At 39.9% G+C, this 72,089-nt stretch overlaps 1 protein-coding gene and 1 long non-coding RNA gene across 3 annotated transcripts; one reads left to right on the top strand and one right to left on the bottom strand.

Annotated features, from left to right (window-relative positions):
- Positions 1-34,348: 34,348 nt before the first annotated feature.
- Positions 34,349-37,076, bottom strand: LOC139682437 (uncharacterized). The gene is made up of 3 exons (XR_011699636.1): positions 36,460-37,076; positions 35,693-35,773; positions 34,349-35,183 (listed from the first exon to the last, which is right to left on the bottom strand). It is a non-coding gene; the product is annotated as an uncharacterized lncRNA (long non-coding RNA).
- Positions 36,261-71,433, top strand: KCNK5 (potassium two pore domain channel subfamily K member 5). 2 transcript variants are annotated; one of them, XM_071576767.1, is made up of 6 exons: positions 36,261-36,619; positions 62,133-62,244; positions 63,686-63,852; positions 64,983-65,151; positions 65,991-66,685; positions 67,426-71,432. In XM_071576767.1, the coding sequence occupies exons 1-6, from the start codon at positions 36,434-36,436 to the stop codon at positions 67,474-67,476; spliced, it is 1,380 nt and encodes a 459-aa protein (XP_071432868.1). In that variant the 5' UTR covers positions 36,261-36,433; the 3' UTR covers positions 67,477-71,432. The 2 variants fall into 2 exon arrangements, with proteins under 2 accessions (XP_071432868.1, XP_071432860.1); XM_071576759.1 differs by having other exon boundaries at positions 65,991-71,433.
- Positions 71,434-72,089: the final 656 nt, after the last annotated feature.

Genomic DNA, 72,089 nt, shown 5'->3' with positions numbered 1-72,089 from the left:
ACACTTCTTTTTAGTGTATTCCAGCTTCCACAGCAGTAGGAATTTTCTCTTGGACATCGTGCAAGCTGCTGCTGCTTTACTACTATTGTAATGTCACTGTGATTTCCAATAATAACAAGAATGATCACCTTATTATTTCAGGACTTCAATATTAAATGTTCCAATTTTATGGTGTCAGAAAGAGGAATATTTTTAAGACTTATCTGGAGGAATAAGGTGAATACAAGAAAATGATGCTGCAAAAGAGCTTAACTGAAGTAGAGTGCTAGAAACAACAGGATAGTATTGATCTTATATAAATGATAGAAGAATAATGTCTGTGGGTCACTTAAGTTCAGCTTCAAAATGAGGGATGATGCTGAGTCTTTTTTGATCATGATGTTAATTTTTCAGAAATGGTGACCTTTATCCCACTGAATCTTGAAAGAGAATACTGGGCTGTGTTGAGGCTTATTGCAGTTGGTTAATTATCTTCTAGTACATTTGTAGAATGTGATAAACATCTGAATTTAAGACACCCTATAAAATGGATAACCACTACTAAAGAAGAGTTCAGTGACTTCCTCTAAATGAACAGCAAGGGCAAGCCAATAGCCTCTCCGCCACAAATGAAGTCTCTCTATCTTACCGTTCTGTTTTCTTTTCCACCATGAAACACCTCCCCTTCCCTTTGCTTATGACTGTTGTATCTCCTACCAGACTTCTCCCAGAACTCTGTTTCTGAACTTTACCTCCCAAATACAAGTTTTTAAAATGGTAGAAAATTACTTGGATAGTCGTTTTCTCTAGCTGAAAAATGTCACCATTTCCCTCCTCTTTCCCTCCATCCCTTTTCTTTGTGGTTGCTTTCACTGGTTATCTGACTTCATTCCTTTTAGCCATATCCCTTCCAGACCCAGGGCCACACCTGATCTCTTCTGATAGACACCAACACATCTACTGAATGATGGCTGTTATTTCTAAAAATGAACAATGAAATCGTTGATTCAAGAAACTTGAAAACGTGTGCCTGATAAGGCCCTCATACAAATCCTAATGTTCTGCTGATCAGCTTTTTGACATTACCATGTAATGGCTGTTCCTGACAAAGCCTGGACCTCTCTGCTCTAGAAACATCAGACATGGAGACAAACTGAGAGTATTGCGGGCCAGAACTGTAGCTTACATTTGAAGACACTTAGGATTACTGGGACTCAAATACTAGCAAGAAAATCATGTCAGTCAGAAAGGAAAGGCTCAGACAGGCACAACCCAAGAGTGGGGATTCTTATTCCCTATAAAGCTCAAAGAATTTACATGTGATCTTCTAAGTGTGTCCCCAGAAGCAGATAAACTGCTACAACATGACATTGCCTGGACAAATGAAAAAGCCTCATCCAAGTTGGAGGTTGTTCACAGTAATATCTCCCTATGCATGTGAGTCATTCTCGTAACTTAACAACTCTTAACTTGACCATCACTTTTGTATTTGACATTTTTCCCACCCTATCTCCACCCTTCAGTTTATGCTCACAGCACTTGTGTACGACACACCAGTACTTTTCTTCCTTTTGCAGAGGAGGAAATAAGGCAATGAGACATCATTTACACATAGCTTTAGTGTGCAAGTAATTCATAAAAATATGAATTAGGGTTTTCTAAATCCATGAATACGAGTCCAACTATTTCTTCCACAGTGACTTCTGCTTCCCCTCTTGGTTAAGTGCTGCATCTTCTCTGTGTATTAAAGTCCTCCCTAGATGGCCTATATCAAAGCAGGATTGTGGGCATCTGCAAGATGGTGCCTAGATTCTCTCTTTTTAGAGAAGAACCTCTCTGAAAAGGTTCAGAGAACTGTGATATTCAGTGCTTAAATTGTGTGTGCTCACCTCCAGAGATGGAACGCTCGGTGCTGTGCTGAGTGAGGTGTCCCACAACAAGCAGGAAGGGGAAGATGTTTAAATTTGAGGTTGGCATCCCAGTATTCAGAGCACTGAGCCAGTCAGCAGGACATGCTGAGGAAAGGTATGTGTGTGAAGTTCTCCCTCTTGCCTCCATTTAGCAGTTTAACTCAGTTATAAGTTAGGTGCTTTTGCGAGGCAGAAACCAAAACCAGCTCATGAGCATCATCATCTCAGTCCCAGGCAAACAAGGTGGAAGAACAGCCCATTCCAGTGGCCCTCCTTGGCCTCAGGGGCATTGAACCCAAGGCTCCCTCTCTGCAGGACAGTCATTGGCCATTCCTGGTGGACACCTCCTATTCTTCTTTTGAGGATAAGGCATCAAGACTACAAAACTCAAGTGACAAGGATCAACAGGACAAGAGAGACAGTATGTCACCACATTGTCTGGGGACTCAGGAGGGAGCGGAGGACCTGTGTCTCCTATGCCATGGTTGGTTATATACTTTGTGTTGCTGATCTATTCTGTGGATACAAGAATGAAACTCAACTTCTCAGTTCAAGCTATGTGTCCCCTGGCAGTTTAGATGAAATCTGAGTTACTTGCTTCAAGTAGCAGGAAAAGTGTCTTAAATTACTCTTTATGTGGTTGAATGCTGTTATGGATCTCAAAGTCAGCTGCTGTAATTAGGAAACTGTAATTTAATGAGATTTAGGAGATCTGGTTTCTATTTTTTGCTCTGTCATAGATTTCCAGCATGACCTTGGCAATCAAACCAATTCAGGTCAAGTAACAGGGAACTCAGTGTTTCAGGCATTGACTATTACAAGAAATTGGAATGTATCTGCACCTAATTTGTGGAGTCCAGCATTTACCTATTTCTTACACATATCAATCACGCAAGTTTACTTACTGCCTTAACTTTTTTGAATGTGCTGACCAAACATAATAGTTCATCCTGGAGTTAAACTGAGTTTATAACATTTTTGTACATTATGAAATACTGTTTGCAAAGCAGTCTGAGACTCTTAGGGGAATTCAATTGTATATAGATGCATATGACTTCATGTACATACCTTAGCTGATAATTTTTAATCTGAAGTTTCACAAGATATGTCAATCTGTGACATGGATGCTACTTTAGGCAAGAAGTTCACAATATATTGTCAATCTCTGTTTCTGAATCCATTCCAGGAAGATCTGGGGCAACCATGACTTCAGAAAAATGTTTTGATTATGGAAACGTCTTGACCTCATCTCTGTGAGGAGAAAAAGAGTCATAGACATAGTAATGTATCAACAATATAATTAATGATTAATGTACTATTTATATTGTGGTAATGTTTACAAACCACAGTCATACATCAAGACCCGCATCTGCTGTACAAACACACACAAACATGATTTCTGCCCCAAAGAACTTAAAATCTAAATCATTAAATAGAAGCTATTTTCAGGATCTGAAAAAGGAAAAAATGTCAAACCAGTGACAGTAAAAGATTGTGCAAAGCAAGTCAGCTACACTGCAACAGGGAACTCGTGGTTTCTCTGCAAGGGAAGGTTACTCTCACGTAACTTGAAGAGATTTTAAGCAATGTAAAAGTTGTGTAGATATTCCTATTTCAGGATATTAGTGGCTAATTTAAATGTGAATAGAGATTTGCCTAAGTGCTTGTCTACATGGTATATATTTTTCTCATTTTAACAATATCATTAATTAATGAAAAACTTGGTATCCTTTCCTCATGTAGGTGTCCAAAGGGAATACAGAGGTAGGCAATTATGCAGCCGATGCAGGGAAGTAATATCAGCACACTCAGTTATGCTCTCCAGGCTTCCTAACAGCACATAACTCAGATATCCAAAATTGAGGAGCTCCATACTTCCATGTCTTTCCAGGTGTGTCCTCTCTTTCTGCCCAGAGATTGCGTCCAGGTGCCCAGTAGCCCAGTTACTACAGCCCTGCCTGGCCTGTCTGACAAGAAAACCCAAAGAAACATCTCGTGGTTTTGTACAGATCAAAGCTACAGATTTTGTGCAGTTTGTCCCGCAAGCCTCACTGCATTGGATGTTCATGCGCTTCATGACACAAATATATTTCTGTTAAGGAACTTACATAAAGAAGAAAGGGAGCCCTCCCTAAACTAGAAAACCAGAATTTTTACTGCCCGTGCAACTTCTTTTATACAAGAAAAGTGTCTTTTGGTTGACAGTGTTGAATAATTCAAGGCATACAAAGCTAAACTGGAAAGAAAAAATCATATACAAAGTGAGTGTCTAGAGATTGTACGCCTCTTCATGGGGAGGAGAGGGATAAAGTAAATTCCCATCATGGCTTTCTTCTTACTGAACAAGGCAACCAAGAGCAAAGGAATAACTGGAATAGTAGTCTTGAACTATGGCACTGAGTTTTGCTGGTGTGTAGGAAGATGCTGACATGAATTCCAAAACCAGCACTTGACAAACACCTTAAAAAACTCAGAGACTCAGTTGAAGTTTTAAAAAGCAGTTTCTGGTTCTGTTACTCTGCCTGCGTTTCAGTTGTGATGGGTCGTTAACCACACCCTGCCAGTTCTCTTTGTGTCGCCCAGAGGCCTTTTGTTCTGTTGATGGGCCAGCTATTAAGCAGTGCTCGTCCCTACCCAGGTGCTCTGGTGAGGGCTCCTTGGCCCTTCTCCCCTCTCTATTCTGTTACCCCTCGTGGCGGGGCGGGGTGGGGCAGGGCTGGCTGGGGCCCTGGCCCTGCCCCTGTCCCAGTTCTATTGGTTAATGGACCTTTGACCCTGCCTTTTCCTCAGTTTTCACCCAATCCTGCCAAACCTGAGGGCCGCCCCGAGGACTGCACATTACCTTGTGGTTTTTTTGTACAAACAGGTGATTTTCTACCTTGCAACTGCCGGAACTGTTGTCGCTGTCTCCCGTCTCTGCCCCCATGGAACAAAGGGGATAGCAGGGAAAGCTGTAATGGCAATGTCCACATCAGTTTCATCATAATTTCATAAATTAGATTCTTAAGGTAAATTAAAATTAGTTTTTTGGGCCATCCTTATGCTGTCACATTAAAACCTGTTACTATTTGGTGGATGAAACTAGAGCAAGCTCATAGTGCATAGGACCCACTCAGATCTTTTCAAACCGACACAAAATGATGTGACCTCAGCTCACCCTCAAATGACTATTACAAATGCACATGGATCGAGAGGATGGGAAGACCAGAGCACTGGAGACTGTTTAGACAGGATATCACATCAGAGCCCAGAGCTGCCCGGGGGCAGCTCCAGCATAGCAGAACCTACTCCGATGCTGGCATGCCACTAAATGGTTTGGATTCCTTGTAGGTAAACAGATGTACCCAGGACATATCCATCTGAGTTCAGAAGGACTACAGACAAATGAAAAACATATGCTGGAAACTGAACATGAGTGATTAAATTTTGCCTCAGGTGTCTGCATTTAAGACCACTGTTTTTAGTGCCCTTACCCTGGTTTGGTGCCTGTGTCACAGGACAAAGAGCTGTGAAAGGAACGGAGCTGTTGCTGGAGGGCATTCAGCCAAGACAGGCACTTGCTGCTGCTGCATGTTTGGACACACAGAGACATACGGGGAATTAAACTGTGTTTTCCTTCACACTCAGTCTGAGTCCTCAGCAACATTTTCCACCATGTCACCCAGGACTCTGATATGCCCATGGGTCCTCTAGTTCCACAGTCAGGCTTTAGCTCCTCCACATTCCCACCATAGTCACCCAGCCAGGCTCTGCCCTGCCTTGCCTTGCTTCTGCATCTGCAATGTGGGGCAGGCAGTGGAGGGATGCTGGGAGTGGCTGCCTCACTGCTCAGTGCTCAGCAGTGTGGGACAGCTGATTTGAGGCATCTTGCTCTGTCCCAGGTCGGGGGCCAGATCCCAGGGATGTTATTTACAAACACTGTTCATCAGGAATCTCTGATGCACTCTAGACTGGGAGATTAAAATCGCAAAAGGTTGCAAATATCTTGTGGAGTAGCAGAGCTTACTAGCCTATATGTGATTCAACTACATTTCTTCTGGACCTCAGAAAGTGTCTTGAACATTTATTCTCCACACAGAGCCACCTGGAGATGCTAAATGAGGATTCTCTGCACTGCTTTCCTTTATTTACTGTGCACATGCCCTAGGATCAGTGAAATTAAAATACATTTTGCAGAACCAAAAGCCCAAACATAGTAATTCTGAGGAGACAAGCATATTTATAGGTATCTATCTTGAGAGTGTCTTTGTTTAGTATCACCATATTCTTTGCCTATAAGAAATCCAATCTTTATGAAGTGAAAAACACCAAGAAGTGCAAAAATGGGGAGTGGAAAATCTGGAGGTATTCTTCACAGTTCCAGAATTGTATTAAGACTTTTTATAGTTGTAGCTTGTAGTTGCATGTTAGAAATATCGAATTCCTGACCAGTAGTGTCTATATTCCTAAAGTCCCTGAGAAGCCCTGCCACCTTGCCTTGTAAGATAGAAATAATATACTTTTTACCAGTACCCATTCAACATCTAGGAACCTTTGGCCAGCATATTGAATTAAAACATCAATAGCCTTCCACAAAAAGAAGTTAAACGTCAAGCCTTGAGCCCTCTGTATGAGGTAAGAAAATACCTCTGCCATATGCATAACCCCCTGATCCTCATGATTAACTGACACAGTTAACTAACAAGATAGATTTTTGCTTGCCCCTTTTAAGCCCATTTCAGACTGCATAGAAGGAATACAGCTGCATTTGTAACATGTTTAAAATCAGATATATATATTGTCTTTGTCAGTGTCTGGAAATATTTCCATGTTATGACTATGAACTGCAAACATGCTGCTGGAGAGATGATTCAAAATCAAAAGCACCTGATAGTATCCTTAATAAGAATGAGCCAAATATTAACTGTTTAGGAAACGATAAACAGTGATACCTGAAGGAAAGACCTGAGATAAGGAAAGATGAAAAACCATAAAATATCCCTTAAATTCAGGCATCAGAAGAAAAATATGTGCTAATTTATGAATGTAGCCTGGTTGCCTGAACAGCTCTCAGGCTGGACTGTGTGCATGTACACATGTATGGCATGGTGGTGCATCCACCAACCACAACACCTGAATTTTACTTTAGAATTACATCAGGGATAGTAATCAATTGGTACATTTAATGACAACATCAGAAAACTGATGGATTTTTACAAAAAATACAGTGTAATATTAATGTCAAAAAGCCAATTCAGACAGGAAAGTAAAGGAATTCTTAGTATAAAAATGCAGATTCTATAGAATAAGACCTCCAAGCTGGAGTGAATTGCCTTCTCAGTATATTTTGATACTAGTAGGACTTTTTTTCTTTCTCAGGTCTCAGTAAAGAGCTATAACTGCGAGGGGTGAACTCATTCTGTAGGTAGTTTCCACATCATTTGAAGTTATGGCAGAACTGATCAGTAGCTATGGCAAAGATGAAGGGAACAGAGTTTAAAAAAAATCAAATGGTGACTTTTAGACTTTTTTGCTAGTGTTGTCGTGGGTTTCCCCATGATAACCTCTCAAATGATGTCTAAAAGAGCAAAAGAAAGCTCCTTGTGTTGTAAGATGATCTGTTATTCACAGTACATTTAAGCTAGAAAGTTTTTAAGCTAGAAAGTTTTAAATCCTTGCCTTTTTGGGGTTTAGTGGTTTTGAGGGGGTGTGTTGTTTTGTGTTTGTTTGTTTTTTAAACTGTTAACAGATGTGGCTCTGGATAAAACCACCAGTAGAATCTTTGAGAACTCTTCTCTTATTGTGATTTTAGGAGCTGAAAAGCGACATCTTTCTGCCCAAAGGAGCTTCACATTATAGGTTGGATCTGGAGCTATATTCCTCAAATCAGTGGATTCAGATAGGTAAATGTCTCCCTATGTGTGAGGAAGAATAAGACCAGGCAGACTGCAACAGAAACACTCACAAACATGTTATGAAAGAAAGGACAATAGTCAGGTCCCAAGAATTACTGGAGAGGCAGGCATGGGGATGCGTTTGTGGTTATACCTGCTTTTGTTTATTTCCATTGAAATATTGGTTTACATGTGTTCCTTGCATCAAGGAATACACTGAAATCACAGTAACCAATGAAGGCTTTGGTGCATGTAGAATGTCAGTATCACATGAGGTCAATAATGGTTTTCTACCTCTTTTCAAATATAAGTAATTTGTCTGGCCAGCAGAGACACCATATGTTAATATGAGATGGTGTTAGTGGGAAATGAGATAGTCTCATTGGACAGGGTAAAAAAATGAATGATACAGGATCCTCTGCTGATAGTGAGCCTATGACTATGAAAAACTTGGGCTCCTATGTTCAAAACCACATACTGTCACTTTTAATCCACACACATATTTCCTGGAAATTTTGCCAAAAGTTTAGAAATAGAAACAGCCTTGCTTATTATGATATCTCAGATAGACATATAGAAAGCAGTGAAGCAAAAGCAGTTTCTTTTTCTTTTCACAGTATCTCTTTCTCTTCTATGATACTTTCACTGTCAACATAGCCACTTAAAAGTGCTTATTAGAAAAAGGGAAATTAAAAACAAAACAAACAAAACAAAATAAAGCATGTATACAACTAGGGTTCTTAATCCTTATTTAGTCACTAAGTTCTGTTTTTTGGAACTAGTGAAATTTCATACCTGAAGATGTCATAGAATCATAGAATCAATTGGGTTGGAAAAGACCTCCAAAATCAAGTCCAACCCTTGGTCCACTCCAGTCCATTTACTAGATCATGGCACTCAGTGCCATGTCCAATCTCAGTTTAAAAACCTCCAGGAATGGTGAATCTACCACCTCTCTGAGCAGGCCATTCCAATGTCTGATTACTCTTTCTGGAAGGAATTTTTTTCTGATCTCCAACTTCAATTTCCCCTGGCAGAGCTTGAGCCCGCGCCCCCTTGTCCTATTGCTGAGTGCCTGGGAGAAGACACCAACCCCCACCTGGCTATAACTTCCCTTCAGGTAGTTATGGACAGTGATGAGGTCACCTCTAAGCCTCCTCTTCTACAACCCCAGCTCCCTCAGCCTCTCCCCATAGGACTTGTGCTCCAGTCCCTTCACCAGCCTTGTTGCTCTTCTCTGTACCCTCTCCAGCACCTCAATATCCTTCCTAAACTGGGGGGCCCAGAACTGAACACAGTACTCAAGGAGTGGCCTCACCAATGCAGAGTACAGGGGAAGGGTCACTGCCCTGGTCCTGCTGGCCACGCTATTTTTGATACAGGACAGGATCCCACTGGCCTTCTTGGCCACCTGGGCACACTGTTGACTCATGCTGAGCTTCCTGTCAATTAGTACCCCCAGGTCCCTTTCTGCCTGGCTGCTCTCCAGCCACTCTGTGCCCAGCCTGTAGCGCTGCTTGGGGTTGTTGAGGCCAAAGTGCAGGACCCAACACTTGGCCTTATTGAACTTCATCCCATTGGAATCAGCCCATCTCTCAAGTCTATCCAGATCCCTCTGCAGAGCCCTGGTGCCTTCCAGCAGGTCGACACTCCCTCCCAACTTGGTGTCATCAGCAAATGATGCTGCCAGCTGGATGCAGCTCCATTCACCAACACTCTCTGGGCCCAACCCTCCAGCCAGCTTCTAACCCAGCTGAGAGTGCCCCTGTCCAAGCCATGGGCTACCAGCTTTTCCAGGAGTATATTATGGGAGACAGGGTCAAAGGCCTTGCTGAAGTCTAGATAGACCACATCCACAGCCTTGCCCTCATCCACCAGTGAGTCACCTGATCGTAAAAAGAGATCAGGTTGGTCAGACAGGACCTGCCTCTCCTAAACCCATGCTGGCTGGGTCTAATCCCTTGTCCACCCTGAAGGTGCTGTGTGACTGCACTCAGGATGAACTGCTCCATAACCCTGCCAGGCACGGAGGTCAGGCTGACAGGCCTGTAGTTGCCAGGGTCCTCCTTGCAGCCCTTTTTGTGGATTGGGGTGACATTCGCCAACTTCCAATCAACTGGGACCTCCCCAGAGAGCCAGGACTGTTGGAAGATGATGGAGAGTGGCTTGGCAAGCTCTTCTGCCAGCTCCCTCATCACCCTGGGATGGATCCTGTCTGGTCCCGTAGACTTGTGAGGATCCACTTGGCTCCAGTGTCCTTGACATTTATCACACTTGGTGTTTAGCTATTAACCCATGAGTTTAGGCATCCATTTTAAAAAGCAGGTGAAGCTTTTCATTGTATTTGTGTCCAGCTTGAATGTCTGTTGCACAGAGAGAAGCTGAAAGGGCAGCAATAGTGAGGTGAAGGCACTGTCTCAGGTATCAGGGCATCTGCAGTCTGTGCCTGGCTCTGTCAGGTCTAAATTGCATCATCTCTGAGCTTCATTCTTTCCCATCTACAGAACAAGGAAAACAAATCCCAATTTACATTGGCATTGCAAGCATTAGATCGTTGCTGTCTGTAAAGGAGATCAATCCACTGATAAAAGGTGCTAGAAGAATGCAATGTATGTCTATTATAAATATGAAAATGGGGATACAGTCAAATTCTGCCGTGGCGAAATCAAAGGTTCCAATACCAACTGCAGTCCTGAGAGCTGAAACCATCTGGTGTTTGGATATGTGGCAGGATATGTGAATTCCGATCAGGGCAGGAATAATATTTAGCGCTGGGGAAGATTTTCTTTAAAGGTAAGGTTACAGTTTCTTAGTGACACAGAGCACTTTACTCTCCAGCTTGTCATGGTTGTGTGATTTGTGTTGCAAATAATGTGCCTCATCTCTGCTGTATATTCCTGCTGACTTCTGTCAGTGGAAAGTACATCAAGGTACTCAAGGACCTGTAAGTGGTCCATCACAGTTTAATGGCCCCTTTTGTTTCTTACTGTGGAGTCCCATAAGGTTCTAATGACAGCCATTAAGTCTCTGTGACACGTTATTGAAGCAACATACAAGGAACATTTAGGAAAATACTTGAGTGAAGCAAATGAAAACAGAAGGCTTGTATTCAAAACTTACCTCAAATGAGGGTCAACCTAGGACACAAAGTGCGCAAGCCAAATTTAAGTCATAATAAAGGGGCTGTTTTACAAAAATAAAATGTTCAACTCAACTGTGGCTGGAGTCAGCTTTACCTCAGACATACAAGATTCTTGGTTTACTCCTGTTCCCCATTAAACATATATTTTATGAATTTGTAAATATTAGCAAATGCCATTCCTTCTTGCAATTTTAGAGAGAGAATTTCTCAAATAGACTAGTCCCACGGGTAAAAGAATATGAAGAACAGCAGTTCCTTATTCACTGGAGTGCTGTTAGCAGGGGCAGGGTAAGGATTCCGTGCATGGTCTGTGACCACCCTTTTGAATCCTTCTGCCATCTACCTCACCACTTAGTTCTTCAGCATCACATACCGTATTTCCAGTGTGTACCACCCTTTTGGCATCAGCAATATTTTGCAATTATTCCAGACCTCAGGCAATGAAGACTGTTTAAGCACCACAAACAGAATTGTCTCTTGACTTGGCTACGGTTTTTTCCACCAAAACACATTTTCTATAAAATAACACTTTTTCACTGGCAACTTTATAACTATTTTCCTCCCCCCTGGAGACACACTGGGGTACTTTGAAAGCTTTTGGCTCAAGTCTGTCAAGTTGGCTGCCTGGCTAAAGGTGTGACTGCCTGATGGACTCACAATCTGGCTAAGCTTCTTGGAGAATCAGCCAACTTCCTTGGCTTCCCTGCTCATAGCTGAGCAGGTATTTTGGCTGGCCGGTGGACTGGGTTGTTCCTATTTGCTGGAAATTTGGCCACTAGTGTTTTGTCCTAACTACAATGTTAGAAGCCTGGAGTTTTACACAAAGCAGAAGCTAATTTGGTGGGCTTTTTTTCCCCTGTCGCTGCTAGTCACAAGGAATATACAGCATAAAGTTGTGCCCCAGTTATAAGCCGCTGCATTCAAGAAGAAGGGTCTTGATATCATTTTTGACCAGAATTTGTGTTTCAACCTGTGTCTAAGGTTGATGACAGTAGACTGATTTCTGGAGTGGTGTAAAATATTACTTATTTTTATTAACTGGTTGATTTTTGAAAAAAAAATTAGAAAAGAAGATGAAAGCCACTGTGTGTCCTCCTTTATCCTACTCATCTTGTGATCTATCAACATCTTTCAAAAAGTCTCCTGGCTTAGGTCCTTGACATTAGGAAAGTATTAGAATTTTTTCCTCATTCCTGGTACATGTGAGTGCATGTGATGGTCTTGTCTATTTTTGTCTACATAATGAAACATCAGTGCCCCAAAGGCATTGGTCATTCATCTACTTATGCCTGCATTCTCAACACTGTCTTGGCTTTTTCCCGGCAGTCTTATTGTGCATCAACAGCAACACATGAGACAGCATGCCTTCTTATATCCTTTTCAAGTGACCCCTTAAAAGTTTTCTTTGTCTTCTCCACACAGTTTCTTGAATTTAAATGTAGCTAGCAGACAACTGATTTAAAAAACAGTACAGATGTCATATGTCTAGGAGCTAGGTTCGCTGTGTTCCAAATGCATTTGTATGAATATTATTTTTCAGGAGGTATAACTTGGTATATCTGAAGTGTAAAAATGCTTAATGGTAGTATTTTAATACAAATTTTACATTCAACTTGTCTTGTCCAGCCCATCCCAGGAATGTCTTTTATATTTCATTAATGTAACTTTCGTATATTCATGCAGACTATTACATACTGTACCCATTCGGTGCAGTTACACTCAAAACCTTTTGACCACAATCCATCTCCTCAGCTCCCAAGTTTTCCCATGTCAGACAATGCATCTAAAACATGCACCCCTTCCTCAAGAGTTTGCAAAGAAATTACTGGAACTAGACAAACTTTGAGCCAAGTGTGTTCAGATTATTTATCCCAATGTTATTTACAAATGCAGAGTGAATTCATTGGATACCTTTGTCTAGATCCTGGTCTTCCTTCTCTTATCACAAGATATAGGAGGATGTGACAGATACTGGATTTATCTGATAGCCTGGGAGTCGGGCACTTACCTCGGCTATGAGAAACCCTGAGTTAACACCACAACTCCACTTAGCATAAAATGTTACAGTATTACAAAAGAAAGACTACAGAAAAGTATCTAGGAATGGGTCTCCACCTGTTGTGTGAGAAAATCCCTGGAAGACTGGAGCTGCAAATGGTCATCCAAAGTGAAGGCACATCAGCAGATAACTGGAGAGGGGCTCTTTAAGCACACATAATTATGCTAATTTTCTGGCAGGTGAATAATGGAGACGGGTCAGAGTTGAATCTGGGTAGCTCATGTCCTGTGTTGCAGTTCTTGAGACACCGAATAAAGGAGCAACTGTCTCCCTGGGAGCAGTCCTGAGAACTACTGGTGCTCTACTTCTTATGTTTCTGCCTCTGTGCCCATTCTTCAAATTCAATATTTTATATTAGCCAGAACATGACATGTCAAAGTAAATCAAATCCTTTTTTTTTTGCAAGAAGATTCAAATTCTGAACTTCCCCCACAGTTTTTATTTGGCTTCCAACCCACAAAATCAAATTATTTGACAGCCATCTGGTAGATGTGTCTGATGAAATTGAGTAGAATAAATTTCACTGAAAAATTTCTGTGTGTATGTAAACAGATAACCTCATTCCCTTTGACTCCTGCATTTCTGTAAAGTTTCCAAGGACCATCAAAACATCCAAACATACCTTGTTCTTTTCTGTGAGGATTTCCTTACGCAATATGTAGTACTCTCGCAAGACTTCTGAGGAGAACAATCTGTGTTCTTATAGATGTTTTCTAAAAATATTTGTATTTTCTCATTGTGCTGCACACACCACTGAGGAGCCAGATACGTGTGATCACTTCTTTTTGTAAATACAGAAAATGAGATATAGGTAGGTAGATTCTTCATTTGACTTTACCCGGGCAAAGTCTGCATAAGTAACAAGTGATTAAAGTAAGAGGTACTCTTATCTTAAGTGAATTTAAGGGGTTAGGAGCTAAGATACAGTAACTGATCACAGTCATGGTAATAGTCATAGCAGTGCAAACTAAGGGGAGAAGAATAGATATTCTCTAGAAGGCATCTAAAGCTGTCCACACTCAAACAGTTGTGCTTTTTCAGCTGAATGGTTGGCAGATGCCAGTTGTGGGGTGGTAGTTTGATCATTGACACTATTATACCCTCATGTTCGGTCTCAGATACTATACTGTAGTAGCAGCCTGTATAAATATGGTTATGTTACCAGGCTGGGAACTGAAGCAACAGCGTTATCAATTCAACAACTGCAAGAAAAGTGGGTATTTCAAGATTCTATTTGAACTACATCTGCTTCCTCAAACCTGTAGTTCTCCACCTGCACTGTAAAGCTAATCATCTGTCCAACCTCCTTGTTTAAAAAAGACTGACCTCTTGAATTGTTTCATATACTTACACACATTAACTGAGCAGATGGTTTCAAATAAACATCCACTCAAGTGATTAATATGTGCTATTCAACCAAGCAGAGATAAGTCTTGTGCCTGGATCTTTACCATTCAGAGGGACCAGAGATCGGTTCCTCTGAGTGGTGCAACTTCTGCAGTGCCCAAAAGAAATACCGACATAAACTCTGAATTACTGAAGCATTGAAACATGTCTTTAAATATCACCACAGCGATCAGACTTGAACTTTGAAAGAAGAGGCTTTTTCTATTAGAAGAATACAGGACTTTCCATGAGAAATCAGATGGAGCATCCAGTTAGTCCAAGTCCCCCTGAGACTGTTGTCAAACAGATGAAAATCCATCTGCCACAGGGTGGTTTAAGTACTGGGCTGTAAAATCAAACAACTTTCCTGTTCTTTTAGGTTAGTTCCTAGTCTCCCTTTTCCAGACCAGTTGCTGTATTACATACTTTTGTCATATAGCTCTTACTTGCCTCTGATCTATGAAAGTATCAGTCTCTCTTCCTGTGAGAGGTTTTGATTATTCATCATGGTTTTCTGTTATCAGTTCTGGATTTGCAGCAGCCTTTGCAAAGTCGCTCACCAGGGCCTCCTGTTTGGTGCCTGGCACAGCAGGGTGCCTCTCTAGCTTTGATTTTTGCTAGTAAGCAGATGGATCAGGGAGATGGAGGGAATTTCTCAGCCCCTTTTTGTCACCTTGTGTTATTATGTAGCTGCAAACTTTGATCCTGAAACTGTTTGTAGTTAAACATGTGAAGCGTTTTTTGAGTAAAGTGCGTGTTAGTGACGGTTGTAACTTGAAGGGTGCTGGGACCCTGGGAAATGAATGAGATTTGATTTCTCTGATACAGTTACTAAAATTGCAGATAGATGCACTCAACAAGAATGATTTCAGTAATTTTGCATTGATCTCAAAGAAAATGTATGTCTTTAAAGGCATATGCTGAAATACATGGGGTTCCAAGCACCTTGAGCTGATTTAAGTTTGGGCAGCCTTAATATTAACTTTTCCTTTTTCTCCTTCCCAGCCTCATATTCCTTCCTTCTTCCTTGTGTTAGATCTAGTTTTTGCATGTCTGCAATGTGATATGGTTTGTGAGATCATAGAATTCTTAGTTTGGGTTGGAAGGGACCTTTAAAGGTCATCTAATCCAACCCCCCTTCAATGAAGGGACATCTTCAATGAAGGGACACCTTCAGTGAGATCAGTTTGCTCAGAGCCCCATTCAGCTTGACCATGAATGTTTCCAGGGATGGGGCATCTACCAAGTCTCCAGGCAACCTGTTCCAATATTTCACCACCATCACTGTAAGGAACTCCTTCCTTTAATCTAAACTGACTCTCCTTCAGCTTAAAACCAGCACCCCTTCTCCTAGTGCAACAGGCTCTGCTAAAAAGTTTGTGCCCATCTTTCTTATGGACTCCCTTCAAGAGGATCTGGTTTAAACAAAATCACTCAAAAAAAAAAAAATTGCCAAGGCCTGTGGATCATTTATATCCTTCCTTCCTGCCTTGGTAAATGGAATGTAAAGACTTCACAGGCTTTGAATGCACCAGACACAGAAGGACACTTGTCAGCCATCTCTTCCACTCAGCTGTGGGAAGACTTAACCTTCTCAAATTCCCTATTCTACTTAGTAGTATGTCTAATTAATTTTATCTTAGTGTTTGGAGGTGCACTGCATATGGGAGCACTGTATCTGCAGAGGCAACTCTTAAAGCCAGAATCAGACCATACTTTTGGCGAGAGGCCACTGGAGTGGGAGAATCAACAAACCTATTTGTAATAGGCATTTTGTCCATCACAAGAATGCCAACAGACAAGTTACCATAACCTGCCTGAACTAGCTCAGCCCTCTTGCAAATGAAAGTCCAGATTGTACTGGGAATGTTTGTTTTGTCACTTTTTAAATAAATGAAAAAATCAATGGTGTATTCATGGCAGCCAGTAGAGCAAGTAGTCATTTTAGATGGACAATCCCAGAACCCTTACTGCTGGCACTAAGTGACTGCACTTCTGGCTGGTATCAGCATTAATCCTATCTGGGTCAACACAGATTTGCCCGAGTCACAAATTTAAGCTGTATCAGCTGCTGTGCTTTCATCTACTAGTTTCAGGAATGTGGTTTCTGCACTAGGTCCATCTGGAAATTACCCTCCAAGACATATTGCTTTTTAGTATCTCCTTAGGGCTTGTCTTCAGTGCTGAACTCTGCTTCTTCTACCTTTTTTTCCCCCCCAACCTTTGGATAACTGATCAACATCAGATATCTGAAGATAAAAGGAAAGATAAAAAATACCTGCAGTCAGAACACTTGCAGTGGGACAGGGAAGAGATGCTGGCTGTGGGTTAGAAACTTAGTTCAGTAGGACTTTGTACTCTAGGGACACCTGGGAGCTGTCTACCCTGTCATCTCATTCCTGGTGGCACACTTGCTGGGCAAGTGAGACTGTGCAACATGGACAAGAAACACAGAAATTTTTAAAAATTTGTATTTTGATGGCCTGACTTTTCCATTTTGATCAATAAAAAAAGTCAGTTCTGTACTTTTCACACTGTTTTACACTTGGGTTACTCTTTGTTTTCAGCTACATTAAGACCCTTCTGTATCTTCATCTTCATAATTTTATTGCATGATAACCCTTTCTATTGACAAGGAAGAGGCTTGTTGTTGTTAGTATTTTCAAGGCAGTACACTGGAGAGGAACATTGACTGAGCAGCATTGCCCAGCTGTTACAGAATCTCCAACAGAATCTCAAAACTTCACAGTGCAAATATAAAGGGCTGGTGTGGTCAGGCCACAGGATCCATCAACAAACTTTGACACATTTGGCTATATTTCACTAGTAAGACACAGAAAGAAGCTATTCTATGAGTCTCTTATGTAGATATTTAGATGTTTTTCTGTTCAGATCATCTTCCCTCCTCATGAAAAATACTTGTCTCTTGAAAGCTAGGATTAATGCTAAAACTTTTGTTACTCACATTACAAGGCGAGGTCTTTATGTTTGGCCAAGAATATATGATGATGATATACCTTTGTGTCTCAGATTTGGAATGAATGCCACCATATCCGAGGGAGGTTCAAGTACATTAAAGTATTAAATCTCCCTTGTTATATTAAATTATCAGATTGATGTATGATGCAGGGAAGGAAAATTAAGATCTTGAAGCTGTCTTAAGCCATGCTATCATTTTGCTTACTCAGTGTATTGACACTGCCAGAAGATACATCCTCATTCCTAACTTTTTATGAGTCTCCATATTATAGACAGTTTAGCAGCTGGCTTTTCAGCCTGCATGTTTGCAGTTCTCTATTTTACTTCAGTTACACTTTTCATATCATCTTTCCCCCTTCCATGCCTTGCTCTTTCCTCTCAGTAAGAGATTCAAATATCAGATAACTGACAGTTTAAGAACTTGTGATCACCTCTGCATTTCATGATTGGAGATCCTTAAGAAATGAGGCATGAGGAATCCCCAGACATGGAAAAAGTGTAGCTAGCTTGGAGTTCATGGTTCTCCACAGATCTTATACCTGGAGATCTGAGAAGTCTTAAATATTGAAGTTCCTGTCACTTCTGAGTGTGAAGGTGACCTCGAAGTGATCACTGCTTCTAACCTGCAGCTGGGCAAGTTTAAACAGTCCTGGTCAGAAGTGTGAGTTCTCTTTTTGATCTTTCTGAACTGTTAATTGTTTATCCTCAATTAAATATTTACTTTGGACTTGTTTTCTAATCTAGGGCTTTATCCGCACAACGCAGGTGCAGACTCTTGCCATTTTAAGACCACTGATACAATTTTCAAGATAAGCTCAAGTTTTAGTGTCTTGCAAAAAGTCTGAGGCTCCTGGATATGCAAGTGATTTCTGAAAGGAGTCTTGGACTTCTAAATCACTTTACAGAAAATGGTACTGATTAGACAGAATGCACCCTGATATGTAGGAAGTGATGAGTAGGATTAAGGATTTAGCTTAAGTCTGTAGGCAATTAACTAAAGCTAAAGCAACACAGAGAATGCTATGTCCACTCAGATTATATCAGGTTAACATCAATTCCCATACAAATATAAGAACTACTTGCCTAATACCTTTATAGCCATGTATGCGTAACTATGCAGGAAACTGCTCTGAGAAGTGTGAACTCTTCTTTCATTGACACCAACCTCTACATTGTCATTGTTGGAATGTCGTACTGCACCCTAAATTAAATAATTAAACAATTAAACAATTAAATAAAATATTTATTTGGTGCCATGCGTTTAGATGCGTTTAGATTCTGATGTGGTACAGTATGATCATCCATCACTTCTGGGTGTTCTGAAGTCCTTCCAGAGAGAGACCTCATTTAACACAGACTCCCACAGTCCCAGCATAGATGCTCAGAGACAGGAAGCAGAGAAACATTTAGACCACTAGTTTTGAAACAACCCATATGGCAAAGCAGGGCTGATAAATGTGAGCCATCAGGTCAGCAGTGTGGCACTGACACAGAGTTATGGGTAGGGAAGCTCATGCTCTTGATTTTGTTCAAGATCTAATGGTCTTGAGCTCAGAGCAAACTGCACATCACCAGTGGATCCAGTCCACATTTTATCAGAAGTGCACTGAAAGTATTCTGGTGAAACATTTTGGGGTTTATGACTATGTATTTTATAATAAAACACTTTTACATTGCAAGTTTCTCACTACTCTCAGCAGTTATATTTTTACCATCACCTTTTGTCATGTTCACACACTCTGTCCCAACTTACTTAATTTATTTGATTCTGCCGGTTTTTGGAGATCATCTAAAAATTCATTGGCATGGAAAAATGGCAACAAAAAATTAAAAGTAGCCTTCACAAAGATTCTCATCATTCTCTGCCTTTGAGGTCCGAATAGATAAAATTATCTTATGTATGTTAATGCTGGGCTTTGCTTCAGCATCACATCACCTTCCAGTGATTTTATGATTAATCCCTATATATTATTTCTCTCTTCACAATTCTTGTTTTCTATCTGTCTTTAGACAACTGCTTTCCCAGAACAAGCATATTCTTTTCCTGAATTGTGTCCATCTAGCATACAGCGGAGGATACTGTAATAATAACATATCATAATTATAATAAATATTTTAAAACAGTTACTATTTTATATGTGGTAGCATTTAGCATATTTTCTGATTAAAAATATGTATAATAATAATTGTGCTGAATTGTCAGTAATGCTTGAGAATGTGCAATCTAAAAGGAGAATTTCTAAAAAACATGTAGCTATTAATTTACTCACTGACTTTTGGTTCATCAGAACTCGTACCTAAATTCCTGTGCAGCAAAGCACTTAATCTCAGATTAACTTAATGTTTTAAACACATTCTTTTTCAAGAAAACACTAAAGGTAAATATGTCCATTATCAAACTGAATTATAACTTCACATCAACTTGGAGAGACAACTGGGTTTAAATAAATTAATGAAAAAGTCATTTGGGCCATATTTCTACCCAGAAATTGTACTGCTGCAACTATCTTCTGAAATGAGGATGAAGATATATTGACAATGAAGTGTTTATATCAGAGTAGTTCACTTCAATATGAGAAGCAGAACATTATATATGCTTTTTTTTCAGCGGCATTTTTCCTACAGGTTTCAACTATATAGTTATCCTGGTAAAAGTCATAACTCTGACCAAAATATTATACTAATACTAAATAGTCCACACTGAAAATGACATAGAAATGAATAACCTCATCTGTCATCTTGAGGTTGTGAAGATAGAGCTGGATGGAAAAATACTTGCTGTGCCTGAAAAAGTGTTCCCCCTTCTTAGTTAAGCGAAGGGTTCCTGAATGACTGGGGGTTTGGGGGTAAACACAGATGCAGCGTATCACTGTAACAAGATAAAAAACATCTGAGGATAGTAAAGACTGAAATAGGGGACTAAAAGGAGATACAGATTTATAACAATCTATATATTCAGTATCTTTGATTCCTTGGTTTCTGTTTTCTTTCACATTTTGCAAATGGCATAAACATGAGACAGTAAGTGAAGAAACGGAACAGGAACACACCGGTAGGAAGCAGCAGTTTCACACAGCAACCTCCCAGGATAAAGCTGTAATCCAGCAGTTGGTAAAAACAAGGGCGGCTGGCAGCAGCCAAAGCCCAGCAAGGAACAGAGAGTGCATGTAACAGCAGGTCTTCTACAATAATCAGTAGACAGGACCAATGTTATTTTTGACACTTTTTTATTTTAGTCTTGACATTTTCAAGTAAAATAACATAGCTTGATTTCAAAGTGATTTACAAAGAGAAAACAATAATTTTTGTAGTTGTCATGAGGTTCTGGAATTGAGAGGAGTTGTCAATGCTATTTTTTAAGAGTGATTTACCTACAGGACTCTCTGAGGGGTCTTGAATATTTTATAATAAGCTTTTTATTTTTATTTGAATTACTGTCATCACTCTCTGATTAAATAATATGACAGAATAGGAAAGAAAGAAACATAAAATCTTTAGCATAAAGATTCCTCATGGGGCATTAGAGTTGGAAATGTACAAATTCGAAATGGAATTTTAAGCACACAGAAAAGAGTCCCCATCACTTTGGATAATCAGCTTCATTTTCCTAGTTTATTAATGTCCTATGCCACTGTCTTCTCACTGGTATAATAATTTTTCTAAAATTTTATAATTCTTAAATTTCTATTAATAATTTATTCCTAAAAATAAACCAACAGGGTAGAGAATCCAGGAATTCAGAGGTATCCTTTTGCTCTTTTTTCCACAAGGAAAAAGAGCTGAAACTTTTTTTATGCTATGACTTAAAAAGAGTATTGCAGGTTTTGTTGTTTGTTTGGGTTTTTTTTTCCCAAAATTAGTTGGCAATCTTTGAAATTAAGACTTTGAAGGCATTGTGGAAATAGAATTTGAGGCAAACATTATTTAATTTAATCCAAAAGATCAGTATGAGGGAGATGTCCTTAGAAGATTGGTTGAGAGATTTGATCAATTTCTAACATCTTATATTGATTAATGTTCTTTTATCTGACAGGAAATATTCAAATATATAAACCTATAATATAAAGCTATGCCTATAGACCTATAGGCAAAGTCACATTCATGGCTCCTAGGAGAAACTCTGTGCTTCCTATGAAGAAATGAAAGAGCCTAGATGTACCATTACCACTACCCAAACTTGAATCTGACCCCTTAATGTGAAATGTAGGGTAACTTCTAAAATTACCTTTCTTGGAATTCTCAGCCATTTAGAAACTAAAAATCATATTGGTAAAAAGTTTTGTAAACATCTGAGTGAGAGATTTGTAACAAATTAATATCTGGAAAATATTTCTGTTTCCAGGAGAAATTGATGAGATTTGAATTCTCTAAGGTTAGGTGAAGTATTGACCATTTTACCCGTCTAATTTTATCCTGAACTGATCACGCAAAAATACTTCTATTTTATTATACTACAGAAACTGATAATACTGACAGACATCTGACCTTAAGTAACCTCATTTTTCTACATTCATCTGCTAAGGTCAGAATTGTGTGTTTGTCTGTTCCCTAAAGAAAAAAACTATTAAAAAGGGTTGGTGCCAGAAACCCAGCACGCATACAACCCTGCTAACAAGTTGGTGCCAGTAAGCGGCCAGTGGGGACTGGTGACACACTTCCTTTCTGAGCACCGACAATACAGAATTTAAATAGTACCTTGCATAACTTGAAGATTTGTTTTCCAAAAAATAGAACAGGACTTGCAATGGTCTACAAACTGAAATCCGAACACCAAGGGAGTGTGAAATCAGCTGTTCTCATAGGCCACTACAGCTGGAAAAAAATTGCCAGTCTTGCCGTCCCACTCACTTTCCCAAAATGTGACAAGCAAAGACAACCTTGTACCGAGTTCGACCATCACATTCACAATTCGCTAAGCACTCTTACAGCTCCAGAAGTAAACACAGACAGGTATGTTCTGTGCATCTTTATATATGTATCTATCTATAGATATACATATACATATGGATTTATAATTTAATATGATAAAATCCCATTACAGGAAATCAATGCTATAGAACGGTTTTCAGATTCCACTCTTAACTATCCATAGTACATGTATGAATACATCTGTGAATGCAAAATTCATTTACACAGACAAATTGCATAACTGATTGAACACTTGCCAGACTTGTGTGTTCAGATGGGGGATTATTTTAACATCTACCTCAAACTGTGTGGATGCACTGTAGGCGTTCTGCTGAGTTTATGACTAATATCCCTCAGGGGAGACCTATGAAAGGGAGAAAATAATCTGTCAAGAACATACTTAACTTGATTAGTTTGAGCCTAAACATTTGAGCAGCCTTTGAACATCAGATGAGATGGTTCCAAGAGCCTTGTCTAAGACTAGCACCTCTGACTGCAGGTTCAGGATTGGCATCTCTTTCTTATTAAAGGAACATGCCGTACAACTAAAAGGACATTATGCTGAATCTGAAAAAGAATTTACAAGTATGTAGTAAGTGTGTGTTTAGATACTTAAATAGAACATGCACTACTTTCAGACAGTATTGTGTATTTCGGGCATGACCCTGACTCAGGAGGTTGCATATGGCAGGGTTTGTTTGGTTTTCAATTGAATTGTATTTTATGTTTCTGCTCGTCACTGTCTTGTTTAATTATTCTTCTTGCTTTATGCATCCACTGACTGCATGTCTCTCCTAAGAGAGTGTAGACAGTCCATCTCTATGCAAAGAAGTGACAAGTAGTAATTGGTTTGCTTTTTTAAAAAAGCTCTCTCTCTCTCCATATGTTCCTTCTCTCTGTTTTAAAGTTATTTCTCCTCATATGCTGGACCTTGAGAGGGAAATGTACCTTCAGAAGTAACCAGTGCCCTTCAAATTCTTATCTAAAGGAATCCCATAGGAAACCTTGGAGCTCTTACAAAAATTTGGACTGTCTATTATTTATCAGATTTACAAGGACACTAGTCTTTGGCTATCAAGCCCTTTTGGAGCCACCAAGTGTCCTCTCCCCTTCTCCTTGCTTTAAAGAGTAGGGGTAAACACTGATTTAAGTTTGCTTCGTGCCATCAATCTGTAATAAAAAGAAGTTAACTATAAATACTGGCAAAATTTTAGCTCTGTATTAGCCCTGAAGCCCTGACATGTCTATGTCACCTTCTGGGGTCTCTAGCAATTGACAACAAACATTTGGACCCAGCCTTTACTGGGTGGAGAAACTCTTTAAGAACACCTTTCTATCAGTAACAACTGGTCTGTTATCACTTACCTGGCTTGTTAATCAGAACCTTTAATGGGTGCACATTTCTCAACATCATCTTACTTACAAAGTTACCAGTATTAATTTTTTTCCCTTATGAAAAGACCCATATATTTCCGATAGGGCTTGTTCTTGTGATAAGCCAGAAACTGAGTAACCTCACTTGAGTAACAACAACAGACTTACTATAAAACTGTCTTTTAAAGTATATTTCAATTGTATCATTGTAATTATATGCATGTAAAACACTGCACAAACATCCAGTGCTTGGGAAAGTCAAAAAAGGGATGGCTTGACAGATACAGCCTATTCTAATATCCAAGGAGCAACTGGGTTCAGAAAGTATTCCTGAAGTACAAAAATACAGTTTGGGCTTCTCTGAGGGGAGACATTAGTATGTCTCCCTGAGGGAACCTGATAAGCACTCAAAAAGAAGGCAAATAAAAATATCAAAACCAACATTATGTAGAGCCATGACAACATATAACTTGACATCTTGTTCACCAGGTAACTTAGTGAGAATGATGGTGACAGAGAATATTGTTCAGCAGGAATAGAAGGCAAAACTCTCATGTTCCAATTTCAGTTGACTCCCTGGCTTTTTCCTCCTTCCCCTTCTCTGCCTCCTTTTCTTTACTGGGGTTTTTTTTGTTTGGGTTTTGGGTTTGGCTTAAATAATTCTTATAAATTAATTTGAGACCACTAGGTAAAAGGAATAAACCCACCATATTCTATTATTACATTAATTCAAGAGCTTCTGTTAGTATATTTTTGGGCCAAATCCTGCTCTTTTTGCAACTCAGAAGCCTTTTCAGTCCATAATCATTTTGTACTACTTCCAACTTGCTGAAATATATTCTGCCCACAGCTAAACAGTTCCTGATGAATCCAGCCAGTTTGAGTCTAAGTACTTGAGTTTCTGATGTCACTATCTGTACCAATGTGCAGATCTACAAGGTTAAAGTTCAGTGTTTTAAGCAGTATATCTTCACATGTACTTGTCCTCAGCTTTCTTAAGCATATTATTTAAAGCATTTTAAACAATGAAATTATGGCCACTGCACTCACAACTCATTTTTCTACATTTTCACCTAGACTAATATCTTGCGCATGCTATTTCATAATAAACAATCCGTGACAACACAGGTTAAGTGAGCTGACAACAAAGATAAGTCTGCTCCAAAACTGCAGTTCTGAATGTATCTGAACTTCAACAAGGCCAAAGAGAAGTCAGGGCAGTGAAATTCAAGCCCTTTATCAAGTAATTTTTTCGTGACTTCATGGGTTCTGTTCATTTTCTGTGATACTAATTAGTCCTCATCTGGGAAATTTGTATTTCCTTCTCTTAAATACAAATTTAAACTGAAGCAGGGGCTGGGAGGAGCATCCTGCTAGCACAGAAAAGAGAGCTAGTGGTTTAGAAACAGAGCTGGTAGTTCCTCTTTTTCTTGCTGGTTGAAAGGGCACTGTCCATCTCACTGTCTCTCCTTCCTTCAGCTGGTGCCATGCCATTTCCCCTCCTCTTCTACACTTCTGCAATTGCTGAGTACAGAGAACTGCAGTTTCTGTGAATAGAAGTGCTTTTCAGAACTTTGGCTCCAAAACACAGGAACCCAAAGAACTTGTGTATTCTCTGGCCTCATTTCTATAATTTTTTGTAGTCTTTAACATATGCTAATCCCTTGACAATGTCAATGTTTTTCTGGGGGAAAGGAAACAGTATTTGCTTTGTGAGGAAGCTACAAGGAGCTTGGTAACCTGTATGTAAAAGAGTCTCATTAAAAGAGTCTCTCTAGCCAAGCATGCACAAACTAATATTCCAACAATAACATAAAAGATACAGCATTTTTAAGAGAATAGAGAAGGCCTTGAGCTGATCTGGTAGGAAGAAACTGAAGGCTGACAGGTTGCAGCCTTTTGGCAAGGCAAATCATATCTGAGAATTTCACAGTTCTCTGTATGAAATGTCTTTATTTCTAAAAGGATAAGTCAACCTTTGTCAATATTTCTGTGGTTGTGAAGGCAGCGACACGATCTATTAGTAGATGCCAAGAGGAGTCTTGCTGAGCCTGAGGCAGTTTGAGTGAGGTTCACTCTGCTGCTGCTCCTGAGCTGCTGGTAGCAACATCCTCCTGCCCCCAGACCTGCCAGTAGCACCCTCCAAGGTAAGAGTTGTTGCCAGCTCTGCGGCTGCAGAGAGGAAGCTCTTCAGCCCGGGGCTGGAGCAGGTGGAGGAGAACCTGCAGGGGCCAGTGTTCAAAGCAACGTTGCTGAGCAGCACGCGCCTGCCAGCAGTGGCGTGCCCTATGCATCTCCTCCATGCGTGATCTGACATGCCCAGTGCCAGAGCAGGATTAGGAGCTGAAATGTGGGCATGCATTCTCAAGCAATGATTCCCTCTGACCTCCTCCCCCCTCACGTGATGCAATTACTTTGGAGCCTTGCTGTTCCAGGCTTTTGACAGTTCAGAGGTCTGCAAAAGATTGAGCCAGACTTGTTTTGTATTGAGGATGAAATACATCAGGGATGATGGTTAGAATGAGATCTGTCTGCCTGTAAGACTTGGAGGATTTTAGAGGTATGGAAGGCTTGTGTCCATCCCCTACAAAAATGGCATTTCTGAAAGAATTAATGGGTTGTCTGTTTTTCAGTCAGAGCTTGTTGGTTTTTTTCTTATCTTATTGCAAGACATTATTTTTGAGAAACATATTTGGTTCAGCAAGTGCACTTGGGAGCTTTCATCCATGTCATCACAGCCACTGTATTCAGGTGGTTGCAACTTTCACAATGGGTTGGAAAGGCAGGCTCTGTGCCAGGCACCATCTCTGCCAGGCACCAACATTGTGTCATCTATGACACAATGTTTTATTAACTATCACTGCATGTAGCAGACACTTAAGAAATAACATATCTGAACAGAAATTGCACTGTGAAAACATGTACAGTGTATGGAGATGGACCACTCAAACAGGACACAGTGACGGTGTAAAACCTTCTCCCTGTCTTAGTAGCTGCAACCTTCAATCTTTGTCTTTATAGTTCAGTAGACAGAAGGATGTCAGTGGTCCTTTAGAGAATGTGAAGAAAAAAATATATCCTCATTCCTCCCAAATGATCTTTCATTGTCTTTAATCAAAATTCATCCCTGTGCAGAAGTGTAACAAGAGTTATCTCCCACTTAGAGCCAGGTGTTGTAGAAGCCAAATCCTGGCCCTGCAGATAGGGCTGAAATTCACTCAGCATTGTGCTGTGCAGTCCTTCAGAGAAAAAGTCAATATAAGCAACAAAGAATATACCAGTACTACTGTTGTTATCCTATATATATGTCTGATTTCACTGTCTTCCCTGCTAGCCCAACAAGTGTTGATATTACAGAAGAGGCAGCTTATCCAGCTAGAAAAAAAGCAGGGTGCAGGACAAGATGTAGAGAAGATACTGTGAGAAAAACCAGAATATGAGAACCTGTCAGAGCTCAATGGGAATAATTATGTGCCTAAAACTGCCCCCAGAAGAGGAGTTTGGAGGCCTTTTTAGTAGAGAGGACTGCATAGATCAGCTTTGTGAAGTGACTATTTGAGCTGAGGGCTTTGCATGTTGCAGGTGGCCTGTGTTGGTTTCAGTGGTTTTTTGCAGGTGCCTAAAGCAGGATTTGTGATTTCTGATATATTGCCTGGAAGTGGCCTCCCATATATGAGATAATACTCAGTATTACAGAAAGATATGACTTTTGGTGCCCTGCATTCCAGTTCCTGTGTAATCTCCCATACTCACCTACTTTACCAACATAGTATTTGCATAGTTTTAAGAAATATAAATGTACTGGGAGCAGAGAAAATTCTACTGACTTTTTACTCTATGGCTGCATAATGTCTGCCTTGCTGTGGAAGTGAGTTTAAAAGTTGGATCAGGTGTGCTGGAATCTCTTCTCCTACCCAGACTGTTTAAAACTGTGCATAAATGGTGTAAAGAGACTGACCAAAAAAGGCAGAGAACTGGATATGCAGCTTTGAAATTAGTTCAAGAGAATATCAGAGTCATTCTTTCCATTGTTATTTGAACGCCCTCGTTACTGCATGGTACAGTGTATTCTTTGGAAAAGAGTGCATCTTGGGGAACAGATTGGACAGTGTTATAGTCTAAAATTATTTGTTATTCACTCTGCAAGGTACAGCTGAAAACATAATTCACTACAAGGACTAACTTAAAGGTGCATATTGCTTCCGTATGCATTGGCAAGCTGTCAAGCTGCTAGTGTGAGCTCTTCCTTACCCCTTACCCCGGTCCTGTAGTCAGGTACTCAACTGTTGTGAAAAGCCTGTGTTGTTCGATTCACATCCTTAGCAGTGTCAGATTCTATCTATGTTGTTCGAGGTATTTTTACTCTCCTTTTCTTTCTCTCTCTGTGCCACTGTTTGACGATATTAAATCCTTCTATCCACACAGGACTGAATTCAGGCTTTATGTCTAAACCACAATCAATGTAAACCATATTAGATTTCTGATATGGACAACTGCTAGACTCAGAGGCATTCTCCACAAACTGGAGACCATAAGGAAAGTAAAGGTTCAGATTTGAACTGGATCTTAAAACTTGGGATCTCTGATCAGAAACAGATACGAGTTTGCATCATGATTAAATGGAGAAAAGACATTTTATTTTGGTCATCCCAGATATGAAACCCAACTTTTTTTCTGGAAAATGAAAATGACAGCTGGAGTATCTGTTCATCATGTGGCGCTGTTGCCGACAACGCAATCAGTGAAGGCCTGCCTTGGCAGACAGCCTGCACAACCTTTCCAGCAGGCTCCATCCCACCCTTTCTTCCAGTGCCCAGCTGCCAGCAGTAGAAGCCTCTACACTATGTCTTGCCAGTGAGGCACCACACCAGCTTTTCCCACTGTCCTATAGTAAGGACAGATACTAAAATCCCCTCTCTGCTTTACCTATGAGCCCCAGTAATGTCCTTCCTACACTTCTGTGTTAACGTGTGTCAGATTTCCACATGTTATCATGATAATAGATATTTCAATTTCAATCTTTCCACATTGTTCTCCAAGAAGATTTGAGCACCAGTGTTGCAGCATGCTGTACAAGCAGTCCAGCAATAAAGAGGGGCCAAGGAATTTAATCCCTCTAAATGTCATATAAGGCATCTGAACACTCCAATAGAGAGCTGCAAAATAACTCACTTCCCACTGCTGAGAATAAATATTTGTTAGCTAATGTATAATTGTGTAATTAGGGCCTTTCCCAAAATTAGAAAGAAATTTGTGAGGCATGTCTTCAGTTGATACATGCAGGTTTAATGATCTTGTCCCAAGTGCTTGTAAAAGACTAATGTTGAGACAAGCCCAGAACTAAATGAGGACTTCTTTATTAAGCAAGGCTGCTGTATTTGCACTAGACAGCACAGCAGAAGAAAGATGTTTCTGACAGCTCATTTATTCATCTGGCTTAGACATTACTTATTTGTCGTGTTTTAATATCTCTGTGTTGATTATCAGTTCCTTTAGTCAAAAAGGAAGTTGCATTGTCATCTGTTTATAATAGACACACATTGAAATAACACACAACACAGTTAACGTCAAGTGGCAGGTTCTGGCCACTTCTGTTTAGTGAAAGCAGTACAGTTTCTTCAACCCAGCTATGGAAAATTATGTTTTTGGTAGGGTAGAGGCAGGTGTCATGTGATCTGTTTTAAACCTAGTACAATAATTTCAGCAAGGCAGCCCAAGCCTGTCCATGTACTTGTGACACAGTGGTAGTAATGCAAGACTGCAAGCTCCTGGCTAATTTTAGACTTATCTTGGAAGAGGGGGAGTGAAGGGCAGGGGTAATGTAGTTTCTGCAGGATGCATTTCTGCACTCAGATATGGGACGCATAATCAAATCTCTCTTACGAAAATTAAGGGCCTCAGGCTTCTTGGTATATTGCCAGGGCAACATTTACTTGGACAAAATGCTGCTGCTCCTCCTTCTCCCATGAAAATTTCATCACAAAAGATGATGATGCAAATTGCTTTATAGGATCACAGACACACCTTTATTAACTCTGATTGTCACTGAATTGCAAAAGATTGGGGGTGAGAGTAGGGAGTGAAGCAAGCATAGATGAAGCAGACTTAAGAGCCAGCAACCCCAGCCTGGGGAATCTTTATTTTTACAAGTATCCCCAGTCAGTAAGAGTTCTTGGCTGCTGAGATGAGTGAGCATTTGCAGATTGGTCTCATTATTTGCATACACTTCTTTGTTCCAAAAAATCTTGAAAAACAAAAAAAATGACATGCTAGGAAAGCACTGAATTTTCTATCTCGACTGAAGCAATGTCATCTGCAGAGTTCACCCATCTGCCTATTTAGTTGATTTTATAAAATAAATGAACTAGTCCATTTAGTTTTTATTTCCTCCTCCTCCCTTTTTCGCCTCTCTTTGGCAAAAGAAATAACGAATATTCAAAGGAAATGAGTTGTGAAACCTCTAACAGGCTGCTAACCATTAGTTCCTATAACCCGTGCTGGCAATGCAGTTATTCACTGGGGACATTTGGCCTCAGATGGTCCTCTTGAATGAACAAGGAAGATAGGGATGTTCACCTCTGTTTGGATGCCCTTAGACAGCACCACATGCCTTTATCTTGATGGGGGTCAATGTTCCCTTCCCCATATTCTTTTTTCTCTATCCCTACCAACTGCTTCGGAGATTTTTGCAGACATACAGGTATAGTTAGGGATTGCCTATTTTTATGCTGCCTTCCTTCAACTCTGCTGCCTACCAGGCCTCTCCTACATTGTTTTCACCTTTGTGAGTTTGACCTGAGTTACCAGGACTTCCCATGAAAGGAAGAAGGCGAACAGCAATGTGGGCAATTTGAATTGCTCCCATCCTCTCACTGATGCCTCAGCTTCCCAGGACTTCTGAAACAGAATAATGAACAGAGCACTGCTGAGGTGCTATGCAATAGGAGGAAACCCTCCAGCACCTGTCTTGCTTTGCCACCTCAGTCATGGGTTATCTTGCAATTGTCTGTAACCATCCACACATACATCTCTATAAAGCCACTGAGAGCCAAGAGCATTGTGCTCACCATGAGACCAGGACCAGTGTAAGTTAGAACCTGCAGGGAGCTTTTATGCTTACAGCAATGACAACAGTCTTGCTGTTGTCTGAAGCACTAGACCAGGTGGATTTTTTCAGGTGTTCTAACTCAGGCATTTTTGAGCCAATTTGCCTCCCTAGAGTCGTATCTCAAAGTGACCTGGATTTGCTTGCTACTTCTACTCTGGTTTTGGCATGTGGAAGGCACCATTGGAGGCAACAAACAGTGAATTCCAAGTTCCTCCAAACCCCCTCCAAATACCTCTCCTGATGATGGTCTAGGAGGATGCAAAGCAGTTAAAAGCCACTAACAGCTTTCAAGCCCTTCACTTCCCAGACAGCTGTGAGCGTTAGCACTCAACCTTTGCTGTCTTCTTTCCCAGCACAACACGTGATGGAGGAGGGACCACAAAGGAGCACATGACAGGCAAAAGGGTTGTGGAGGTAGACTATGCCAGGAACCCTTTATCTTCTTGCACAATTCCTTTAAGCACAGAATGAAGAGGCACATGCATAGAAACAGCATGGTCATGGGCTTTCTTTAATTTCAGGACGCCAAGTACAAAAGCAACTAGTGTCCATAGGAAAAAAAATCCTAAGAATCCATACTCCTTCAACGACGTGTAGCCAACTCTCTCACTTATTCAATCTTTTTTTTTTCCATAGATAAAACCCAACCTAACCTCACAAGCTGTTGCTGCAGGGTTTGGAACAGGACAATAGATAATAAGAATATGATCCTTTTCAATGTTTTTTGGGTGTATAACTGTCCTCATTTGTTATCCACAAGGCTCTATTCACCCAGGAGGGAAAAAAAAGCCATCAACCTTCCCTCTGCTTTTCCTCTGCCAAAGTTAATGTGCTGACTTTGTTTCTATAAAGGGAAGAGGTAGGTGGGAACAGTTCTTCAGGCATGTTGATTAACAAAACGTGAGTGCTATACACTATGTATGGAAGCAAGCCCAATGTGGATTTGGGAGCTGCCCAGTCACACACAAGGCCCTTCATTGCACAACCTGGCACACACACATAGAGCTGTGCAACCCAGCTGGGAGACAGGGGAGGCTAACAGCTCCTTGAATTCTTCCCTGTAATCTACCCATCACATTCAGGCAGTAGCACTGGAGAAGGTATGCACTCCATGCCTGCATGACACCAGATTGACAGAAACTCATTTGGGAAACAAGTCTCAGAGCAATGTGCAGGCATCATCCATATTACTATACACAAATAAAATTTAACTACTTCTTAATGACACAAAAGTAAGACTTGACAGTGATGTTTTACATAACAAAATAACAGATTGTTGCATATTCACTGACTCTGTTACCATGGTGCTCAGCTATCCTTGGCCATACTGTCTAGAACAGTAATGTGCTCTGGGTATCGTGATGGTGAAACCCAGTCCTGGACTGACATTGCACAAGTTGGGGTTTTTTGTAGAGCTGTGTGCTGAACTGCTTAGATCACTGATGTGAATGTCAGTGTGAAGGACTGTCATAAAACGTTTGGCACTACAAACCATGGCCATGGTGGAGCAGAAAGAGGCCAGGGTATTTCTTTTTAAAGTATTTTGAAGGAAAATGTGTTTCATCATCCAGTGACTGCTATGGATGGCTGAGGAACAATGCAGTCAAGGAAATACATGCAGAAAAAATGTTGAAATACATCAGCTTCTTCCTGGTGAAGATATTTCTCTCAAGCACTGCAGGTACTTCAGTGAAAAACTGATGATCCAAATGCATATTTTTCCTGAACATATTACAGCCATTCCACACAGGTATTGTACTCATCACTAGTTATTCATTTAAGCAACATGACTAACATCTGTCATGTGGTGTTTGTTCACTCATTATCTGTCTATGGGTGAAGAATTCTGCTGTAGTGGTATGCAGGTTGTCTTGGTAAAGGTTTTTATTATTTTTGTATCACTATTTACTATGTGTTACTCTACATTCAGGGCATAAAATGTGCTTTATGTAAATACTTAAGCCAAAAGGTATGAACAATCCCATGGAGAATTTTTTAACTTTATACAAATGTCTCATATAAAATTCTGCATCATCTGCAGACCAGCCTTATGCTCTCTGTGTGCAGTAGACTGCACCAAAGTCAAACTGTTTAAGGTAGTCATGATAGTACACTCCTCAACTTAGACCTTCCATGGCTGGATGTGTAACACTTGAAAGCAATGTTGAGGTGTTCAAATTTCAACAGATAAAGAAAAGTAGAAGATGCAGAGTTGACAGGCATTGAGAACAGAGTCATCAACAAGCCAAAAAAAAAAGACTTCTAAGTGAAAAATGGCAGAGGCTTCAAGAGAGGCTCGTAGTTCATACTCAATACAACATGTAGTCTTTGCCACTACATATCAGGTTTCCTTTGCCCAAATAATGTCTTTCATTTGCTCCATCTAAAACATTTTCTGACATTTATTCATTCATTTCAAGCTGTTCTAGGAAACATCTGTACAGCAAATGTGTCTTAGACATACAGCTTGGATGAAAGAGACTTCCTTTTGGACTGGACAGCCTGAAGTAATGACCTATGCAAATAATACAAATGATTGATACTTATGGTATTGATCACCACAGTGCTATCTGCTGTTTCTCTCTTGATTTTTAATGAGATTTAAAAGCCTGTAAGTGAATAACCCTAGTCTTTTCATTAATTTAGCCTAGCATGAAAAGCTGTGGGGCCTATGTGGCAGGTGCTGTGGGTTAACAATAGGGGTACTGTTTAATCCAAGGGAAACAAAGAGGAGAAAAGGGCCATGAATAAAAGGATATGGGATCTTTTATGAGGTCAGGAGATGCATTTTAGATCAGGAGGTCCAAAAAGAGGCTAGCTATGGAAAACATTCCTTCTTACCACACTCACTTGGCCAGCAGCATGAAATTATGCCTTGTAATTTGTTTTGCAAGACAATGGAATCAAAGTGAAATAACGAAATGCTAGAAATTTACTGATACCCAGTGGATCACCTCTACTTCTAGGTGTAGTTGATTACAGTTCCTTGGGGGATAAACTATTTTTCTGGATGTTGCTTCTTACCAGGCTCACCTCTTTGAAACTCAGAGAAACACAGGGAGACAGTCTAACAAGTGCAATAGCATTTCAACACAGGGGAAAATGGTATGTGATTTACAGGTTTGTTTTTCAACACTGCCTCGGTTAACTGAGAGCACTAATTATGCAATCAGTGATTGGGAGTTTAGAGTAGAAAGTAGAAACATTGAATCAAAATTGCAAACAAACTTTCTATAGAATGCCTGAAAGTGTTTTTGTTGTCTGTGCTCTGTAACTGCAGTGGGTTCAGGGTCATTCGTGTCATTCCTTGTGCCTTCAAGATACTGTTTCAATGTATCAATGGGCCTTTACAGGCTTAAAGACAGATGGAGAAGAGTACAGTTTCAAAATTTAATCAAATACCTTCCAGTTACGGAGCACAGATGTTCAGGGTCAGGAACACACAAGTGTAGTATTGCTGTAATGTGTCAGGCTACTGATGCTGCTGTTGGAATAATCTAACCATTTGCAGGTGACTCAGAAGAAGGTGCAAGAGCACTGAAAGGAAAATTTTATCATAGTTTGCCTATTGAAAGGGTTCTTCAGTACTTTCAGTCACTTGCCATAAGTATTTGTATACCTTACAATTTTGAACTTTACTTTTAAATCAGTAAGTGAGGCAATGATGGATGCTTATATTACTGATTTATGTGGCCAATAGCTTCTCAAATTTCACAAAGGTTTTGGGCCAAGCAATAACACCAGCAAACATTTTTATGTGGTAATTGTGCATCATGAAATTCTTCTTTTTAATTAGAAGTTCTGCCTTATAACTTCATGAAGCATCCCCCATTTTTGCCTTAATAAAAAAAGATTAGTGTAGTTTCCTCATGACACTAATTATTTTTAAAATGTTTATTATGGTGCTTTCTTCTTGCTGTTTCCTTTAGCATATATAAATGACCTTTTTTTAACTACTGCTGTTTGGCAATCCTTTTCTTTTTAATAACTGGACAAACCCATGCAAAGGCTGATCACTTAATGTGCTTGTGGATTTTGTGGTTTCTTCAGTCCTGCTTTTAGGCCACCTGGAACCTCTTGCAGATGTGTTTAACTGAGCACTATACACAATAGTAAGAACTGCTTAAAGGCCATGTAGTTTCCTGTGGAAATCTCACATGAGCATTCATTGGGCATTATTCAAAATTTTAGACAGCTGTCTCTATATACCTTCTAGCCAAGGCATGTTCCTCTGCCTTGTATGTGCTCTCCTTTACATTTTCTCATACTCTGTTGAATATTTTCTACTTGTTTCTTTTCTCTTTCCTCTTCTCCTCCATTTCAACAATGTTTGCGTGAGAAATTTCAGCTGGCCTTTCGGTTGATGTACTCCAACTCATGTACCTGTACATCCCTAACTCCTTAGTGTTGATGCAATTGATATGAAGACTCTGTTTCTTGAGTGTTTACTTCCTGTTGCGGGGGCCTGTAAAAGGAAGAAAACAATTTACCCCCACAAAACCAGTGTTTGTAAGATGAACCGTGTCCACTCCAGAAGCACTTTGCCAGGGTGCATAGCACATTGCTATACCCTCTCCCTGACCCATTTAATCCCATTTCCAGCCTCAATAACTTAAAACAGGTAGGTTTCCTTCCTTCTGCCTGGAAGCGTCAACAAAGCGGCAGAGGCTTGTGCACAGCTCTAAGTGGCTCCCGGGAAAGGCTTCACAAACAGGGCGAGCTTGAAGAGAGCTTCCTCCTGCAAGGGGTTTTGAGCATCCTCATGGAAAATCACTAGCCGGTATCTCTCGCGCGCTCCCAAACACACGGAGAGCGCGCACAGGAACAGTTATTGAAGGAAGGTACAAAATACATGAGGGAAGTGAAACGCAATTTCTGCTCTGAAGGATCTATAATGCACACGTGTGGACGTCTCAGAGAAGGGGTGAAACCTGCCGACAGAGCCCTTCTTCTCTCCTTGGAACTTCTGCTCACCTTTTCCCCGTGCTTCCATGCACCCAGGAAAGCCACAGCCCTAATTTCTCAGCCTGACGGCGTCGAAAAATTCCGCTGAATCTGCCAGCACGAGGGAAAAAACGTAAAACTGAGCGGCGTTAGCTCTTCTTCCCCTGACTCAAGGGAAAACACGGAGGGGGACGCAGGGCTCCGGGCGCACGGACCAGCCCCGCTCCCCTCTCGGCCCCCACACCGGCGGCCGTGCGGGCAAGGCGGGCAGAGGGGCGGCCCCGCTCCCCTTCCCTTTCCCCGGCCCCTGGAGGGCGGGCGATGCCGGACCCCACCGCCGCCCTCGCGCTCCGCGGGGACCGCCCGAACCTCGCCGTGGCCGCGGGCTGTGTCCGGGAGCGCCCCGCCGGCCTCTCCCCCGGCGGCGGCCCCGCCTGCGCGGGCGGGAGGGCAGAGGAAGCGGGAGAGCACCAGATTCAAGTCGCTACTGAGGAGGGAGGGGAGAGAACTGGGGGAAGGAGACAGCCGGGGGGAGTGGAGCGGAGAGGAGGAGGGAGGAAAGGAGGGAGGAGAAGAGAGTGGGAGGGGAGTGTGGAAGACTAAGGGAACGCGGCAGGAGCCGGGAGAGGAGGCACGGCGGACGGCGGGGGTAGGCAGAGCTGTCAGGGGAAGGACAGGGCGGCTTCGGGCACCCACGGCCGCAGCGGGGGCAGCCGCCCCGGCCCGCCCGCCGCGCTCCGCCCGCCCCGCTCCGTCCCTCCCGCCGGCACCATGGTGGACAGGGGCCCCTTACTGACCTCGGCCATCATCTTCTACCTGTCCATCGGGGCGGCGATCTTCGAGGTGCTGGAGGAGCCCCACTGGCGCTCGGCTACCGACGACTACAAGCGGCAGAAGACGGAGCTGCTCAAGCAGTTCCCTTGCCTGGGCCAAGAGGGGCTGGACAAGATCCTGCAGGTACAGCGGGTCCCTCCGGGGCTGGGGCCGAGGGTATTGGGCGGCAGCAGCAGGTGCTGCCGGGCGCCCCGGAGCGGAAAATCCCGCGCCTGTAGGCGGGCAGGGGAGCGAGCCGGCTTCGGGCAGAGCCTGACCGTGCGTGTGCCTTCACAAAGCCCGGTGCCGTAAAACTGTCCCTCGAGCGGGAGCGTAGGAAAATCTCTTAATCGTTCCAAACTACTTAATGATAGAGGCGCTAAATGGGTCCGCGGTTCCTTCTCTTTCCCCCCAAGTCCTGAAGGAGCTGCGGCTGATTTCGGAGCTGGCCGGTGCGGGGGTGCCGGCCCGGAGCGCTCCCGCCAGCGCGCCCGCTCAGCCCGCGCCCGTGAATGCGGCTCTTGTTTTAGCGCCCAGAGTGGTTCTTTCTGCCTCAATGGATAGTTTGTTAGGAGGAAGGGAAGGTGAAGCCAAGTGTCTCGATCCTCTTGTGTTTGGTCTGATCTCCTTCCCCTTCTCTTTTTTTTTTTTTCCTGTACTAAATGCTGAAGAGGTGCCCGAGGGTCCCGGAGGTCAGTCGGGGTAACTGGGGAAAGGGTTTACGGCTCGCACGGAGGGATGCTCGCAACTCTTGCGCTGTTTTACGTTAAGGAGACTAACTTATTTCCGAGCGGTAAGGAGTTGGTAATCGTCCTGTCTTGCTTACCTGGCAGAATGCCTCGTACTGTGTAAGCTTAGAAGAGTATAGGCTCCTGACCCTAAAAGTTTGTGGTTTAAGCTCTCTTTCTTCCGTTGGTGGCTGCCTTCTGCCTGCTGCAGATAGCAGAGTTTTCTGGTGGTAGTGTCCTTACTGTTACCATCTTAGAATCCTGTTAAGTGTGTATTTGTGGTATAAAGTGGAACAGGTGGGTGGAGGCTTGAAGCTGTAAAGGGAAAATGAAAGACATGAGTTTTGAGTATGCTTTTGCTGTTCTGGAATCTTAGTGAAATTGTACTCTAAGTTATCTCCCAAACTTGTTTTAATGTCCTCAAGAGAAAGATCTTACTTGTATTGGCATGTACATGAAGGCTGGCATGCTTAACTTGCTGCAGACATAATGCAGAATCTGCTTCAATGTAGGATGAAATTGCTGTTGGTATAAGGGAATCATTAGGGTTTTTTTCTCCCCGTGATCCCTGTCACAATTAATCCTGAAGTGGCAGAAAGGTTTTTCTTAAAATACAGGATGACAATGAAAATTGTGGAGGGCCTTCTCTCTTCAGTGCATGTTAGCTCCTGGTGATAGTATCATATTCATGTGATTTGAGTTTTGCCTCTGTACTACTTCCAATCATATCCTACTTTCCATGTCCAGTCTTGCTGCTTTGATGATCTCTCATAGATACTCTGTTGTTGTCCTAAACTCAGTTTAGCTAAAATGCAAGTCTTATTTTGCCTTTATTTCACTCTTACTGGTAACCAAAAACTTTGCCACCTGCTTTCTTTCAGACTTGAAGGTTTTCTTGCGTTCTTATTCAACTTCTATGTGAGAAGTGATGTGAAGGAGGGGAGTGGCATTTCTGCCAGGACAACTGCAGGGTGGAATCTAACCTAGTTGAAGCTAACTGTGATGGGGATTCTGTCCTGAGTAACCTGTAAAGGACATCAGAAATAATCTTTGTAATTGTCCTTTCTCAGCTACTGTCAGTGCTGCTTCTGTTGGGTTCTACTGAATCTTTAAAACGTGACTCACATGTGTTCTCTTTCACAGATGCTGATCATCTTCTTCTCAGATTAAACCTTCAAATTTATTCTCTTGTAATAAATCCAGAATGTTGTTCATTTTAAAAATGGGCATTTAATGCCCCCCACCCCCATGGCAAATTCTGTCTTATTCCTCTGAGCTTCTTTCTCCAGCCTCTTCCATGGACACCCTGAACTTGTTCTTGGAATTTTGCATGGTTTAATGAAGTAATTTCTCTGCTGTTGCCTCTTTCTTTTATAAGTGGCTTCATCTTGGAGGCTTTTCTTTCACTCTGCTTTTTGGTCTCCATATACACTCATATGAGTCTACAGAGCCACATTGTGCTTTGCTGTTACTTCACTGATGTTCTTTTTAATATCCCCATTTAAAACACACTGGATAAATTCCTTCAATAAATATCACCAACTTTTTTAGAATTCTTAATCGTTGTTAGTAAAATGCAAAGATGCCAAAAAATGTTCAAATTGAACTAACAATACTAATTTTGTTTCCAGAAGCAGCCTGAAAGGTGACAAGGACTGACTTATTCAGAGACCAGTCTCTCTGCTGCCCTTGTTTCCCACCCAGGTTAGCTCGTGTGTTCATTTGAGCCTAATATTAGCTGTAAGTGCAATGGCAACTGTGTGGAGTGATTACAAAGCTAGATCTGTAGTGTTGATCCTACACACATAAAAAGACAAGTAGATTGTCAGCACAGATTCTCAATGCACATATAGACTAGTATCTGTATACCAACATTTCAAATGATTACTGAGTGGGCTGTATTCAGTCAAATTCCTTCTAAAGTTTATATTCTGTAATAAACATTTCACAATGTATTACAGCACAAATAAACCACAAAAAAATGTTTACTGAAATGTGTTTAACATACTTTCAGAAATCTACAAGCTGAATATTGTAGGATATGCTAAAAAGAAAGCATTTTCCCCCAAACCTGAGAAAAGTGTAAAAATAAACTTTTTTAAAACCAGCTTTTAGAAGTCTCTTATGGGAAGAATCCATTTGCTTTTGATTGTTGTGAGTACCATACTACTTATAGTAGTAGTATATATAACTATAGGTATATATAGTAGTAGTATATAGAACTATATACTTATAGTAGTAGTATATATAACTATAGGAGGTAAAGAAAGTACTTAAACATTCTTAGAGTAATGCTGTGTAGACCCTGATTTTAAAGGTGACTCACTCTGGGCAGTGTATAGGCTGGTTGCTGCCTGCCCATGTTCTTCCCGGTAAAGCTGATTGTTCAAATGAAAATGTGGCTGAGATTCTTCACATGGCAACTTGTTTAAGCCTCCAAAGACCCTCGACAATGGTGTATTGGAGGAACTGTGTAATCTGTTCTTACTGTGTACAATTATTTGGAAAAGAAATGTCTCATAACTCTGAAATATCTGCAAAAATTACCATTTTTAATATTGACGTTACAACACCGTTTTTATTGACATTGTAGAATCTTAAAAGTAGTGTAACATCTTTGTTGATAAAAGTCTATGGCTTGTTGCCACTTGTTTCAGTGTTCCTAAATCCTGGGACTCTTTAGGAAGTGGGGGACAGAGCAGAGATTCACAGGGATAACACCTTTGCCTACCCTGCTATAGGAATGACTTTTGAAGACTTTTGAAGCAAATATAAGGTGATTCAGTCATTTCCCTCCTCTCCAGTTCCTTACTTTTACTGTTTATTGCTCCATCCTGATTGTGAAACATCAGCTTAATGATAAAGGAGCTATTCATGCAAGGAGGTGCCCTCTCGACCCTGGTGTCAGTATTCACATGAGCAAAGGTTTGCCAACCCTGAGCCACGTCTTATTTACCAGCAAATCTTTTACTGACCTACTATGGTCATCAAAAAATTAAATGCTTCCCATTGATAAACATCAAGGCTGGTGAAAAAAAAAGGGAAGAATTTGAAGATGAGTGAAAATAGTTACTTTCGAAGTGGCAATAAAATGAAAAGAGAAACTGGTGGCTCTGTTTACGTGAAGCAAACAAACAGAGTGAAGACAAAGAGTTGAGGTCTATTTGAAAAGCATACAGGACTCTAAACAGGCCTGAGAGATAACTTTAGAAACCGAAAGGTTTAGACCTAAAGCCAGTGGTGTGAACAAACCTTTGGAAGACTTTTAAGCATAGCTGCTGCTGGGATATACATGGCACATGGTTTATGGTAAAGCAAATAACAGTTAAGTGGTAGTTTCTCCCCTCTGTTTTAAGGTGACTTCTCCATTCACAAGTATTTAGAGGATTTTGGGTTGTATTTGAGAGTGCTGAAGTTTGCTTCTGGATTTGTATATTTCTGGAATTTATTACGTCTGTTTTGTTATGAAAATCTAAAAGTTATCTCTGATTTTGAGCATTGTTTCCCACCATGCTTTACTATCCGGCTGCTACCTCAAAGTTTAAATCTATCTGCAATACTCTTGAGAGAGCCTGCAAAATATAATTTCCTAAAAACTTCAACTAGGTTTAAAATGCTCTTTGTTAGTTCAACATTTAATAAAGATGATGGCTTTTGCTTATACTTTACAGAGTGATTTTGTTTTTCAATGTAAGTTTTACAGGGACATATTTTTCATAATCTCTCCCTTCCTCTGTATTCTTCAGGAGATGCATAGGTGAGATTCTAGACTTACTTGAGCTTGTTTGTTTGATGTTTAACTTCCTGATCCCTTCCATCGAAGGTATTTGGGGTGGGGGAGACAAACAGGGAACTGAATTCATCAACTGGAATGCCAGTTGGCTTGTCCCTTTCAAGACTAAGCCTTTTTCATAGGCTGAACAAAGTTAAGCTGAGCAGCTGTCAGGCAAGTATAAATGACTGCCACTGAAACATCTTTAACTGCAAAGTTGTTAACAACTGCATCTAATAGCTCTCATATAAAAACTTGACAGTGTAAATTAAGGGTTAGCCTGAGAAATAGATATTGCTAGATTTTTTAAATTTATATCTTTAATTATGCATCCTCTAAGTCAGCAGGGATGAACTGAGGTGAAAATGTTGGACCACTGTCAACAGTTCACAAAGATGCCTCACAGTATGAGATGAATATTGCCACTGCAGCATTAGGAGAAAAGAACTGAGGACAGGCAGCACAGAATCTCAGAATGAAGTCTGAGATCAAGTCCAAACTTTGACCAAACACCACCATGCCAACTAGACCATGGTACTAAATGCCATATTCAGTCATTTCTTGAACACCTCCAGGGATGGTTACTCCACAACCTCCCTGGGCTGTCCATTCCAATGTTTAACAACCCTTTCTGTGAAGAAATTCCTTCTAATGTCCAAGTGCATTACCCCACAGCTTTTCTCTGTGTGTTTCTACACATAAAATGAAATGTAAGTGGGCATGCTTTTCTGTTGTGTTTTTTTTTTTTTTTTGTCTTTTCCCTGTTTAACCATTAAATTGTTTGAACTTTCTTGGAACATAGTTAAACAAAGCTGATAGTGCATGCACTGCAACTCTCTCTGCTGATGGGGCAATAGTAATCGATCAGCAGTTCTAATTTTCCTGCTATGGGCTTTTTCTTTTTCCTGTTCTGGACTTAATCCTTGAGCACTTCTACTATGTTGTCCTTCTTTTACCTTAGAACTGAATGTTTGTGTTACCTTATATGTTACCTTCTGCTATTAGGTATGTTTTTTGGCAAGCTCTGCTCTAGAGACCATGGCATGCAAGCAGATTTGTAAGTTATCAACAACTTGTTGTCCTAAAAGATCTTGGAAACCCTTCTTTGATTTGTGCTGTTTATACGGTTACTGCAAGATACCTTCTGTAGCCAGTGAAGACACAGTGTAATGACGACTTTGTACAGATTTCCTTTTTTAAAACAAATAGCTGGTTTTGCTATTAATAGTAATTAAACATAATGAAGTGTTTTGCTTTTCTCTGAATGCTGTTGACCTTCAAAACAATCATATTCCTTCCTTCCTCTGCAAGTAGATGTCGACATAGCAACATACAACCAGAAGCAAGCTGAGTACAGGTGGCAGTCGATAATCTGATCAGCTGGGGAGCAAAGGAGAATGCTTTTGCACTTTGCTGCTATAGACCTGCTGATCACAGTGCCTGTCATTTGCAGGAGTTTTATTTTGTCCTGGCTCCTGTATGACCTATGAACATGTAGTTAAATTTCTTCATGAGGTATGTCTGTAGGTTTTGTTTAGTCCAAAATGAATTCACATCATAAACTAAGTCTGCTTCGTAACGTGTAACAGAGTATGGTAACAGAACAGCTGGAAGAGTTGCATTTTTCAGTTAAATTAAAAGCCCATTGTGGTCACACCTGAAGCACCTATGACGCTACAGACATCCTGAGGGGAGCCACACTTGGAGGCAGATTAAGTCTTTAAAATACAGCAAGACGCACACTGAATTTTCATTAGTTATATCTGCTGAAGGGATGGCTTAAGTGTGAAGGCATAACTTTATCATCCTTTATTTAATGTCTTCATTCTGATTAAGGCCCCTCATCAGCGTTGCTGGTTCTAGCATTACTAAACAATAGAGAACTTCAGCCTGGCTATTTGTTTTCTGTGTACGCCTATGTTATTTTATCATGCCTTTATATTAGGGTACATAGATTTTGCTGTGTTAGTTATGTATTTACCAACATTTGAATTGCAGGCAGCAGAGATCCCTCCGAGGCATGCCGTGCTGTAGTAGCTCTACTCAATCAGTGGAGAAGTTTTTTTCTCCTTGCATTGTATTATGTGAATCTGAGTGGATCAAAGGCACTCTTAGGTGAAAAATAGCTTCTGAAATGTTTTAAAATCAAACCTCGTACACTGTTTTCTTAAGAGAAGGAAATGTGAATGGTAAAAAGGGGGTAGGAAACTACTAGGTTGTGTAGTGTCTAGTCTCTATTGAATCTGAAATCAATTTCCTTTTCTAGCCATATGTCCATCTCTAGTGTTTCTTATGATGAGTCTATTTTTTTAACCCCTGTTGTGGGGTCAATAATCCTACAGACTGGCTGATCTGTAGCAATATTTCTGCCTTAATGAAAAGGTAGACACAGATTGTGATTGAGCAAACTGGTAAATACTAAATTGACTTTGTTCTGTGCCAGCATCTTGCAAATATTGTGTAAGCAGGTTCCAGCTGCTGAGAACAAAACCCAGACCCATGTGTGTGTTTGAGATTGCAACAGGTGCAAAAATGTCCCAGTTGCACCCATCACAGGTCCCTAAACTCTGGTCCTTCTTAGCAACAAAGATGACAGTTAACATTCATTTGGACTGCAAAGTAAGTCATAAGATTGTCAAATACTGGCAGTAAGTGAGTGATAGCTAATGGACTTGAAGGTAATTCTGTAAAGAGTTCTGAAGGTTCTGAGGTGAAAAGCATAGTCGGATATGATACAGTATTTTTGGTACCTTGACTAACATATCACATTAATCAGTGATGACTTCTCTGTGTGACCTCCAAATGCTCATATTGCTGCTCTTCTTTGCTACTCCCAACCTACTCAAAAGGAGTAAAAAGGAAAGTTGCTCAGGAATCATGTGTGGTCCCCTGCTAGAGAAACAGCAGCTCAAGTATTTTAGTTCTGACCTATGAGGGAAGTGAGATTGATAAGTCTCCTCCAGGAACCAAAGAAACAGGAGAGGTGTTTGGAGCCAATCCACTGTATAAAAAGGAGTCTAATCAAGCTCACTGGTCATATCGACTTGTCCCATGGCTTCTCTTGCATTAGTCTGGCTGGAATCCTCAACCTACCACATGCTCAGCTGTTACAGTTACTGTTAACCAGCTTCAGACTGTAATGCAAATATGTTTAAATCAAGGTAGATAGTTGATCTGTGATAACTTGCCAGTTAAGTTAAAATTTCAACCTTCTGGCCTAAGTGGTGTGTACGTGACTGGAGAATGACAGAGAGCAGTTCCTTAATCAACTCTTGCCTTGTCAGCACAAGGGTTTTTGAAGGGGAGTGGAGGTTATTCTTCACTCTTTTTTATTTACATTGTGCACTCTGAAAGCTTTTCACCTGTGTCACTACCAATTTGCCCTGTTAAAATAATACTTGCAAGTTTCCAGCGTGAGGGTTTTTTTTCTTACACTTTTTGGGGTGGAAGGCAAGAAAAGGGAAAGGAAGGCTTTGAAATTGATTCTGTTGTAGCAGCAAAAACAATGGTCAACTTTATTGTGTCTCTACATTATTAGTTACAGTAATGGTAGATTCTCAGGTAGTGTCTGAACTGTATTGTAACTGTAGGATAACTGTGGTTTTTTGTGGTGTTCTACCAAGTCTGCCTGTCAGCTTGATTAATGAAATGAGAACAGATGTCTTTGTCTTACAGTTAAGGGAAGCAAAATAGTTTCCACTTTGAAAGTACCTGTGTTTTAATAACGCTTGTTCAGCTCTGCTAGCATTAAACAGTTAGTTACCTGGACAGACATCCCCACAGCTTGCTGCTTCTTTTTTCTACTAGAGAAACACTGCAATAAAGTAGTTTCACATTAAACATTCACTAGGTACTTTCAGCTGAATTCTGTGCATCTTAGGAAAACAGTCTCGCTTATTTTGATGTAAGTGCAGCTTTTCTGTGGTTTTGGCAACTCCTTTAGCATCTTGTATGCTTAGCAGCTTTTAAACTCGAGGGTTCTCTTCTTAAAAATGTGCAAGTGCTTTCTCTGTCTCAGCTTTTTACAAGGTAGTAGATGCCTACTGAACAGTCAGAGAAGTCAGTTGCAGGAAATCTGGGCCAGGAAGGAAAAGAGTATAACAAAAGGTACCAACTGTAGTGCTTCTGCCAGCTTATCCCTCTTCCCTTTAATGCAGTAGCAAGAGGATGACAAGGTGGTTTGACTTTCATACATCCTCGGGGATCGGACAATTGGGAAGTGACAAGGGCACAGAATCTATTAGTTGCCTACCGCATGTCAATGCTGCACATTACTTTTTGCCTTCAACTTGTCTCATGTCAGGTGTTCAGGGGAGACATGGGAAACTTTATGAATCTGGAAGAGTGCACAATCTTAAAGTGGAAAGATTTTTCAGTTGACTAAGCTTACTTTTTCACTTATATAAAACCTTTTGTACAGCGATATACACAATTACTTGTTTACTGTTGGGTTTTGACCAGGAACTAAATGTGGTACAAGACAGAAACGACTATTGAAGAATGATTGGAGCAGTATCTTCTCTGCTTTCTGTTGGTTATTGGTTGGAAGCTCTGGAAAGAAAGCCCCTTCTCTGTACTTAGTCATATAGTGCCCAAAGTATTAAAATAGCAGAAGATTGTGTTCCAGTGCACATGTTGTTTGTGTAATTTTTAATGTTATATTTTTCCTGCAGAAATGGGATTTGTATGTATACTGACACAAATGTGTTTAAGAAATACTCTAATTCATAGCCAGTTCTTAGCAGCAAACTAGTGCTGTTGCCAGTCTAATTCACTTACCCAGAAGAAGCAGCAAGATAGACTAGGCAAGCAATGCTACTACAGGTCTGAGAGTGTCTGGATCAGAGTGTTTCCTGGGGAGCTTATCTTAGCTACTAATTGCAGTTCTTTCTGCCCTGCCATAACTGTTTCTCTATATTTGAAAATATTTGCTCAGAGCAGCCTGCACTCTTTCCCCAGCCCTCTTCAAAGTTCAGTCTTGAGCTAATCTGTTTTTGAAGAGATATATAGCAAGTAACATAAAAACATTTTGTTTCAGGTTAAGCCCTGGCTAAAGCTAAATACATAGTAACAGAAATCTAAAGCAAATAGCGTTTCTGTGGCAGATTTTTCCCTCTTGTTACACCTCTTAACGTAAACCCATCACCTTGCTTTTCATATAAAGCATCTTGTACATGTTGACATTGGAAGCCTGCCTTGCCTTGCCTCCTCCTCCTGCTGCCTGATGGAACAGTACAGGGAGAGAGAGTAGTGTTATGTAAAGTTTTTGGTTGACCTTGGAAACCGTGTTGTTTACTTGGCTTAACAATGTGAGTTAATAAAGGTACTACCTTAAAGAGTTAATAGCCAACAGTGTGTCTTTTTCTTCATCCTGTTCTGTAGTTCAAAATTCCACTTCATTTAAAAAGTTGTTACAAGAAGTACTCTGCTCCAAGTCTGATCACTTTCAGTTTTTTGATCTGATGCTGTAGGGGCAAATAAGATTTTTATTGTAGTATGTTGATGTTGAAGCTCACTGGACTGTCAAATAAGCAACAGTTGCTTTACCAGTACTTGCCTTTTTTTTTTTCATCTTGAGATAGGTTGTTAAATAGGACGTGAGGAGTGTGATGCTACCAGCACACTTTCGCAGCAGCTTCTAGCTTATCTTCAGAGAAACAAGACCTTTAAAGTTGTATTGAAGTTCAGGGGTGAAATACAAAAGTGCTTGTGAAACCAAGAGTCTACAATATTTTCTAGTGTCTGAGAAACAATTTTTAGAGTGTTCTGAAACAATGACTTTCTGTAAATTTCTTAATCTGGAGCATATTTTAATGCATGGTTATAAATGGGAGAGAGTGTAGTATGTATCTTAATGCAATATTACTTTATGCTGCAATTCATTCACTGAATTGAACAGCTTCTTTGGGCCTCTGTAAGCAAAGTTATCAAGCTTGAATCACTTGTGTTTTGACTTGTCCTAATCAGCTATTATACACTGAAAGCACAATAGGAACAGGAGAAGCTTCATTTTAGACTCAGCTTCCTCTTCTACTTATCCTGTGAAGCATCAATGCTTTTCTGTCCAATCCCTCTCCATCTAGTAAATTCCTCTTTATAAACTGTTTTTATTGACAATAGGATGGCTTTGGTTTCATTTAAATCTACTTAAATCAATTACAACTAGACTAAAATATATTATTTTGGAAACTCAGTCTGCTGCATGGATTACCATCTGTTTATGTAATCAGTACCACCTCTGTTGCAAGAGTCTCATGCAAACATGTCTGGTTCTAACCCTGCCAAACATAGGTCACCAACTGGTGTGAGAGCTTGATTAAACTCTTGACTCTTCTGCTTCCACTTTCTTATCTCTAAAATGGGGAGAACAGCATTTTCCAAAGCGCTTTTAAAAGGGAGTTGGCTACATCAGTCACCGTGTATGTGTTCAGATAGGAAGGAAGCCTACCTAATCTGCTATTATAGATTATAGCAATGCCTTTATTTCAGCTGATGCAACATAAAAGTTGTTCAAATACTTCCCCCCCGCCATCCAAGGCAAAGTAGAAGCCCTCGAAATTAAGCTATGAAATAGTCTGATAGGTTTTATTTCTGAATGAGAATAATTAGAGGCTAATGAAAAGTTAGGACACTCAGCATCTGCAGAACAGCTGCAGTTCTCACGTGGCAGTAACCTTTAGTTAATTTGTCTTCAAAGCATGTCTATGTGGAACTTGGGAAAGTGAAAAGAAAACAGTTCTATTATTGTATTAATCACAAGAGCAAGGGAATGCTGGTAAAGGACTGAATATGCTTTTCATCAAAATAGTTTATTAACTACTTCACAAAACTGGAATCTAGTCCTGAAATTAATAGGGTAAAAAAATTGTATCAACTGTTAAATTGTGTAGTCATGATCTCTCAAAAAAGCCAGATGCCTCTTCAAAACAGTTGGTATTTACATCCATTACACATATATAGAAAGGAGAAATAAAGTTAAGCATCATTAGTTCATTTAAGCATAGGATTTGCAAGTACCATGAATAGGTAAGCTTCAGCATTCAATTTTGAAATGACAAAAAAATTCCAGTTAACTTACTTGCTGATATATGAGTTTCATTTATTACTTAACTCTGCAGACAGTCACAAAAAGGAAATAACCTTGTTGATCTCTTTCCATTAATATCCCTCACATTGTCCTATGAATTATGACTTATAGGAAAATTAACTGTCCATGCTATACATCATACACAAGCAAGTCTTAAACAGTGCATGCTGTAAAAATATTGATATGCCTCCAAGAGGTTAATTTCCCTACAGATTAGAACTTTTTTCCCAGAGGAAACAGTAACACCTATTTGTACTGCAGAATAGAAGTAGAGCTCTGATTTTTCAAATATTTTTCTTTTTATGCACTCTTACCACCTAAGTCTCACTCGGTTTTGTGTTGCATTCTAAAACAGAAGCTATTCCAAAACTTGGGGGGTTATTGCAGAATTAATTAATTCTCTCATCAAAATAGTTTACCTCTAGTCTTCTGTTTGACACATCTGGACTTGGAGGTCACTTATCAAGCATGCTGTTACCTAGTTGTTACGTCAAAGAGGGTAGCAGCAATACAGCAAGGATTGGTAATGAGGAAAAGCTTTAATCATTCAATTGGAATGGTTAAATTTACTAAAACCCCTCAAAATTCACCATGTAGCAGCTTACAACTAACTGCTCAGTTTCTGGTCAAACAGGGGCTTTAAGTTCTCCTCTTTCTCTTAAGGGCTTGATGCCATGCTTGATTTCGTGGTATAGAGAGAGCAACAAACATTTCCAAAGGCCTGACTACTTGCAGTTTTTCTATCTAGTCATATGAGCAATGCTGGCTTGTCCTCAGCTTACCTCAGTGAAGAGGAAGGGGCATGTGCTTAGGTCCACCCCTGTTTGGGCTGGCCATCCTTCTGTGACTTTATTCTTGAATTTACTGTGTGAATAATGAAGCCTCAGACTTGAGGCATTCCTTTGAGGAAAGGTAGTTTGGGAAAGCAACAGGGAGTTTCCATGAGGATGAGGAAAAAAGCAAAACACAGGACTTGTTGCAGACCATGAAATCAATAAGCATTATCCAAATCACGTCTGGGCAGAGTACAACAGGTTTCCACAAACACAAATGCATGCAATGTGAGGACTTTTAGAAAACACATATGTGTGTTTTGACTGAAAATGTCTTAAACTGTCTATTTTTAAAACACTATTTTGTAAAATAGAAGTCTATGATGGAAAGCTGTAAAGATAAATGTAACTCTTGCTTTGATTTTTACAAAACAGAAAAACAAGTCATAAAATGGTTTGGGTTGGAAGGGACGTTAAAGATTATCTAGTTCCAAACTCCCTGCCATGGGTAGGAACACCTTCCACTGCACCAGGTTTCTCAGATTAGTTTTCTGTTTCCATAGCTCTTGTGTTATGTCTGTAGCTGTAGACATAACACTAATCTGTAAACCTTCAGTAGAATAGCACTTTGTACAAGTAAGAAGTCCAAGTTATCATTACAGAATCACTAATCTTGACCTGTGCTTCTTTTAAATGTAGCTTTAAGATAAGGCTTCACAAAGTCAGTAAGGAAATGTGTAGAACCACTAGTATATGCTGTAATGGAAATTATATGTATCCTATGTTGCTCAAACCTTACTTAAAGACCTTTTTAAACTCTTGCTGGAAGTCTGTCAGGAAAAAATTATAAATCAAGCTGGTGCTGCAAAAGTGTTGGTGTTCTATTTATCAGTAGAGTTATTTCTTTCCAAAGAATTTGTTTTACTCTTTATGATTTATCTCTTGCATATTCTGCATCAAGTTCATCCTTGAGGAAGGCAGTTAAACGTCTCCCTGAAGCCCAATCCCATCAGATCTTGGAAGCTAAGCAGGGTCAGCCCCTGTTAGTACTTGGATGGCAGCCCTCCTGGGAATACCGGGGGCTGTATGTAGGTTCTAGTCCTGAGGACTTCACTGTCACTGTCCAAGCTCGCTGGGCCATGGCAGATGGACCTTAGAAGTTAAACGGTGGGGCCAGTTCTGCGCACGCTGAGCCTCATCTAAAAAATCCACTGCACAGGCTGAAAGGGCACACCCACGTGGGGAGATCCCTGCCCAAAGCTTCGTCACACATATATACCTCCTTGAGCAAGGGCTCCTGCACATCTTTGGATGGAGCTACAGGAAATGGTGAAAGTTTTTGTCCCTTTACCCTGCATCTATCTGTCTGAAGAACTCCTTCTCTCTTACTAAGAGGATTTTACTGTAGGACGAAAATACATTCCCCCAATGCATTATAATAGTAATAAGGATTTCAGATGAAAAATCTTACCTTTAACACCACATTGCAGAAATATTTACATTAGCTAAATCACTCTTAATCTGAATGTTGGTTTAGGCAGGGAGGCTCATATACACCACCGTGCTGAATGCTTTGATTAACAATTACTGCGTAGTTGAGAACATGTTTTAATTTGTTAAATTAAGCTTAATTTCACTCATACTCTTTTTTTAATGTTTTGTTTATTTTTATACCCAACTACGTTTTTGTGTAAATGGCTTTTGTTTGTGAACTCATGCTATGGTTTCTGATATAATTCAAAAGAAAGCAATGCTATCTCCCCTCACTCTTTATTTATTTTTGCAATACAAATTGCTTATCTTTCTTCTCTAAATAAAATTTATGACAAAACCTATGTTGCTTTCAAGGGCAATGAGGTCCAGTTTCAAGATACAGAAGTTCTGGAACTCTTCTCTTATTTCAGGCTAATTGAAGGATAGATTCTGTTCATAGCATAGACTGAAGTAGGAAATTAGAGAAACTAGATAGTTTTAAACTGTGCTTTGCTAGTCGACTCTCTCTTGTCAAAGGATATAGTTGAATTAAGTCAGATGGTTCTCTTCTTTGGGCCGGCATTTTGTTGTCGAATCAACAGCAAGAATTTCCTGGAACCCTTTCCTGGAACTACTGTTTTTCTAATAATTTTCAGGTATTGCAGAAGCTGGGAAGCTAGGAGTGTTAATTTGGTCTCCACTCATTTGTTTGTCCCACAGGAGATAATTTGTTAGTTGTGTCAATGGGATAATTTCCCAGGATATTTTCAATTAGCTTTAAAACTCTCAGCCTTTGTTCTCCATGCCAAGGGACACAAACAAAAAAAAAAAGTGCACTTACATCTTGAGAAGCATCGTGTCCTCAGGAAAGCTCTCTTGATTAGATTTATTACTCAGCTGTATCTTTCCATATAAAACTCAAACATACCAATACATTTTGTGAAGCTTGTGTTCACCTTGGAGGGACAGAAAGGTGGTGGATTGAGCAGGTAATCTTGCAGTACATTACTGCAATATTAAGATACTATTTCTTCCAGTAGAAGCAACCTGAAGGACTTGCTGTAGCTGGAGTAGAATTCATTGCAGTGATCAGCATTTACATCTATATGAACTACTGAAATGGTCAGCACATGCATGTCTGGTTTTAATTGGGAGGGGGTGGAGTGTGTGCAGGGGAAAGTAAGAGAGAAAAATACGCAAAATACTGAATGCTGGCACTGTACAGTGCCCAACATTTTTATCCTTAAGTCTTATGTAGTTGTTTCATCCTGCTCATGCTTTGTCTAATTTTGATCTTTCCAAGCAGGGAATAGCTGGCAGAATTATTTACTGTCTCTGTTTCTAAAAAATAATGTGGAATTAATTTGTCTGTAAACTCACCAATTGTTTCCACTGAACTGTGTCCTGAAGCCTCCACACTCATAAATATTAGCCACAATTAAATTTTTATGAGTCTTTCAGGTTCAAGCAAGTATAAATCTAAATTAATGGTTTATGGCATGGCCTTCAGATAACAAACTAAAACCAGGGTAGAGCACTGTTCCTTTTAATTTGCATATAAAAAACTTTCCCCCTTCTTGTCTCTATCTCATAAGACCTGTATCTGGATAATAAATTGAGATTATGCTAGAAGAATCTGATTTGTGCTGCCCAATATTGGTTAATCAATAGATTGCTTTTTTAGAGGATCACTTAGTTGGGTTAAATTGTAATCAAAAAACAAGAAAACAGATGAGCACTTGAAAGAAATAGCACGTGTTTCTATCTGTGACAAATGTGCATTCTCTGCCCTTATTCATTTTGCCAGCTAGGAAGCATATAGAGTAAGAGAACACAGAGGTAAGAAGAGATACTTGTGCCTGTAGTACTATCTCTAATGAGACTGCTTTTTGCATGTTCAATCAATTATTTCATCTCTTTACTGGGTTGTGAATGATAGCATTTATGGATTAATTAATCTCAATGCTTGCTCCCTGTTGCAAATTTATTTTAGTATTGTTCACACACACACACACACATTGCTCTTGCAAAAGGGTAAGACAAAACCCAGGAGAAAAAAAACCCTGGAAGCCCAGACTTAAATTTGTCACTCTGTTCCTTTTGAGACTCAGTCCACTGGAGAACATTTTACATTGTTTTAACATTCGTGATTGGTGGTGTGTTAAAATAGTGATGCCACAGCGAGAGTGGAAAAGTCCTATCATCAATACCTGGGAGAAGGTGGGAGATGACTCTTTTCCACTTGGCCTAATAGTTAGAAAGAAGATCTCTTCAAAGTCAGGACAGATTTTTAAGCCACTAGCCTCATAAAGATAGGGAGCTGTGACAGTATTTATTTACTATAGCATTACAGCCAAACACAAGTGCTTTTGAAAATGTTCACCCACACACATTTTTGGCAGGTCATGGAGTAGTACACTGTGGTGGGTTGATGCTGGCTGGATGCCAGACACCCACCAAAGCTCCTCTGTCACTCCCCTCTGCAACTGAGCAGGGGAGAGAAAAGATAGCAAAATGTTCCTGAGTTAAGGATCAAGAAGGATCACTCATCGATTACCATCCCGGGCAAAACAGATTCAAGTTGAGCACCCAAATGCATGTATGTATGTATGTATGGCCAAACTTCTTGAGCGAAGATTTGGGCAGGGCTCTCCCCACGTGGGTGTGCCCTTCCAGTCTGCACAGTGGATTTTTTAGGTGAGGCACAGCGTGCGCAGAACTGACCCCACCGTTTCAGTCCTGAGGTCCATCTGCCATGTCAGAGCGAGCTTGGACAGTGAAAGTGAAGTTCTCGAGACTGTCCACAGCAACCACTACTAACCAGGGCTGACCCTGCTGAGCATCTGAGATATGACAGGATCAAGTGGCAGGGAGGCATTGAACTGCCAGGGGACGGTCCCCACTGAGACTCGAACTCAGGACCTTGGGATTCAGAGTCTGGAGTGCTCTCCTTTACACCACGGGACCGTCCAAATAAACTTCAAATGAAGCTTCCTTAGAATTATACTCAATAGTGAATGTTTTCAAGTGTAAAGGTATGTCTGTAGGATTAAGATGTGAATGTGTTCTAGTCCCTCTTCAAATTCAGTCATGTTCTTTGAAGGATGTGCCCAGGTTTTCTTTAGAGCACAGTGATGCAGTTATTTAGACAAGAGTATTTTACATCTGAAGACTACTTCTCTGTATCTCTGTGTTTCTTGTCTTAACTGTGTTTGGTTCTGTGATCTTCAGGTGTTTTTACTAGACAGCCTGTTTCATGCTGGCTAATCAGTAAATTAAAAGGGATCTGGAGCTCTAATCTACAGTTTTCTTCATAGCATGTACTTAATTTCTTTCATTGAAATCTGGTTTCAAAGTAAAGTACAAAGTAAAGGAGAGGGTTTTCCACTCTGTGCTTTCTCCATCTAATAAAACTAGCAAAGCTACTTAAAAAGAAAAAAAAAGGTAGTGCTAGCCACATTCAAGTCTAGAAACAGGAATTTCCCCAATACTTAAAGAAAATTAATTAAGAAATCAAGACCAAGGAACATGTAAAAAACCCCTTATTGGACTATTGAGTATTTTTTACAACCCAGATTGCTGTATTCTAAATTAACAACCCCAAATGATGCCTAGTTTACTGTCCTGTTATATCACAAAACTATGTAAAGTGAAAACCAGGCATGTGTTTACATGCATTCCTTAAATATCAGGCTTAGATGTAGGGACAGATTTGTATGAAGTGGCAAGTGCTGGAGGCTCAGTTAGGTAAGAAAAAATCTGCCTAGGTGGAGGTCCAAGTTGCTGACAGACCAAAGTGAAGCATAATGAAGGGGAAGCAATAGAGTGCCTTGGTTCTGTAACTCATTTATGCATTGAGAAGCACTGTGGCATGAACAGAATGAAACACTAAGAAGTTGGATGGATAAATGAAGAATTAACAAGATTAGCTAAGCTTTCTCTGCAGAGCAAGTTCAATCTTGTTTTATAACCTTTTGGGTAAAGTGTGGTATAGTACATTTCACCTCTGCATATACCTTTCTAATTTGTATGCTACAGTATACTAGTGGATCATTTAAAGTCACTTTTAGCAAGTTTAAGTAACTTTTATAATTACCTTATTTAAAAAAACCAACAAAAAAAGAAACACTGATATAATGAAGCAGTTAAAAAAAGTTAGGGAGAACTTCTTTAAGTTCTCCTTTCTCCAAAGACTGTGGAAAATTGACATGATATTATCCTATCTGCTGTATCAGTTGTAGTGTAAAAAGACCATCTTCTTGTGGATTAAATTTTTTTATTGCTGGAAAAAAACCTCTCATGAAGTATGTGAATCCATATTTTAGCAGGATTTTTTCCCCAAGTGGGAATTTTCAAACATTTGTCCTTTGATAGGAACTGTATTTTAAGACTAAACTGTTGATTGAAAAACGCAAAATATGTATTTACTTGCTACAGCAGTTGCACTGCATTTATAAAGTGGTTGGTTATGACAGCAAGGGGAAAACTTGTGCCCTACTATTTGTAGTTGATCTATGTTGGAATGTAAACACAGGGACTGACACTTGTTTTCCAGGGTTTGTTTTTAATTTTTCTATTTCAATTCAAAGATAAGGGAGAAGGAATCCTGTATATTTCTGTTGATCTCCAACTTTTTCAGTAATCTTCATGTATGCTTTTGGTTATGTTTGTTATTTACATCTGTCAGCACCAAACATGAAGCTTGTGAAGCTTTTATTCTTTTAGAAATGGAAGTTAACATTATTCCCCCAATGACTGCTCTCTATTTTTTGCCTTGGTTTAAACTTTGGCCTTGTGGTGGGTGGCTACTAGCCATAACTCCATTGTGCTGTTAGAAACAAACTGCTTTTGCCTTGGATTTTGTTGGTTGAAACAGACTATACACAAGTTCTAGGATTATTAAGAGTCTTGCAGAACCTAACAACTCTTGGTATAGGCCAGCTGAGGACTCACTCCTCTGTGCTGTGTTGATCTGGAATCAGATTCGTGTAGTCAACTGATGTCCTCTTCACTTAATGTGGAATTTATTAATTCCCCCCATCCTTTTCTAATGCAGGTGCTGCTGACTCATATCCTGTACCTCTTGCCCCAACCACCTTCACACTCAACTCCCTGCATAGGTCAGTAAAGGACAGTAAAACTTTCACAGGTTAGCAAGACACAAGGGTGTTGCCTGTCAGACCGAGACAATGTAGTTCACTTGTCTTATTTTTCTTTTTCGAAAAAGGTCACAAACCATTCCCCACAGAAGTGAAGTAGGAAATTCAGGACTCAGCTAAAAGACTTCTTTTTACATTTGGCATGGTTCTTGTACTGACAAACATGAAATTCATGCTGCCAACACAGACAATGCTGAGAGGGAAATGAAAGGTCAGCTATCCTAAGTCCTGCTGGTTCACATAGTCCTGCAGAGACTGTTAAGGGGCTAAGACAGCCTCAAAAGCTTGTTCAGTTGGTCCTGTGTGCTGGCCCTGGTCATGTGCCAGTGTGATTCAGTCAGCTGGGAACTCCTGAGTCCAAGTAAGCAATTAGGATAAGTCTGTCATTACACTAGAGATGGGAGAGAAAAAAAATAGATGACTGGAACCACAACTGTGTGCTTTTCTGGTGACTGAGCTGATTGGTAGGGGAGGATAGTTCCTACCATCCTTCCCTAAGAACTCTTACCTTGAGCAGATTATGTACTAAATGTGCGAGGTGCCAAGTGGCTGGGAGAAATGTGCATGTCCAAATAGAGGGCTGCTGTTTTGTATTCCAGATTCTGTGGGGTTCTATTTTCTAATCCTTAAAGATTTTTTGTTCCCTCTCCAAGAAGCAATACGCTTCCATTTCTCTGTGCACAGACCCATGTACAGCAGCTGTCCTAAAGGTGACATTGGAATAGCTGATCTTTGTGCTGCCTTTGGGAAATCATTTAACTGTGTGTGTATTCTCTTGGCTTTCTGCAACTGCCACGTTGTGTCTCTGACTACCAACAAGAGCATTGTGGCATAGCAAGATTTTCTGAGCAATACTGCATCTGTGTCTGCAATTTAGGTTGTGAAGAGAGGTGAAAGAATATATGAAGGCTTTGAAGAACTCAAACAGGAAATTTTAATAAAAAATTACACGTATACACCTCATATATCTAGACATGAAAAGTAACTGGGGGGACAAAGTTTTTTGCATGTTGGTAAAATCATTAGTTGCATAGTTGGTTTTGCTTTCCCTTTCCTTACTCAAACTCCAAGCTGCCAAGGTATTTCAGGGAGGAAAATGCTTTCTCTGATGGGCAGTACCTTCCATTTATTCGGGACACATCATGGTGGAGAATGAAAGCCAGTGGCCTTCCATATCTGTTTTTTTTTGTTTGTTTGTTTTCTCTTTCTCCCAAGACTGTAACTCAAAACAATCAATTATAAAATTTAGGATTATGTTAAATACATATTTTTTGGTTTAACAATTAGACATACAAACTTATTACACAGATGAGCTATGCCAGCAGTCAGGCAGGATTAATATATTTCTAGTTTGACTGAATCTACTACTTGATCTAGCTATAAAGTACTTATAAACTCAGACTCTGCATGTGTGATAGCTTCTGCTCCTTTTAATATGCAAGTAGATGTCAAAGTGCAATTTGCCAACAGAGAAAGAAATTCTGGGCCATGGCCGCTGGGCTGCCTGTCTGCATAATGACTCTGAGAAGCTCTTCTTTCTATTGAACTGTGACCACCCACTGACATTTCTTCTTCAAAAGGGGTATTGACTGAGAGGGTCTCTCTTCTCTTTATTTACATGTAATCAATCCTGAGACAATATATTATCTAGGTAAGCAGAACTTTGTAATGTATATCTGACCTGGAAGTCTTAACATGTGACTCAAGGTTTTTATTATTGGAGAGATAAGTATTAACAATTAAATATGCTTTGCTTGCATTTAAAATATGATTATTATTATAAACAGCTGACTGGTACTGTAACTTTATAGCTGGAGCCAGAAAACTTGGGTAACTACAAAATCCATATGGAACAAGTAAAAGGGTGTGCAATTTACATGGCATGGATTTTAATTGTTTATGTATTTTTAAATAACTTAGAACTTACTTTAGGCTTTTTGTTCATACAACTGCTTGTACCTATCTGTTTTGCCCTGCTGCTACTGGATTTGGTTAAAATTGAAATCTGCTTAAAGATGAATAGCAGTATATGAGTTTTATCTGACAGTATAAATTTAAACTTTATTACCCTGGACAATTTTATTATGATTGGCTAAGTTGTCAGTATTGTATGTATCCATGATTAGATAACTACTGCCTGGTTTCTCCAAATTGTATAGAAGATTTAGATGTCAATGTGAAAGAGATTGCTGTTGAAGTTTTTGTTCTTTGTAGGAAAGTGTCTAAAGTACTTCATAGATTTGCAATTCTCAGTGGTTTTCTGTGCATTAAATCGATACATTCTTAATAAAAGAACTTGAGAAAGAAGCAAAATTACTCTGTGTTATTTCAGAATGAGAAGTGAGAACAAAGCCTAGGAGTTCTGAAAGGATGCATCAGTTACTGCTTTAATGGATTCTGCTTTTGGATCTTGCAGCCAGCTATGACTGTCCATTACAGGATAATAGTGTTGAGAGTAGAATGAAAACCACTGGTTCTGATTGGAGGCTTAATAGTTCAATTACATCTTCTTTCTTACAGAGAAATGGTATTTCGAAAGAGAATTGTTCATACCACTGGGAGAATCTTAAAACTGCCATTAGACTTCTATTTCAGATCTCCAGGGAATGCTTTGAATAACATGGGAGGCTTTAACCTCTTCAGAAGAAATGTGGCACTGAGCAATATCTGGTTGTTCTTCCTGTATGTAATATAGTGCCTGTGGGGCAGGTTCTGTTGCTCTAGTTTCCATATAGCCTGTTTATTGTCTCATGTTTCCATATAGCCTGTTTATTGTCTCATGTCTCTAGTCTGATGTATCTCTCTATGTGGCTGTAAGTACCCCAAAGTCCTTTTTCTTTCCTATTGCTTATTATTATCAGACCCAGCGATTCCTTACTGAAGTATCAAAGATTGCATTCCTAATATTAAATTATTCCTACTTGTTATGCAAAACCTGTATCACAGCTTTCTCACACTCCTTAACTCTTAGGATAAGATCAGTAATGGTGTGTGACCTATATGGAAGTTTTGAGAATTTTCAGCTCTACTGTTACTCATATAGGGGCATTCAAGTGACATTTCCCCAAAGCATCTGAGAGAAATTCTTCTTCTTTGCTCAGGGTAGAGGGGATTTAACAACTGTTTCTTGTGAATCTGGAGTGAACCTGGTCATCAAAAGGTTGATGAAAAAGTCACCAAACCCAGGACACTCAAGGCTGTATTGGAACAGTGATGGGGTTTGTAGTGGGGAAGTACCCTGCAAATGGAGCATATTGTCTGCTTGATTATGTGGAAATTACATCCCCTTTTCTACTTGTGTTAATGTCATCAGAAGATGTAGTAATTTCATGTGTGTGTTAAATCTCTATCTGTGATTACAAGTCTGTTAAACTTTCAACAGTAACACCAGAGTCTCTAGAACCTTTTTCCCCTGTTTCCTTTGCCAAAATGAGTTATGGGGAGTGAGGGAGAAGAGGGAGTTTGATTCCTGTGAAGCAAAAGTCATTTAACAGAAAATAAAGTCCTGCCTTGATCAGTATGAACTGTCATCAGGTGAGATTTAAGGTTATGTATAAGTTCTGAATTAGTTAACTATTTTCAGCTTTTGCATTTGGGCATACTTCAGAAGATATTTTCTAAATGACATCTTCCAAAGTATTAAGAACCTTCCTTCTCTTCTTTCTCTCCCTCCTGGCCCCCGATTTTCCAACCCACAGACTTTTCGGAGGAAATTTTCTGTAGTTTAAGAAATAAAGCACAGGCAACTTGGGGCATTCTGTATCCTAGTATGTGAAAATAAAGGCATCTCTGACATTGCCTAAAAGATTTGCCAAGCAAAAAAAAACCACCAAAAAAAAACCCCAAAACCAAAACCACAACATGTTTGCTGTTCACTTGTACAGTGTCCACTTACTCTGTTTGTTGAAGCCAAAATATGTAATTATTTGTGTATGGGCAAAAGTTATACTGTTTGGAAAGCAACTACATATTTCCCACTGCACCAAAGCTAACTGAGCATGTTTTGTGACCATCTTTGTTCCTGCAGCTGGGATACGTATAGTGCATTCATGCTTATTGCAGGCATAAAGTAACTTAAAAGACTGGACGGTAGATCATAGATAATTGTGTGCTAATAGCCAATAGCTGTGTGTAAATAGAGATGGGAAGAGAGTGGCAGCTTTGTCTGGAGAATTATCTGTGGTTCTCTTTACAAAGAGTTTGTGCAATTGGAGAGCTGTCCATCTCTACCCCAAAATGTTAGCTGCCTGGGCGTGAAGGGCAGCTGTGTGCTTAGTCCAGCAGCTTCTTCCTCTCAAATCTGGGCCCCCTTCACACCTCCAGACCTCAAATGCTGGCAAGATCTTATACTGAGAAACTGAGCTCATTCGATCAGACTGAGGTGGAGTAATGCAATGAGATAATGGTCCTGTGACAATGGAAAAAGAATTCTCTTTGTCTCTTATGAGATCAGTTGCTCTGTGAGGAAGCAACAACCAAAAAAAAAATCCAAGTGTGCTTATGGAGTGGAAAATGGTTGGAGAACTGGTGTTTGGTATAATATTTAGGCAGTGGAAGAAGTCAAGCAATCTTCTCAGGGATAATAGAGAACAGATTGTCTTTGTCAGGTATTTTGAATGTCATTTGGGATTTTTAGGAAGTTCATCTGCAGACTGTAACAGAAATGAGTGATGTTACTTTAATTGGTCTCTGCTCAGATGAACAGATGTACTGTGATCCATTGTAGCTGCATGAAGTTTGTTTGGTTTCTTTCCCTGGGATTTGTTGGAGGTTTTTTTGGTTGGTTGATTGGTTGGTTGGTTGGTTGGTTGGTTGGTTGGTTGGTTGGTTGGTTGGGGTTTTTTTTTTGTTTTGTTTGTTTGTTATGTTTTTGGAAGATGGGTGGCATTGTGTGTTTACTTGCCTGCTCTCGACCTTCCTGTTTTAGACCTACTTCTCATTTGTACACCACTTTCTTATGATCAATGAGTGCCTTGGTGAGAACTCTATCCTTTCCTATCCAGAGTCTGTAGGCTTTGGAAAGACACTGCATGCAGTTTTGCACACACTTTGAGTTTGCCAGAAGAAATTAAATCTTGTTCTGTACCTTCATTCACTTTCAATGCTTCTCCTTTTACCTCCTGCAACAGCTTGTGTGTGCATTTTTAATTACATTGTTTGCATCTTGTATCTGCACAATACATTCATTTGAGGGCATTTTTCTTACAGTAGGAGGGTGGGGATATGTAATAAGTCTCAAGAATAATTAAAACCTGTGTTAACTTGTGTGTGTTTTCAGTAGTGATTGAACTTTGTGTTGAGTCTCTGCTGGGTCCAAGATCAGATCTTAATCCAGTAGAAAGGAAGGAAGAGGAGAGAGGGAAGGAAGAACTGGTTATAGTTATATCTGTAAGTTCTTGCCCGTTTAAGATAAATGTCACCTTGCCTGCTAATTTTATTTTTTAAAAAGAGTATATTGCCTCAAATTTTTTAGGTATTTAGCTCAAGATAGTTTTTGTGTTCAACACTTACTGAGAGAGAAACAGAGAAAATGTGAAAACGTTATGAATCAACATTTGAGAGGTATCATCACCTCTCTCGCATATGGATGTAGCCTGAGAGTTTGTTTAGTATTTACACTGAAGGGAAAAAAGCAGAGTAATCTGGGAAGGCTTTAACTGCATCATAATGTGACAGAGCAGAGATTTAAATAACTAAAGATTTCCAGGAGAGAATATAGTAAATTGTTTGTTTCCTTTTACTTCAAGGAGGTAGAAATGCATGCCAAAATTGTCAAGATGCATAGTTTTGATCTGAAACTTTCACTTACTGCACTAAATACTAATTAGGTTTTTTTGTCAATGCATTTTCTGCAGTCTAGTTATGAAAAAGCAGTGGAAGGTAGTTTTTCCAAGTCTCTTCCTACAAAAGGTGAATTCTTGAGCACCTGAAGACCCAAATAGCTGTTAAAAATTGACTTGCAGAATCTGTGGAAATGCTAATGACCTCACTTCCCTGAAACATTGGTAACAAGTGCTTTGCATTCTTCATGACATATTAGATTTAAACCTGAGAGGAGAAAAGGGCCTAATTCAAGGACAGTACTTGGAATCCTGTTGCATGAAATGCTTTGAGGGAGGGTTAATTTCTCTGTCTTTGAAAAGTACAGTTTTACTGTTGACTTGCAGATGGTTTGACTTTGCCAGAGACAGCAGGTGAATTAACAAGAATAGCAGTGACTTCGCCAAGGATTCTGTGACATCCTGCTCATACCCAAGTCAAACTGAGGCATGTAACAGTGTTTTGAAATGAATAGCAGTTCTGAAGACATCCCTAATATTAAACCAAATTTAAGATCTGCACTGGAGGTTAAATGCTAGTTCAGTCTGGAGGAGTACATTTGGTCCCTGGAAGAGATCCATTTGGTTTAAACTGGTGAATCAAGTAAAAGTTTATCTAAAACCCTCTACTTAAATGTCAGAGCACCTGTGTTACTTTTTCTTATGTGAAGCAAGCTTTTAGCTCTCGTGAAATTAGTGTTAGTGAATATACTAGGCTAGCCTTCACAAAAAAACTTGAATATTTTGAAGGTATGAACAAAGGGTGAAAACCTGAGAGGGACAAACACATTTCTTTTTTATGCTGCCAGGACTTTTCAAGGTTGACTGTAAACTATTTCCTTACAGATTGTGTCAGATGCTGCTGGACAGGGGGTTGCCATCACTGGCAACAATACTTTCAACAACTGGAATTGGCCTAACGCTGTGATCTTTGCTGCTACTGTAATCACTACAATCGGTAAGTGTTTACTATGCCAACTTTCCTCACTGGAGTTTTCTGTAGACTCTAGTGTTTTTGTACTCTTCCATTTCTCTGTCAGGCTAGCCACTGAATGAAGTCCCAATGACTGGAGTTGTTTAGGGTATGTGTTCATCTGCAGAATCATAGAGGAAAGAACGAGGTTTTTGGCACTCTCTCCATGGGTATGCAGAAGAGAAAAGTGTACCTTTTTAATAGGTAGTGGATTTAAAGTGCTGTTAGGGATGACTCGTGTCATTCAAGTTTCATTGATTCATACACCTAAATTTCCAAATCATAAAATCCCACAACACAAATGTAACAAAACATTCCATTAAACTAATGCCTAAAGCAAGCGCATATGAGGTTTTTGAATAGATGTCCTGTTACACACATGCATTCTCTTAAGCTACTGAATTATCAGTGTTCCTGGCTTGCAGAACAATCAGTCTTTTATCAGTCTCTTAAAAGAAGGTGAAGCAGAACAATTGTTTAAATATCACTACTGATTTGTGCTTGCAAAACCCTCTGCATTGAAAGACTTCTTCTTCCTGTCATATACAGATTTTCATAACTCAGCATCATCTATCTTTTGCTCATACAGGAAAATCTTTGCTACATGATATTGTTACATGCTTGCTTACACCTACAATGCAAAAAAACCCCAAACAAACCCAACCCAAAAACCAGACAAGGCTGGATGTATACAGAAATAGAAGCCTTACTGTTTAACTACATGCAGTACTGTGGTTTTCTTAATTATTTGAAACTCACAACACCCAGCGTATATTATAACTTAAGACAAAACATTGAACTCAATAACACACCTAAATAAGAAAGCCCTGGCTGAAGTTCAGAAAACAGGCTGCTGATTTTAGAGCCTGAGCCTGTAATGCCCTATTGAGTTCTATGACCAGCAAAGAACTAAATTCAGTTGAAACACATTCCACTTCCTTGCCTTGCGCTTAACTCACAAGCTCTTACCTTGCAAAGGTACGAGGGCACAGGTTAAATCCATGTAGTGGATCTTTCATGTGGAAGCTGGCTTCAGGATGAATTTTGAATAATTTTTTCTATAAAATTGAGTCAATCAAGTTTTTAACAGTGCAGCTTAAGGCTGGGGATCATATTAGAAGTTTTAAGATGAGCTGCATTGCATATTTATTCCATCTTGTCAAGAAAAAGATGCACAAAATCTGGGAAACACTTAAAGTGCAGTAACCCTCTTGGCTTGCACTAATGGAATACATGTTTGCTAGAGTAGAACTGGAAGGGATCCAGATTCAGAAGATCAGCAGCTGGAGTAGACTAAAGCTCTTATAGGTGAAGTAAGGAGTATCTGATACAAGAGGAGCCCAAACAATGTTGTTCAGTGCAAAGGTAGAATTGCCTTGAATTCACTTCAACGAGAACAAACGGAGCACATTCTTATCTCTTTTAGGTTATGGAAATGTTTCTCCAAAGACACCCTCTGGGCGTCTCTTCTGCATATTTTATGGGCTTTTTGGAGTTCCTCTCTGCTTGACGTGGATCAGTGCTCTAGGGAAGTTCTTTGGAGGACGTGCCAAGAGGCTGGGCCAGTTTCTGACGAAAAGAGGAGTCAGCCTGGTAAGGCTCTTACTTGTTTACCCTTGAACTGTGTATTTTTTGATGCATGAATTAAGTTTACATTTCTGAAGTTACCTGCTCATCTTGTAAATGAACACTTGCAGAAATATGAATTTTCCCAAATGGTGTTGAATAGAAACAACCAAAAGGAGGGTTGGGTTTGCTGTGTTAGTTGTGCAAGAAGTTTTAGCAAATGAGATCTCATAGAAACTTTTAGAATCAAATCTATCTCCTTACATTAGAAACCTTTAGGACAAAGGTAGGTGAGGCTTCATTTCACAGACATTTCACTCAAGCCCCTCAGGCACAAAAATAAGCTGTCCTGCTTTGTTCCCACCTGCCTGTATGCTGGCATGAGTACTTCCTGCTATGCAATGAACCAACTGGAAAATAACAGTTTTGTTCTGAATTACTGGCTTGTGGTTTTTTGTTTGTGGCATTTTGTTGGTTTTTTGGTGGTGGTTTGTGTTCTTTTTTTTATTCTTCTCCCTCCACCTCCCCCACTCCTAAGGAGTTCCCAGTTCCAACTCTGCACAGAGATGGGAGGCAATGCCGGGCCATAGTGCCTGGAGGACTGTGCAGCTGGTTTGGGTCCTGGTTTCAGAAACAGAGCAAGTATTTTCTTGGTTTAGCACCTGAGAGGCAAGTACCACAAATAATAGTGAAATGCATGTGCATGTGCAGGTTTGTACAGAGGCTGCATGAGTGGCAAAAGGAAGGAGGCAGGAATAGGAGAGAAGCGTCTTAAAACACTTCAGGTCTTTTATATACAAATGAATGAAAGGAAGGTTAGAGGTACCAACTGCTTTATAGACTACAGTGCTATGTCCATATCCCATGCCTATTTATAAAATATCAGGGACTCCTTAAACTTTTTGAGAGTGTGAAAGAAAGCTACGAGGAAATAATTCCTTTTGAGCAAGTAATTGTAGGAATAGGTAGTTCTGTCTAAAGGGAAAAAAAAAAGTATATTTACTTCCGTCAATTTTAGTGACTTTTAGTTATGGTAGCTAAATTGTTAGCACAAAAATCTGTAATGTCTGGTACTGTCAGATAATTCTTTGTGCCATGGATGGGAAAAGAAAATTCTGAGATCTTTCCCTGACTTTTTTTCTCTTTTTTCTTTACAGAGGAAAGCACAAATCACATGCACAGCTATTTTCATTGTTTGGGGTGTCTTGGTCCATCTGGTTATTCCTCCCTTTGTTTTTATGGTGACTGAAGGATGGAATTACATTGAAGGTCTCTACTTCTCATTCATTACTATCACCACCATAGGATTTGGAGATTTTGTTGCTGGTCAGTAATTGTATTTTATGTATCATTTCATTGCATGCATAATGTGGCAATTCTGTGTTTCCAAACTCTAATTTGAAAAGATGTTTTCTAAGCTTTTCCAAAACATTTTACTGAATAGAACATTCAGTTAAAGTTGGATACTGATTCAGTGGGCTAGATCTGTCTCTCTGGTCTTGGTATAGATACCTAAGGCCTTTACTGGGCTAAGTCTGCAGCCAAGTTCTAGAGCATAAGTCTTTCAGGTGCCCCAGGTCTTTATGTCAGTCAAAGAGCTATCCTATCCACCATGATATTTATGCACCTTTGGATAGGATCCAGTATACTAAGCAGGATGGGTAGGTACTGGGCAGTGCTTTCTGCAGCTGTCCAGAACTAGTCAATGGGAAATGCTGAGCATACTCATGTCTCCCTCCTAAACCTTTTCCTTCTCTATAATCCCCTGCCTTGTCCAGGGCTTTAGAGGTGGTCCTTGTAAGTGGAATTCTTAATCTTTTTCTCAAGGAAGGTAGATATACCTCAATGGCAGGGAGAACATTTGTAATTTTCAACAAGGAAAACATTTAATTTTATAGTTTATAAGGAGAGGATAAGTATGCAACCATTTTTTTGTTGTTGTTGTTAGTCCAGTGGCCCAAATATATGTGGCCAAGGAAAGTGGAAGACATAGGATCAACTTTTTCTTTCAGAAGACTTTCAGATCCTGACTTGCTACCTCTCAGAGAAATGTTGAAACAATTACACTCTCAGTGTGGAATGAGTAACTCTCAGGCTCACAACTTCAAAGATTTATGAGCTGTGAGTCTTCTTTTGGTAATGTTTTTGTTTTTACTTCCTTGTAGGTGTAAATCCAGATGCAAACTATCATGCCCTCTACAGATATTTTGTGGAGTTATGGATCTATCTGGGACTTGCTTGGCTTTCACTCTTTGTTAACTGGAAGGTCAGTATGTTTGTGGAAGTTCACAAAGCAATCAAGAAGCGGAGGAAAAAAAGAAAAGAGTCATTTGACAACCATCCTCGGTCTAAAAAACCCCTTCAAATGGGTACCTCAAAGGACGTAAACATTTTCAGCTTTCTTTCAAAGAAGGAAGAGACCTACAATGATCTTATAAAGCAAATTGGGAAGAAGGCCCTGAAAACAAGCAATGACAAAATGATCATAGTAGAAAATGCCAAACAAATGAATGCCAGTATAGATGTTCAGGTGACTTACACAAAGACAGAGTCATTTGAATATGATGAGGCTTCCCTGGACATTCAAAATGGTCATGTACTGAGATCCCTGCATGATAAACGTATTGGAGACAGCCCTCTAGAAGGAACCATGTTTGTAAACCAGCTGGACAGGATTAGTGAAGAAGAAGGTGAAGTGTGGGATTCCAGAGACTATCGACCCTTAATATTTGAGAATGCCAATATAACATTTGTAAATGAAGATGATGATGAAGAGGAAGATATCTCAGATGATGAGGAAACGTCAAAATCCTCCATGGATGATAATCTTGCGGAGGAGTCTGAAACTGCAAAAAAACTGGTAAAATTCCCATCCTCTGATGAATCTACCTTTACCAATAATGAGCTAGAACTTTCTGTGCCTTATGAACAACTGATGAATGAATATAATACAGTAAGCAATGTGAAGGCTGCCACGTGAGGCATGCTTGACAAAGGTTTTCTGAAAGTGGTCCATGCATTATGAACATAGAGCAAGGAGAAAAGTATGTTTTGTCAGCTTCTCCTGACAAAAGCAAGTCCTAGACTAAGAAACTCCAGTCTCCTTTTCCTGATAAATTGGCTTCTTAGCCCATCAACTTTGCTTTTTTTAAAAACTTATAAAATAACAGTTGAATCTGGAGTCCCACTCCTTCTTGGGATTTTATGGTTCTTGAACAAAGTAGAAAAAAGTAGACTAGTTAATACACTGGACCTGCTCTGAGTTCATGCATTTCATTGAGGAATTAGATTGAGAGTGTAAATATACAGTGGCAAAGAGACTGTTTTGGGCATCAAATGAGTCCAGTTACTCCATTAGCGTTTCACCTCTGAAAACATGGGTTTGAATCCTGCTTTGATCACAAATGAAATAAAGAGGGTTACCTGGCCATATTTAATGAGAAACTTTAGATGGGCTAGCAGGACACACAGATCTGAGCTGAGGTGTGCTGGCAGACTGCAAAGAAAGCTTCTGAAACATCTGTCTAGAATATGTTAGTGCTTGGCAAAGTATAGTGAATTCTAATTTCATAATTAAAATACTAAAATTAAAAATTCCAGAGGAATGGATTGAGAAGGAAGATTCTAACAAGGAAGAATCATCTGGGATGAAGCTCACTAATTGTGCTACTAAACTACACATCAGCCCCAGAACTGTTAGAGTTAAGTGACTGGAAGATTTATTGATCCAAGCATGTATGAGCAGAAGCAGGATGCAACAAACTTGTTTAATGTTGAAAGTGTCCTTTCGTTGTCTATTTCCTAAACGAAATACTTGAATGAACCTTATACATTATCTGTGTACAGGTGAATTTTGATACTGTTCTTGGGAAGCAATCACCTTGGGAGGCACAGATATTTTCCAAATGCCCTAATGCCTGTCAGAAGGACTTGTAGCAGTGCTGCTGATCTGTGCAGTGTGTTAGTCAGTATTGTAGTTTGATGTTCCTCCCTGCCTTGGTACTTCAGACTAGACTTGAACGGGAGATGATTTTTGAAACAGTTGATTACACTTCACATTTTGGGTTTGTTTTTCTTTTTTTTTCTTTTTTTTTTTTAAGAGTTTGACCTATGTGCATGTACAATGGTTATTCTATTCCAGTTCAAGGAAGGTTGGCCAATATCAAACCTTGGGCAACTTGAGATGTGATCAAGTGACTTCAGGCCATAAGGCACTTTTTTAAACAGGAACTTTGGCTCTAAGCTTCTGAAAGTATTGTCTTTTGACTTGGAGATGGGCTATTCATTAGAAGGAAGTATGTATGTTCATAGACTTTATGCCCAAATTGTTTTGGCTTCAAAAAAGATTTTACCATGGTTTTTTTTTTTTTTTTCTTTTTCCATATCTGTGCATTAACCCTGACAACTCTTTCAAATGAGGCTGTTGATTACATGTTGGCAAAATGTAGTGACTTCAGTTATATCCAACATACTTGGAACAAAAAATAGCCAAGACCTTTCAACCCTAACATGTCAAGTTCTGCTGTTCTGTTTAGTTTTAGAGTATTTAAGTCATTCCAATATGTCCAAAATTTTCCAAAGTTCAGCGAACAGTTAAAAGTTGTCTCATTCTCATTTTCAGTGTAATGCTGGCAGACTCACCAGCTCTGTAAGAACAGCTTATGGAATCTTGCAATGCTAATCTTGAATTATTAGCTATTTCTAAAGACTACAAATGTTGGCTGCAGCTGTCCTCTTCCATGGTAGAAGAAGGATATGTGGGAAACTGGCACTCTGGTTGGATAGAGTTTTGATGGGAAGTTTTTAAGGCATCTACTGGGAAACAAGGGACTGTCATTACTAGTCTTTTTTTTTTCCTAAAATTTTCCATATATATGACATTTTTCAAATAGAAAGTGAACACAAGGCTAGGGACAGCTGTGTTATTCTACAAAAGCGTGTAATGAACAAAATTGGATTTGGAGTTAATCTGTAATTTATGATGGTGTTGCTGAAGAGAGATTCTCATTTGAAATTAAGTTTTGTTATATTAATGCAACTTGGATCAGGAGGGGTTGTGTGAATTTGACTTGTATCTGACAGAAAAGAGGGAGAAGCCATATCAAGAAGATTCTTATTTATCTCTGAAAAGTTACCTTCATCCCCACTGTTTTAAAATGACTCCAAGCCCTCTGAGCATTTGTATATATCTGGAGGGTTGTGGTTGACAGCTATACCTTGTAACTGTAAGAAATGGTAGGTGAGGCTACGTGCACGATGCACAGGATGCTTGTGAAGCAAGTCCAACCTTCTCTTTTTTATATTTTTTTTAAAAAGTGCATGTTAACTTAAAAGAAAATGAGAAAACACTCCATATAACTTTTGTTGTCCTCCAACTTGTCTTCCACTATTGATGGAAAGATCAAAGTTCGAATAACAGTTGAAAGCTACAGGACAATGAGGAGAGAAAAGACTTGCTGAAAGTGCGTGAATGGAAAAGCATAGTCCAATCTTCACTAAAAAAAAAAGAAAAAGAAAAAGAAAAAATTCTCTCTAATACAGAAATAATACAACCCAGACACTTGGCTAGGCTGCTTTGATTGGAAGGGGATGTTGCACACTGGAACCCAGACGCTGCTCTCCATAGCAAAGTGCACTTGTACACCAGAGCTGAGAATAGATGGGATCTGTTTCATATTATCAAGTCGATGTGGCTCTCTGGCCTTTCCCAGTGCAGTCAGCACAGACTATAAGTCTGCATAATAAGTATCCTGGGATTTAAAGTAATAGTTTAAATTTATTAAAACAAAGTACAATATTCCCAGTTTTTTGGGGAAACATGATCACACCTCACAAAACTGTTCTCAAGACATCCCACCATGTGCCTTAATGTAATCTTAACACTGGGAAAAAAATTCCTTTTTTTACACAGGGGCCAGCACGACTGGTCTCATTAAGCCCTAGTTGTTTCAGTGTTTTGGAGGGGCTTGGCTGGCAGATAGCTGTCATTCTGGCTCTCTCCAAAAAGTTGAACCATTCCCAGGGTTTTTAAGATGATGGTGCCATGTCAGACCTGCCGAAGTGCTAAGCAAGACAGCTTTTTGCCTGCTTGTCTTCCACGTCTTGAGAAAAAGCAGCTGCCTGGGGGATATAAATTATTGTCCTTCTGCCTTCAAATTCACATGTAGTGACTTAAAGGAGCGTCTATGCTGGATTTCAATCTATTCAGCCCCAAAAGTGCCGCCGAGTGAATTCCCCAGTGCTACTTGGTTGTGTCTTGTAATTATTCAAATTTTTGAGTCAATCTGGAAGCATTTTCTTCGGATGGCAATTAAGATTTCATTTGGCTAACTAATAATGTTAATGCTTTTCTTGATGCTGTGGAATTGGTTTTATAGATAAGACAGATCTCTTCCTGGAAAGAGAGGAAAGAGGGATTTTAAAAAAAAAAAAAAGGAAAAAAGCTTAAAAGCACATATAAGGAAGGCATGGAATGGCAGTGGAAACTCTTCTTTCTACCTATTGCCTACAAGTATATTGTATTTCCAATTACATCATGTGAAGGATGGGTCCACTTACTACTCTTACTAAGATGAGCCAGTACTTTTAATTTTTTTTTTCCAGAAATTAAAAAATCCTGAAATGTGACAACAGAAACCTATTTCTATGAAAGACCTTTTAAGTGCTATAGATTATGTGACCCTACCCTTCATGGCATCATTGTGACACTTCTTGGTTTTGTATTGTACTATTGACGCCTATTTTTACCAGAAGGGCATCATTTTCAGATATCTGTCTCTCATCAGGCAGTCTAACACATCTGATACACTGGTACGAAATCACTGAGGAAATACAAAATCAGTGTTAAATTTTTCTAAACTAATGATTTGTGAGTCTGTTGCTGGCAATGGATATCACAAAGCATGCAGAAAGAAAACCAGACTGATAACAGATCCATGGTGAAACATTTGTATATCTTGATTTTATTTTTCCTCCAGTTGATCTGGGAGAGTGTGTAGAGACAGACAAGCACCATTGATGAGGAAAGCAAAAAGCAATATACAAGTCTGTTGACCTAAACAAATGAACTCTGTTGTAGACTTGTAATTTTTGTGCCTCATGGGATTCATTCCATTTGTGATGGACTTAACTTTTTGTCTTTCATATGGCTTTTGACATTTGTACATTTCTGACTCTTATCACTCCGTAACATGCCTGTCTGTCTGTTATTTGTTGCTGATTGTCACTGGAATCACACTGTATGTAAATATTTGCTAAGTCTTTGTAAAATGTAATTTATTTTAATATTTTGCAATAAAAATTTTACAATTTATCCTCTGTGTCATGAGAAAAATGGTACTCGAGATTTCTTTTTACAATTACCTACACTTGTAACACACCTCATAGATGAGACTGGTCCTGGTCCAAAGAGCTGAAAGGTAAGGAGCCAAAAAAGCAAGTAGTTTTATGCAAACAGATGTCTGAACTTGTATGGGGTATTGATGACTTCAGTTAAACGGCATCTGGTCTTCAATTAGATACAGCACAGCAAAGTATTATTTGATGTGGGTTTTGGACAGCTATTGAAAGATAAATTGAGGTTTATTTTAGGGGCTGTGTTTTATCAGGGGTCTGCTTTTAAAGAAGACGTACTGAGATGGGAAGTGTTAGAATTAATTAGTATTGTGATAAAATAAAATAATAAAATAAAATAATAAAATAAAATAATAAAATAAAATGGACCTTTATGACTGGTCTGTGAATTTCATACCAGAACTATTAAAATATCTGAGTAGCTGTTTATGAATTTTCACAAGATTTCTAGTAGCAGTGCTCACCATTTTGCAGGCTAGAAGTATGTGCAGTCCTTCAACTCCAGCAGTTTCCTTAAAAAAACATTGGAAAATAGCTAACTACCTGCCTTAATGGGCAGAAAATGTGACTTTGTGATAGACATGATAGAAATAGAGCCATCTGAAGAAACTGGGACAACCTCAGCCTAAGGAGGAAAAGAACCTTATATTTTCGGCAATGGAGTGCAATTGCTGAGGCATGAGCTAGGAAAGTGAGGAGAGCTGTGGGCACAGAAGGGAAGGGTGAATGCTGTGAAGATTTGGGTAAGTGTGGTCGAGCTCTAGACTCCTCCAGCCCTACAACAGAAGAGCAGTGAAGGAGGAAGAGGTGGCTGACTGGAGACTGATGCCAAAAAGAGCCAAAGGGGAAGGTGGGGTGTCCTCGTGAAGCTGAGGGCGGGACATAGCACAGAGTCTGGTAACATTTCTATC

The sequence above is a fragment of the Pithys albifrons genome, chromosome 2, assembly GCF_047495875.1.
Source record: "Pithys albifrons albifrons isolate INPA30051 chromosome 2, PitAlb_v1, whole genome shotgun sequence".
Classification (NCBI taxonomy): Eukaryota; Metazoa; Chordata; class Aves; order Passeriformes; family Thamnophilidae; genus Pithys; species Pithys albifrons.
This window is presented reverse-complemented; position numbering and strand designations above follow the sequence as displayed.

What these genes read in the sequence shown, in the direction of transcription:
- KCNK5 (XM_071576759.1), top strand. Translation starts at nt 36,434, where the DNA reads ATGGTGGACAGGGGCCCCTTACTGACCTCGGCCATCATCTTCTACCTG. An exon ending in GGCTGGACAAGATCCTGCAG is followed by an intron (nt 36,620 to 62,132) that starts GTACAGCGGGTC and finishes ATTTCCTTACAG; the next exon opens with ATTGTGTCAGATGCTGCTGG. An exon ending in CGAAAAGAGGAGTCAGCCTG is followed by an intron (nt 63,853 to 64,982) that starts GTAAGGCTCTTA and finishes TTTTCTTTACAG; the next exon opens with AGGAAAGCACAAATCACATG.